Raw genomic sequence first — 72,089 nt, forward strand, 5'->3', positions numbered from 1 at the left:
TTATGTATGGAGGGTATCCTCAAGGTTTGAGAACAATTCTCATATTCTCCCAGATATGATGGTAAGGTTTTCATTGTATGCTTACTTCTAGGAGAAACAATTGTTTGAACTTCCTCTTGGATGCTTGGGCGTCCAAAGGTGTTTTCCGAGTCTCTGGTAAAATCCACCTCAGAGAATGGAGGCGAATTAACAGAAGACATGTTCTCATTAATTTTCTCAGTTACTGCGGCCCACATTTCATTTGCAATGTCCTCATTAGCATCAATAACTTCATCATTGCATGGGAAGACAAGGCTAGGTGGTGGCAGAATTTCATCTTTCAATGGAGTGTCAATTGGTGCAGACCTTTCGCTCTGAGCTTGTGAAATGAGTTCACTTTTCATTTCCCAACTTGACGACACTTCTGGTATAGTTTCTAATGTTGGCTTAAGAGAGGTTGGGCCCTGAGGAATAGGTGGTGGTGGTCCCTCAAGTATTGACTGAGCTTCCCTAATGAGTTGCTGATGTACAGCTAGATTGATCTTCTCCTCACGAGGGTTTGGGTATTCTTGAAGCTTTTTGGGTAGCTCAGATAAAGCTGCAATGCGACTTCTATGAGCATCAATGATGGCCTCTAGAGTCTCATTCACTTTATCCACAAAGACAGAACCCCCAGAACTATCCTCAGTCGTACTAGCCTCATCTTGTTTAGCACTAGGCCCAGGTTGAGGTTGATGTTCCTTATGCACTTCTTGGGAAGTAAAAGTTTTATCCCTTATGTTTTGTTTAGAGGCTTCTTGAGAACTAGTGGATGTACTTTTAGTTTGCTTGTTTCGATTCTTCTTCCTCCGAGTGGTTTTTTTTCTATTGGACTGTAGGGTCTTGTCCACTAGATTTGTTTTTGCATCCCTAGTTCGAGGTGTCTCATCAGTTTGCATTTCTGCATTTCGTGTCTGTGATCTAGTCATGACTCTAAGTGGCACGACATCCTCATTCTCAGATGAAGGTGGCGATGGAACTGTGCCGACAAGGTTGAGTGAAACCTTTGGTTGAGAGGTGCCTTCCTCATGTGGTTTCAGCAGACAGTCTTTTGGGAAGTGTTCTACACAACACCCTAGACAATATCTTTCAATCGGTGGAAACTGTTGTACTGTTGTATTTGACCGAGATGCTTGCCTAGAGCGATGTGGGCAATCACGAGCCCAATGGGGTTCTCCGCACTCATAACAGGGGCCCATTGGTTTGGCTTCTACTTTCCTTGGCTGCCATTGACCTGAGGGGCCTGGAGTCCTAGGTTGGTAGCCGCCTAGCAACATTAAAGAGTTTTGTTCCCCTGGTTGAACGTCCAATGGTTGAACGTCCAGTGTTGGGCTTGGGTATGCGGGACTTTCAAAGAGATTATCTTTGGATGAATATGATACATATTCTTCTTCCACATAGCCTGGGTTTACCAAGTCTCTACACATATTTGAATTGTCATAGTCGACAACCCTCACAGGAGCAGTCCCTGGAGCAAGAGGTTGAGCACCAAGAACAGGTCGTGCTTGTTCTTGTGTCATCGGTGGCTTACGTTCAAAACTAGTATACTGTTGATACATTTGTGGAGCCACTCCACCCCTCGGCTGCTCACGTTCCTGTCTCATTCTCGCAATACGAGTACATTCCTGTGTGGTATGAGTAAAGTTTCAAGCACAGGCTTGGCACCACTTCTTTGTGGGTTGGTTTGTGACTAGAGGAGAAAAGGTATTACAGTCCTCTGTTTTATGGTCTCCGCCACATGCTCCACAAAGATGAGGACCTGTAGGAAGTATACTCCTCATTCTCTGCTGCTGTTGTTGTGGCTGCATGGGTGGACGATAGGTCTGTCCCAATCTCCTTAGTACTAGGTTAGCTATCTGGTCTGGATTTACTAGCGCGCTAGACCCTGAACTTTGGTCATCACCCCACTGATTTCTAGGTTTCACCTCAGGGCCAGAACCATCTTGGAACTTGAAGTTATCGGTGAAATCCATAGCATCATGGCAACACTCATTGAAACTTGTATGCTTCTTTGCATAGAGATGTGTATACAGTGTCGAATTTTTGAGGCCTTTTAAGAAGAGAGAAATTAATCGACTTTGGGCGGGCTTCTCATCCTCTGGGCAACGATTAATGTACTGCTTCATTCTATTTACACAGTCTCTGATACTCTCGTTCTCACCTTGCTTGAAAGAGTAGATGTGTGCTACCGTGTCATGTTGAATTCCCATCAAGGAAAAAGCTGCAATGAATCTCTCTTCCAAAACTCGTAAAGAAGTTTTGTCTGAAGCCTCTAATGCCTGAAACCAAGCGAGGGCTTTTCCTTCAAGAGTGAGCCCAAATCCTTCAATTTGAGTATGCTTGTCAGCCACTTGCTCAGCTCGAACTGCTTGCCTAAATGCTGCTACATGGTCGTATGGATCTCCCGACCCTTCATACTTCTTTACCAGTTTCTGAAGAGTTGATGGTCTTACTTGTCTTGAATACTCGTCATAGGGCCTACGGCCTCTCGCTCTTAGCAGGAATTGTTCCTCTCTTTGGAAAGATGGTCCACATGTTTCCAAAATTGGTGTGGGTACCCTATTACCAGCCTCACCAAACCCCTCCAAAGATCTTGTCACCCTCATTTCAGGAGGTGCATTTATAGGAAGCCGAGTTGGCTCCTCTCTCCTCCTATTGTTATAATGAGAAAGATGTTGTTGTGGTGTGACCGGTGGTCGCACATTTGGTGTAGGACAATATCTTGGTGCTAGAGTTGGGCTACTAGCAGTGGTCCACTTAGATGTTGAAGGTCCCTCTCTAGTGAACTCTCGTAGGGGAGGAGCAACAGTTTCTCCAAGAAAGGCTGTCTCTCCTGGTTTGGCTGTATTTGTTGAGAACACTTCCATGAATAATGGTTGTCCTTTCCACGTGAGTTCCCGAATCTCTTTCCAATCTAAGGTTCGGTATTCATTGGCCCATTTATCAATTATTCTGTTCATGTGTCCTGCACGCTTCTCAACTACCACCACATGAGCTAGAGGAAGATCTAGCTGTGGCAATTTAGTTGTGGCGTAATATCCCTCTAACGAATCCTTATAGACCTCTTGAAGTGGGTCATCCTGTAAGATCTTAGTCACAGGAATTTGTCGTACAAACTCCCATTGGCATTCAGCCCCCTGATCCAGTTTGCTCTTGCCTTTCCTATCCCTTTCCAAATTTAGATCTACAAGGAGTAAATTATCTATGGATGGCTTTGAGGACTGGGCATTGGATGGTCCAGGCATGTCAGGCTCGATGAGCCAGTCATCTCTAGACTCCCTTGCTCTGGAAAGTTCTGATAAGTCTAAGAACTCGGTTTTAGAGAGCTCCCCTAATTTGTCTACCTTTTCTGGATGGTAGGTGACTTCGTAGCGAACACCATCTCCACCCATGTACATGTTACCCTGGTCATTGACTAGAGGTGCTCTATCAAGTTCTGAGAATATGTCGGCGATCTTAACAAGATACCGTTGTTGTGGGTCCCTAAAGATCTCATCTCCTTGAGCATTTGTGTAGACATATTGGAGTCTCACATTGAGTGTTAACCCCATGGTGTCGGCTTCAAATGGATTAAAGGATCTGGAGGGTGTCCTATTTGGGGCTACGGGATGACTATTTGTCGGCCCTAGATTGTCCATGGACAATGAACTAGTTGTTCTAGAGGAAAGGGTATCGGATTGGGATTCCGAAAGGGTTTCAGCAATATCTGCCAAATTACCTACCGATTGGGTCCCACTTTCTTGCGTAGGTACTCTAGAAGGTGCCCTAGGTCCTATGGCAGAATCTACACGACGTCCCGACCGCAAGTGCATAAGGTCAAAAAAATTTATGGTTTTTTTTATGTGTTTTTGTTTTGTTTTGGTTTTGGTTTTTGTGTTTTGTTTTTTTTTTAATAGAAATATATATATATATATATATGAATATATATATATTTTTTTTTCACCCTACCTAACCACTAAAGGTAACTAAAAAGAATATGTGTAGTGTAATATCTACCCTATTTTTTTATTATTTGTTTTTTAAATGTTTTTTTTAATGATGTTATGATTTTATGATTTTTACTTTTTTTTTAAATAATATACACAAAATTATGAATCACACTAAAAAAAATACTAATTATGCACAAAGTTACAAGAATTAAAAAATGCAGGTTACACTAATTATGTAAAAAATTAAAAAAAAATAAAAATTACAAAATATGCAAAAGAATAGACTCCTCAAAAAAAAACACTTAATTTATGATTTTTTTTAATTTTCTTTTGTTTTCTTTTGTTTTTTTTCCTTTTGTTGGGTTTTTTTTTAAAACTAATAAATTTCGTGCCAAATATAAAAAATATAAATTTACTAATTATGCATCATTTACAAAACTTCTAAAAAAAATAAAAAAAATAAAAAAATGCAAGCTACTTTAATTATGCAAGACTTTACAGAAATTGAAAAAATGAACAATGGATTCAAAAAATACAAAAAATAAAAATTGTTTTTTTTTTCTCTTTTTTTAAAAAAAATAAATTTATTGTTTTATGGTTTTTTTTCTTCTTCTTTTTTCTTTCTTTTTTTTTATCTTTTTTTCTTCTTTTTTTCTTCTTTTTTTTTAAATATTTAATTGTTTGTTTTTCTTTTTTTTCTTTTTTTCTTTCTCTATTTTTTTTAAAAAAATATTCTTTTTTTATTTTTTTATATTTATTATTATTATTATTTTATTTAAAAAATTAAAAAACATGAAAAATTAAAAAAAATAAAAAAAATAAAAATTTGCACCTACCTTATCTTTTGCTCGCCGCTCGCCGGACTTCACGCTGGCGCACGTGGTCGTCTTCAACGCACCAGCTGCTCTTCTTCACCCCACCGCCTTCTACCAGCGCTTGCTTTGCTCTGGTCCTCTGCTCTGGCGTCTATGCCAACGCCGCCCTCCTACTGCAGACGCACGATGCTCCCACTCTCTGCTCGAACGTCTTCGCTTCATTTGCAGACGACCGATGCTCCCACTCTTTGCTGACCAGCCTGCTGCTTCAGTTGCAGCCGCTTCAACCCTTCGTGGCCTTCAGCGCAGCCGCCTTGGCCTTCGCTCACTGCTCTCCTTTCGATGCAGCCTTCAACGGCCACTTTGTTGCTGCAGCCACTTCTTTGCTGTCGTCTGCAGGTGCTCCTTGCTACTACGCCATCTTTGGCCACGTCAGCCCCACGAGACAGCCAACCTTAGCAAAGCACAACCTCCACCTACCACGATACCCTCCTCAACAGCCGCCTTAGTTGCATTCCAGCGCTTGATGCAGCGCAGCGCTTCTACACTGCAAATCGTAAAAACGATTAAATATATATATATATATATATATTTATTTATTTTTTTAAAAACCGTCTGCTGCAGGTTTTTTTTTTTTTCAGCCACCTTATCCTCTAACCTTTGATGCAGCCCGCAATTATATATATATATATATATATATATATATATATATATATAGATTCATAAGCTTTTTTTCTTAAGGCCACCCTCAACGCTTTAAGCTGCCGCCTTTTCCAGCGTTTCTAATGATGGAGTTGTCTCCCACAAAACAACAAAACCATAAAGGAAAAATCGCCGTCAACACTTCCAACCTACCTCTCTTCCTTTCACCCTTCTCTTTCCCTCTCTCCTCTCATCCTTAAGCGGACTTCATGCTTGGGAGTCTATGGGGCTTGCATAAGCTATGGAAGAGCTTAGCAACGCACCTCTTTTCTTTTTCTTTTTTTCTTTTTTTTTTTTTAATAATCACGTGTTAACGAAGAGCATGAAAGCATGAAATGGCAAAAAACAATGAATGTAAGCATAATGACGGTACTTGAAAAAGCATAAAAGCAATAAAACATAAAAAACAATGCGGGAGAAACCTCAACCGCTCAATGGTTTTTTTCTTATCCTAACCGTATCCTCTCACACCGGGATCGCACACCCGAACTTAACCTAATCACTCAATGGTTTTGCAACCAAAAGAGGAAATAGTGGTGGTTTCCACACACTCTCAACCGGATTTGAGTCTTTTCCCCGGCAGCGGCGCCAATGGAGAGACGCAATAACTCTCTCACTTGTAACAAGAGTAGTATGATCCACACTTAGCTCAATCCAATGGGATTTGCATCCCTTTCGGAGCTAGGGATTCAACCCGTACCGGTGCACAAAAGCTTATCCATTTGATGGAGAGAATGCTAAGAAAACTACTACTATTGACATAGACTCAACACACACTCAAACTCAATCTTGCTATTGCTCACTCACTCCACATTCCACTCATCCATACATCCAACAAGAAGAAAGCCTAGCTATTGCTTACACATGATCAAAGCATTCTTCATTCTCAATACTCATTTCCCTAGCATGCACACAATCCTTTAAGCTATCAATAAGAAACATGCATACTAGAGAATTGACAAGAGAAGAGAGACAAATATCAACTCATTGCATTGAATTAACAAAAGAATAGAACTTACAACAATGTAGATGGGGAGTGAGAAGAGCTTGCACCTCTATGGAAGAAGAGGGAGAGCTAGTCTCAAGAGAGCTCAAACATGAGTTTGCCCAAATGTGTCCATGCTCTCAAATGAGCCACCTTTTATACAAAAATTCTAGAACTCTCAAAAGTTCCCATGTGGGATTATTGTGAAGCCCTCTCCCACATTCATCTACAAAGTGGAACTCTTTACAAGAGCCCTAAGTATCTTTTTTGTTGCATCCTTGTATTGATCTTCATTTGCATGCAACACTCAAGCTCTCTTCTCCCCTGCATATTATCATTTATACTAAATACAACAGGACTTACACATGTAACACCATTTGGAGCCATGTTCATGATCGAGAGACAAAGACTTATGTAATGGATGTTTACTTGTTAAGAAGACACATAGATGCTTGATGGAGATTTGTACATATACATAAGAATTGTACGTCCTACATCTTTGTAATTGTGTGCCCATTTGAGGCCATGTATAACTTTCGACACAAATAACATTTTGATTTGAGTAATGATCAAGTTCTAAGTGCCTTGTTTGCTAGTGTCCCTCTTTTCTATCTCATTAACATACTTGTGTCATCTAATGTTTATTTTAAACAACATTTATATCATGGGTTTTGATGGTGTTCTCCATGATATAGAATGGCCCTAGGGCCATTTCCTACACTTACTATTATTGATATTCCATGCACTTAGGTCCTAGGGCCATTCTTGATATTCCTTGTACATTACTGGCACAAGAGGATAGTCCCATTCTAATTACTTGCACTAGGAGGTCTGGAATGGCACTAAGGAGCATCGAATGGCACTAGGGCCATTCTACCAAGAACACTATTGCAACAAAAGGAGATATAGAATGGCCCTAGGAAAAATATACAAAGCACAAGCACTACAACAGAATGAGGGTTTAGTAGTGAAAATAGAAGTGATTTTATAACTAGAAGGGTACGGAGATGTCGGTCCTATATCGCTGCTAAACACGTTAATATTTTTGTTGCAACGGGTTTGCTGCTTCAGTAACAAAACTAGCAGCGCTATTTCATTGCTTATTCAGTAATAACGATATTACGCTACTGAGCAGCGAAACTAGTAGCGCTATTTCATTGATCAGCAAGCGAAAGTACTACATAATTAAAAAAAAGCTGGGACAGACTGCGGAGTTTGCACATGACTCCCCAGTCTGCCACCCTAGCTCTTTTTTTTTCTAATGTAGACATAGTAAAACTAACATAACTTCACATCATCATGGGGACAAGTGTAAAGTAAAACTTGACAAATACCAAAAATAAAAGACATTTGCAATTCATGGTTTTAGGAATGTCAAAATTCAATTACAATACTTAGCTGGAATTACATAAGTACATATGATTCCAAAAAACTTATATTCAAGATAAAGTGTAATGAGAACCTATGGAGCTAGGGGCTATCTAGATCTCATGCTGTGTGATTATTATTGTTCCTTTTGCAGGTCTAGTCCCTTTGCTTCTCACATTTCCATTGCTACCGGCATGGACATTTGCACCACCATTTTCAGTTACATGATCCTAAAACACAATAAAACTAACACAAGTGAGAATCAATTTGCAAAAACAAAGAGGTTTAGAGTTTAGGAATGTACTTACTTGCCATGCTTGCTAAGCATCTCCTCCAGTAATAACAATATGTCCTTCGTCTTGCACCCTATCAAATAGAGCTTGCAAACCCCATTGTAATGCCAAATCATATTCATCTTGCGTAGGGGGGCGGTCCACTGCTTCAAGCTATAGACATACAAACAAATGTACATTTTAGAAAGTTGTTATTTAAGATAAGCTTCTTTAATTAAAAGATGAGATACAACTTGAGGCTAATATATCATTTACAAATATTGTTGGGATATCGACTCCTTCACGTGTAACATCACGCCTCAAGTTATTTGCCATTTGTCCAAGAAAAAGCATAAACATTTAAAACTCTTATGCATATGGCCTTATACATATGGCTACCAACATCATGTGTTGGAAGCTACTGGCATAATGCATAAACCTACCGGCATCCGTTTGGTAGCTACCAGCATGCATAGGAAGCTACGAGCATGCATACAAAGCTACCAACATGCGTTGGTTGCTACCAGCATGCATTGGCCAGCATGCATTGGATGCTAATAGCATGCGTAGGATGCTACCGGCATGCATAGGATGCTACCGGCATGCATAGGTTGCTACCAGCATGCGTAGGAAGCTACCGGCATGTGTAGGTTGCTACTGGCATGCATAAGAAGGTACCGGCATGCATTGGTAGCTACTAGCATAACGCATAAAGCTATCGACATGCATAGGTACCAACATAATGCATAAAGCTACCGGCATGTGTAGGTAGCTTTCAGCATACGTAGGAAGCTACCGGCATGCATAGAAAGCTACCGGCATAGCTATCGGCATGCGTTAGAAGCTACCAATATGTGTTGGTTGCTATCGGCATTCGTAAGAAGCTACCAGCATGTGTAGGTAGCTACCGGCATGCACTGGATGCTACCAACATGCGTTGGTTGCTACCGGCATGCGTTGGAAGCTATCGGCATGCGTAGGAAGCTACCGACATGCGTAGGAAGATACTGGCTTCCATACGTTACTACCAGCATGCATAGATAACTATCGATGTGCCTAGGAAGGTACCGGCATGCATAGGTAGCTACCGGCATAGAGCATGGAGCATGGGAAAATAAACAAACCCTAATCTTAAAACCCTAAACTTACAAACCCTATAACATGTAAAAGCATAAGAGAAGAAACATACAAGAAAGAAATTTCTTACTTTGTGAGGCTTGTATATGTTGAAAACCTACAAAATCAAACCAAAATAAGGAAAAAATGGAATAATAAAAAACCCTAATCTTAAAAGCCCTAAAACTTACAAACCCTATAAACATGTAAAAGCATGACAGAAGAAACATATAAGAAAGAGATCTCTTATGAGGCTTGTATGTGTTGAAAACCTACAAAATTAAACCAAATCAAGAGAAAAAGAAGTATTAAGAAAAATCAAGATCTCTTACCATATGAAGCTTTAATGGAGAGCTCTTCATTAGGGAAAAAGAAGAAAATAAAAACTTAAAAGAGAGAAAAGAGAAAGGAAATACTCAAAAGATAGCTTTCATGGAATGCTTGTTTTCATAGGAGATAAATGAAAATATTAGACATACCTTGCTTGAGATTGAGGAGATAAATGAAAATATTAGACATACCTTGTTTGAGATTGAGGAGGATAGGGTAGGAGAGGTAGAAGTGATAGACAAGGAAAAAACCTGCAAAAAAATCTTAAAGTACAAATTTATTGTATTCAAAAGATAAAACTACGCGACGACAAAAGAAGCGGCAAAAAAGCGAGATATTTTTACAGTATAGCAGCGTTTTTTCGCTGGTATAGATGGTGCTGTGTAGTGTTATTTTGCCTAAAAGCGCTACTTATTTAGCAGCAAAAAAGCATTCCAGAGCAGCAAGGATTGAAAATTGTGGAAACGGCCACGGTCGCATGGAGGAACCATTGCGAGACAAACCATCTCGACCGAAATACCTAGACCTGGTCACATCTTAAAGCTTACCTCAGGAATGTTCAAATTTGAGCTAAATGATGAGCTATGGTGGATCAAACACTAGAATCAACATAATTAACAAAGTGATTAAGAAATGATTAAGACGTAATTAGTGAATAATTAGCAGATAGATTAATGTAGGCATGGATACTCAAAAACCAGCAAATTCTCATTAGGGCTATGCCTCAATTTATAGTGTTTACATCAAGCATCAAATCCCCTTGATTTCTCCATGATTCACTCCCTGAATATCTCCACCTTTTGCCTGATTCTCTCCACCTCTTCTCTTTTCCCTGAATATCTCCCAAAATATCTCCACACTCCTAAATTCCCTCATGCTACCCATTATTCTCTCCCAGTAGATTCTTCTAACCTTTTCACAGGTTCTTTCACAATTACATCTCCTCTTTTACAGCCTCTATCCAAGAGCTTGTTCCCACACACACCCTATTCACTTGTATATTTCAACACCTCCCCTCAAGTGAATAATCCTAGTACACCTAGACCCTATACCAAGTTTGCCTCCCCTTACTTGGTAGTCCGCGACCAGTGTCTACTCCTCCCCTCAAGTTATCTCAGCACACCTGGACCCTGTATCAAGTTTCTCTCTTACTTGACAGTCCGCGACCAGCGCCTCAAGTCCCTAAACTCCATAGTCCTTGACACTCTCTCTCTCTATGTGTCCAAGGCTACTATAAGTGCCCGCGACCTTGACTAAAGTGCTCACACATACATCTACCACTTGGCCTACATCATCGGTGGCTCAGAGGTGGTTTTACTTTATTGGGGCAGGTTACATTGGGTTGTGGGCTCTCTCTCTCTCTCTCTCTCTCAGAAATTTTCACATGGCTCCTCACTCTTTGGAGCCTCACATCTTCTCTTTTCTTCAGTCTTCTTCTCGTGGCAGCTTCTCTCCATGCGTCCGTCTCTTCTTTCAGTCTTCTTGGGGCAGCTTCTCTTCTTGGGGCAGCTTCTCTTCTCGTGTCCATGTCTTCCTTCAGATCTTCTTGGTGTGGATCCTCTTCTTGGGAAGAGATATTCTTCTTCTTTCGTGGCTGGGGCCATGAGCTCGTCCGTCAGGTCATTTTGCTCCATGTGAGCAACATGTTTCAATGTTTTGCTGACAGTTCCTTTGGGCTTTTTATGTTTATTTTGTATCATTATGCAATGCAAACCCAAAATTATGCGGGAGGTCTTACCTCTTGCCTTAATCTGGACAAGGGCAGTGTCTGTTCCCATTTTTACACTGATAAAATGTACCCAATACATAATGCGTATAGCATTCATTCTCATGCACATTCCAAATGCAACTCTGGCTGTGAATAATCTTGAATTTGAGTGAGATTTACAGGCATTAACCAAGGGTTAAATGCAAAATGATGATTTTCACAATTTTTATCAGCACAATTTGCTAGAAATTACACTAAATTAAGGGTAACCAATTTGTATGGGATGGTTGGAGTATCAAACCAACTCCGATTTGAAATCTGAAGTTATAAGGATCTGTATCAGATACCTAATGGTTAATTTGAACCCTCAATTGCACCAAAGGACAGTGATTAGCACTGATTAATCACTGATTAGCAAATTAATGCTCTGGTTTGTGTGCAAAAAACAGAGTATGCGGGGAGCTCAGATCTGGTGCCTTCCACTTCAAATGAGCTCAAATGCTTTCAGAGGCATCAATAGCAATGAGTCTAGTAGAGGATTAAGCCAAGAAACACAAGATTTGACCAAATAATGAAAGCTTAATCTCTGTTTTACCAAAGTCACCTACAGATTTGATGAAGAGCTTGGATCTCAATGTAGACTTGATGAAACTCAATTCTGACTTCACCAGCTTGTAAAGCATGCTTGATTACCCCTTGGGATAAGAGGAATTAGAGAGCTTTGACCTGTGGAAGTTGCAATGTCACAAAAATCTCAGAAAATAAGCGCCGGCGAAAATTGCGATTTCTCCTAATTCCTTTGGCGGTTTGCTGCGCCGTTTCGATGGGCTGGTAGCCAGGGGTGTTGGCTAGCTTAAGCTAGAAGCTCATGACCTAATTTGAAGTGTGCTAAGTGCTAGAGACCCTCCACTGGCTGGGGGTGAAGGGGAAGAGTGAAAGCTTACTAAAAAATTGATTTTTTTGCTAATTATTTTACTAATCCTAATTAATTCACTAATGGGCTCATAAATCTGGTTGATTCTAGGCATGGCTCTGATACCATGTTCAAATTTGAGCTAAATGATGAGCTATGGTGGATCAAACACTAGAATCAACATAATTAACAAAGTGATTAAGAAATGATTAAGACGTAATTAGTGAATAATTAGCAGATAGATTAATGTAGGCATGGATACTCAAAAACCAGCAAATTCTCATTAGGGCTATGCCTCAATTTATAGTGTTTACATCAAGCATCAAATCCCCTTGATTTCTCCATGATTCACTCCCTGAATATCTCCACCTTTTGCCTGATTCTCTCCACCTCTTCTCTTTTCCCAGAATATCTCCCAGAATATCTCCACACTCCTAAATTCCCTCATGCTACCCATTATTCTCTCCCAGTAGATTCTTCTAACCTTTTCACAGGTTCTTTCACAATTACATCTCCTCTTTTACAGCCTCTATCCAAGAGCTTGTTCCCACACACACCCTATTCACTTGTATATTTCAACAAGGAAGAGGTTCTATCCTGAGGGCTTCCTGGAAACCAAAATGAATGAGTTCTTTGAACTAAAGCAAGATAGCTGGATGATTGAAGAATACCATTAGGCATTTTCCCTTCTCCTCAAATATTCTCCACTTTTAGATGAAGAGCAACTGATGATTCATTCGAGGGATGAACGAGCCATTGGACACTTTAGTGAAAAATGCCAAACCAGGTTATCAGAATGGCAAAGGACTTTGCCAAAGCATTTGCTGTTAAGGTCCCGCCGATTGCTGCTACTGCTGAGCATCTTAAAAATCCCCAATATTTTCCTTCCGGAAACTCTGCTACGCTCTCGATGTGTTGTAGTGAAGGAGATATAGATTGATCCTAGGGCCATTCTACCATGCACTAGGGGGTATAGAATAGCACGAAGGGTCTATAAGTTACATGATCATTTGCAAACACTTATTATCCACATGTAAGACTTTAATGTTTGAACATCCTATTATTATACGTGTCTTATATTTTACTTTCCACGTGCTAGTTTTAAACCAAATCTTGTTTGGTAATGTCCCCCTTATTACTAGCCTAAGGGACAAGTTCTATAAAAATATTTTAAAATTGAACTTCAACTCTAGTCTTTTTTCATACATGATTCTATGGATTGAGCAGCCTCACTTCCAATTTCATGTTCTAAATGAAGTAAAACTACCAAAAACTCAATAAATGGGCCAATTTGGGAATGGGATATTTTCCACTTTATCTAATATGGAATTATATACCTAGCCCGTGGTCTTCGTCTGTGTTGAGAATAGATGTACCACGTGATGTATATACTCCGTTATTGATCTAACATCCACCCCAATGTGCCTCTCTAAAGCCTCGCCCTCTTGCGCTTGCCCTTTCCTTTTGTTGTATTTACCATTTCCAAGCTATACTTTCCCTCAAATTAATTTGCATGAGTTATTCTTATCCAATGCATTGTTAGTGACGATGTATGTTGGCCACTTTCATCTTTATTAGTAGATATTACCTTGCCAATCTAGAATAGATTTTTTAAAGCATCATGCTCAACCAAGGTAGCAACAAGGGTACCCTCCTTTATGTCTTGTAGATCACCACTCCACATCTCTTAAAGTCTTTTTTACATTTCTCTCGATTGCATTTGGCTCCTATGTACTCTTGCTTCCTCATGAAGAAGTTTGTTAATCTTTGCTCTAGAAGTGGTGCTACAAAATACGTGGTTTCTTCAGCAAATAGTTGGCCCCCACCAAAAAGAACTAGATAGATTCCATGAGTTATTGATATTCCTTTCAAGTATTTCTTCTTTTTATTCAAAGAACTTGTCCCATTATTGTACATTTTTCTCTCTTGTATACTGTTTTGCCTTGTCAATTGAAGATTTTACAATGCATCGTTCATAGCACGACCTACCTTACTTGCCTCCTTTGCGTCCTTTAAGCTTTCCAAGGGTACCATTTTTGAATCCTGCATAACCATGTATGGAACAAATTTGAGAACTTTAAGGCCACCTGAAGGAAGCCACTCTGCATCAGTAGAGACAATTTCATTCGATATAATAAAGTTTGTCCTCTTTATTCTATAGGCTTAATCAAAAAAACATGTTGATAACTTAGATTATTCAATTGCTCACCTCCTTTTTTCCTTCCTTGTCCCATTAATAAAGACTTCAAATCTATTGTCTTCTTCAAATGCTCTACCATTGGCTTTGGTCTATAAGTGTCATCATGGTCCACAAAGTAAAGGCATTGTGGAGAGATAATGTTTTTTGACAACATAACACCATATTGGGGAATATGAGAATTTCCTATAAGTTTGGGACACGTGGTCAAATCTTTGGATTAATCATAACTTGAACACCGTTACTCCAAATTGAGCGCTCTATAGCTCACTAGATTCTATTTTCCAAGCGCTTTCCAACAATAGGTCACATGATATGGTTTTGAAAAACTTATAGGCATGTTATCCAGGTCCCACCTTTTTAGTATTCAAAAAATGGGAGTTGGAAAATTCCCAAACTCACGAATATAGTGTTACATGCTAAATATCTAATCAATATGATCATGATTATGGCCCACAAGTAGAAAATTCATTTTACTTTCTTAAAAACCTCTAAGGAAACTAATATGCTTCGGTATCCAAGAATTGATTGAAATCTTCTTATTCTCTCTCGCAGTGTTATCTAGCTATAAAATGTAATATGCTTTGCACTCGCCCTTGCCAATTAGATATCACATGATGAATGATTGTGATGGTTAGATTTAGATCATTATGGACCATTGTATACAAGGTAACCACGCACAAGTGTGTCTTTTGTAATGTCATTAGGTGACCTAGCAAAGTGAGGCAAGCAAGTTTTTTCTAGTCCATTCCATCAATAACTAGTCCAAGGTACTTTTTTGGAGATGCAAAATACTTCCCCCTTTGGTCCATTTCCTTCCTTCTTTCATTTTCTTGCTTAGCTCATCTGGATCACTTGCAACCTTTCTTCTAGTTTTTAGCTTTGCACACATTACATACCCATTCGAGCTTTTCATGGGAGAGTAATGTTGGCAAAGAAGGTTTTCCACAATTTGGTAAAATAAGAGTAGCTTATATACTACTCTTCTTTAGTTATCACAGAATCTCTATACAATGATAATATACCTTTGACCTTGTAAAATTGTCAGATAAGTTAAACTTGCCTGTTGTCGACATACATTCTGTATGATACTTAAAATAACAATGAAGCCACGACAACATACATTCTGTATGATACTTAAAATAACAATGAAGCCACGTTAAAGCATTTTGCCATGTTAGATCTATGGATAGTGAAGAATCCAATGGCTTTGGTTTGTCCCATTTTTTGATCTACCCCATTTTTTGGTCCTATAGTTTACTCTCTCAAGCTACACATTCCCAAGACTCTACAGAACCTTAAAGGTTGTCTTGTCCTATAAAACAAACTAGAGCCAAGGCTATATTCGAATTTTCCATGCAAGCAAGGTATTAATAGCCCAATAAGAAGTGCATCTTGCTCTCTCCACTACTCATGTCAAAATAGCATGTAACCCAAACTTTTGTGACTTGCAAGTTCAATTTTAAGTGCATTCCTTAATTGTCTATCTACACTCAAGAACGCTTTTCACTTTAACTCAGGGTAGGTCTTGCCTTGGTACATTAGAGATGATGTCAATTTCTCAGAGGCGTCATGTCCATCACTACAACGGTATCCAAGGCATCATGTCCCATCAATACCATCATTTTCTGCTTTTGTTGTGGTGTGGAGACTCAACTCATGGAGACACTCATGCCTCCCATGGCTATCTTGTCTCATCTTGGGCCCTAAGGTGTCTACTCCACATGATACGAGCCATTATGGGATAACGGTCCATGATAGCATATAGCCTATTTAATAGTGTGCTCTAAGCCATATAATACAAGCCATCTCCATAGACAAGGCAAGAACGCTTCATGAACAAAGTTACAATACAACACACTCTATGGACACCATAGGAAATAATACTTCTTGTAGAGAAGAGATCTTAAAATATAAAATTTGTACATGAATTTATAATCTATAATTTATGTAGGTTTTTTCCTAAATTTTAAAGGTTTTTAGAAAAATTATAACTAAAATCCTATAAAATTTGTAGGTTTTTGTGAATTGTTATTTTTAAATTTGAAGATTATTTTTTCAAAATTTACCACACCTAACACTAAACCTAGGCTTTTCGTGAACACTGATTCAAGCACAATACCCAGGCTAACCACGTCATGCATCTATTTGCCATATTGAAGGTTACCCATGCCATGCCTCAATAAATACATAAACGTACTCTCAAATCTTTGCATCTCCCTCTTATTATACATTTCAAGGATCCATAAAATCTTTGCATCTCCCTCTTATTATACATTTCAAGGATACATAAGCATAGCTGCATAATTCTCAAAATTTGGCATTTACCAACATGTTCTTCTCTGATTGAACAGCCACGTAAATTTCCCTATTTAAATCATTAAGCTTTCCTAGTTTTAACTTGTTTTCTTCTTTATCCCACTTTATTCGGTTATTTGTGAACACGCAAGAGGATACTTTTTAACACTATAGATCTAATTAGCACTAGTGTTAAATCATTAAACTTTGCTATTTTTAGTTTTTTTCTTTACCGCACTTTGTACAAGCATCGGATTTACATTTCAGAGCTTGCTATGAAGACGTCCATGGACTAGATCAGCATGATGATGAGACCGAGGCAGATATGTCTCGGAAGCATTCTTAAATTAATCAATGGATCAGGGGAACTCGTCGGTTTTGTCGGTTACAGTGAGGCGTACACTCCACACTTTGATGTCGTGATCCAAGCTTCCACTGTATAAAGAGAAGGTATCCATGCTGGTCCCCTCCAATGGTGACACGCTGAGGGATTTCACAGGCCCTGTATGGCCTTGGAGGACGGCCACGCAGGAATGAAGCCGCCCTGCAACTCTGTGCCACACCCGGATGGTCTTGTCGGCCGAGCCGCTGCACAGAGTGTTGCCCACGGAGGCCAAGCAAAGGACCGCGTGGCGATGGCCGCGCAAGGCGCCCGCGAGACTGGCATGGTGGGCGCTGTCTTCTCTCTCCCACACCACGATGGCCTTGTCGCAGGCCCCGGAGTAGAGTAGGGAGCCGTCTGGGCTGAGGGCAAGGGCGTTGACGGCAGAACGGTGGGCTCCAAGTGTGGCAACGAGGCAGTGCTTCTTATGGGCTTGCCTTGTCCACACCTTCATCTTAGAATCGGCCGAGCCGGTGTAAAGGAAGCCGTCCCGGGAGACGGCGAGGGCGTTGATGGCGTCGTCGTGGGCTTTGAAGGACTCTATGCACTTAAAGTCCCGCAGCCGCCACACCTTGACGCTTCTGTCCCACGACGCCGAATACAAGCAGCCCTCTTTCTTGCCCATCGCCAGGGCCGAGATAGCGTCCACGTGCTCGATCCACAGCCTCCTCTGGTGGCGCCGCACCTCCACAAAGCCCCCCGGCAACACCGACTTCGTCACGCAGTCCCAGAGAGTGGGCATGGCAGCTACGAGCTTGTGACCGGCGGCGGCGCCCGACGGACATGACCTCGCCCACACACGAATCTTGAGATCTTCGTGTGCGCTGAACACCCTATCACCCGCAACGACGAGAGCTCTGACTGCACCCCCTTCTTTCCCTCCGACGATGCGACCACTTAGATCGACCTTCGACCAAATTCTCATAGATTGGGCGCCAGAAGAAGCACTGTAGATAAGATCATCAGGAGCCAAGTACGCCACACAAGAAACCGGATCCTGTTGCTTCTCTAAAGTTCTGACGCAGCAATAATCAGCAACAATGACGCCTCCCTTTATCTTGCTTATATGATCGATCGAGCCAAAGCTCAGCCCAAGGGAAGGAAGAGAGGCCAAGCTGCTGCACTGCGAGAGGAGCAGGTTGGAGTAACTGCGTAATCTTAGTAGAGTACTCTGAAAGTCGGAGTACTCGTTAATTTTCATTTGAGAGATATCAACCGTATTCTGTGACAAGATCTGTGCAGTTTTCAGAGCAGGAGTAATACGACAGTCAGAAGGCACTACTTTGTGCTCATGAACAGAAGGGACGCTACTTCGAGCGGAAGATGCAGAGTTGTCCTCGGCTTGCCATTGATCAGACATGATGGAATGGGCAATTTGCCGGCCCGTTTGAAGATTAAGCTATAAGGCCTATAGTATCAGCCAAGGATGGGATTGGCAATGAAATGGATTCGCTACATGCATCAAACGCAAAATGCAACTACTAATTATGGATATTGGAATGTGCTAGACGCAACCAGAAAGAGCACCAGAGCTAGTAGCCTTTCTAAGACCCCGATTGGCATTTTATATTTATATTCACCCCAATTGGCACTTTATATTATAAAGGCTCAAAACATAGGTAGAGGGAAGCTTTTATGGATGGCCTACATAGCGCCCTAAGAGTCAAGATGTACGAAACCAAGGTTCACAAAGGAGCACCCAACCAAGTGTACCTTTCAAAGGGGGTTTATTCTTTACCAAAAGGCTGAAAAAAACTTCCCCTTCAAAGACAGGCTGGATTTTAGAAACAAAAGAAAGAATTCAAACAAAGAAGTTGAAATGAGCCTTCCAAATGAAAAATTGGGGTAACCCTTCAAATTCTAAGGCTGGCCAGATTTCTCAAACCTTGGATTATTGCAAAACTCTCTACCTAAGCCATACCATTGGAAGTATTTTAAATACCAAGTAAAAGGGCTATGTAGATATACCACCGAGCCACGGGTTGGATTTTAGGAAGCGATGAGTGTTAAAAATTTCAAAGCTTTATGTACGTGTGTGACCACCGAGGTGTTTGTGAATTGGGACGTGGGAACCCACTCTTATGAGTGGATAGGATAAGTGTGCCATATGGCATCCAATGTGTGTGTGTGTGTGTGTGCGCGCGCGCGCGCGTGCGTGCGCACACTTTGGGTTAGAAGATAAGGATTCCAGCCTAAAAAATGCATTGTACTTGGTGTTACAATCAATCAAATTATGCATTGTAAGTGCAATCATTTGCACTCTCTCTCTCTCTCTCTCTCTCTCTCTCTCTCTCTCTCTCTCTCTCTCTCTCTCTCTCTCTCTCTCTCTCTCTCTCTCTCTCTCTCTGTGTGCTAAGTTTTGTTACATCTCTTTCTCTGCTGACTCCACTTGTATGTGTTCGCGCCACGCACCACCATTGTTGGCCATGGGCCCCCCGCCAGCTTTGTTTTGTAGAGCTCACCGCCATCGTGCTGCTGCACCGAATGTCAGTGCCGCCGAATGTCAGAGCCAGTACCGGCTTCCAATGGTTGCAAGGCCCTGGCGTCGACTCTTCCTAAGGCATTAGGTGACCCATCAGCTGGTCCTCAAAACTTGGCAGCACCAATGTCAGGAGGGCTGTTCCACGGACATGTGGATCGGTTGCCGCTCTTCAGATCTTCCCATAGATCATACGGCTGGTGTTCGGCTTCTAAAAGCCTACTTGGGTTGTCCACACGCTTTTGTGCTTCCGAAAATCCTTCCGGCCATGGTGTCCGGGCACCTTGCTTCGGCCTCTATATATCCGCAAGAGAGAATACTTCGCCATCCTGCATGGGTTCAGCACCAAAACTTCAAGGTTTTGCCGATATTTCGGCATGGGCCTTTTTGGCTTCGTTTTTTGCATTGCTTCTCTGGCCCGCTGCTTAAATTCCACCCAATTGGACACTTCCATCTGGACTTTGTGTTGTTCCTGCCACGTGACCTCTTTCGACTTCCCCCTCTTTCCAGCAGACATCGGTTCTTTCCACCATGGCTGATGATTCGGCTGCCTTTGTGGTTGGCCGAACAGTTGGCTGCTCATCTAGGGCTTGGATCTCTACTACATTCACTATCGACAGACCAGATATTGAAGATTGGGCTCCCTCTACTTCTGCCTATGCTTTCTCTAGATCTCACATTCCGACTTCCGATGGCCTTATGCATGGCAATAAAAGCACGTGAACTAGGTAGGCCTTTAAACACCAGTCACATCCCTAGGAGGAAAATTTCCCCTTGGGTAGAATTGGGGCCTTCAGTAGTACGGGTCCAGTGCAGTCATTAGCTGGATGGTGGGCTGGACAGCGGCCACAACGGGAGCTTGGACCGCCGGTTGTTGCGGAGGATTTCGCCTCTCATTGTAGCTGCAGGATTTAGTGTTGCCATTCTGCAAATGGCGCACTTGAGTTCATTCAAGCTGCATTCCTCGGCTCTATGTCCATGATTCTGACAACTTGCACACCAAGTGCCTGACCGGACGGTTGGGGTGGTGGACTTCACACCTTCGTTGGTCAACGTAGCCATGCTTGCAACCAGTTCCTTGGTTATCTTCCTTGCCTTCTTGCTCTTTGATCATGCCTTTCGATTTGTCTCCTCCTCCTCCGATTCCTCAATTGCCGTGGAATCCTCGGAATCCTCCTCCTCTTCCGACAATGGGGAAGAGGAATTCTTGGACTTCCTTTTACTCTTGGACTTGCTTTTGTCTTTGACGAAGCCTACTAGCACCCATTTTGCCTTGACAGCGGATTCTACGAGTTGCTCCATAGTGATGGTAGTCAGGTCGGCACCAGCAAAACAACGAACCGTTTAACTTGCTTTTGCTAAGGCCCTTCATGAAATAAGAATCTAAGATTTCCTCCGCAGGCTGATTGGCTGCATCCAGCCACCACAGTGGAGAAGCTTTTGGAATTTCGCAGCATAATCCTCCACTGTCAGGCTCTTTTGGTTCATCTAACATATGCACGGAGGTCTTGTCTTCTCTAAACTATCGAAGGAATGCATCACAAATGGTGTTATAAGTGGGCAAATCGGTGTACTCATACTGAGCAACCGATAGAGCAGCACTTGTGTATAAGGTTGAGATGAACACGGCCTTTTTAAGGTGTTGGTCCATTGGGTCAGGTACATTTACGCACCAAGCACTGTCAAACATAGCATGATGTGTGCATCTGCATCCTCCAAGGATTTCCCAGAGAACTTGGGATATTTCATAGTGATAGCTGGTTGTAAGCATGTTGTAGTTAAGTGGACAGGGTTGTGGGGTTGGGGGAGGTGGTATGAATAGTGGTAGGGATAGGGTTTCTGATTCTTCTTTGGATTGGGATTCACGTTCTTCAGGTTCAAATTCAGTGGGTTGCACTTTGGGTCTAGTGAAAAGGAGTTCCCGAGCTTGGTCGTACGACATCAAGTAGCGCCTTTCATGTGCTGACATGAAGGACGGGCTTAAAAATAGGGAAAATATATTCGAACGCAATGACACTTTGGCAATAAGCAAAACGACAGCAACAGGAAGCAGCAAATAGCATCGTGGTCGACAAAGTGTTGTCGAATTGTTGACTGCTATCCCCGAGCAACCTGCTACTGAGATTCTCTGGTTATGCGCGCTGCATACACTAGGCGGATACGGAATAGATGCAACACAGACATAGCCCATAGGCTAGATACTTAAAGGATTCGACTACGTAAGACTGATCTACTCTTGCAGCAACCCTGATCGCTAAAATAAGAAGAAGAAGACATTGGAGATGAGCAGGTAGCTCCCTTGGGGGATTCACCTAAAAATATGTAGGTACACCATGTGAGTTCAAATGAAGGGATTTTCTAATTCAAAAATTTAAGGTAAATTTATAAAAATACATTTACAAAAGGGGGTTTTTTAATCAATTTTCAAAAAAAAAACTGTAAGTCCACAAAGAAAAAGGGGTCATTTTACTCATGAAAAATTTATAGGTAAGAGGTTTTTTAAATACCCCTTGAACGAACATGATACATACGGTTTCTTAGTAGTGCAACCCCCGAGGTAGCTCCACTAGACGTAATACGTGAATAGAAATGAATATATAGACACAATGAAACGACGCATATATAGAGAGAACACAAAGAGACAGTTCCAAGGAGAACCTATAATACAATTGGAAGCCCGCCTTGTAAAGTTTAGGTTACATCCTTTTATACTGCCTGCTTGTAGTATCCGTTGGTACTATGATTCCTCAGATGGAGTGTGCTGACTGGGTGTTAAGGGATCGTCGGCTCTGTGATAAAGTGCAACAACTGACATCTAGTGCACTCTATCATTCAGTGCGGCAAGGTGGCGAAGAGCTGCAGTCTAGCGGGTCCACAGCCAATAACCATCTTAGCCACCTCCGCCCGATTGCATCAGTGGTGGTGGCGACAAATAGATCTAATGATAGGGTGCCAGCGGGGCTGAGCTGAGCCACCCGCTTAACTAGTTAGGCAGACTAAGTACACACGTGCTCATGGCTTTGGCCCTATGTAGCCATGTCACGTGTGTACCTTTGCGTTGCTTCTGTTGCACACGTGTATGACAATGCTCATGCCATGCCTTGCATGCTCTGCTAACATGAGCTTTTGACATTGACATCAACATCATGGCACTATCAATACCAACATCGAGTTCCATACCTGGAGGACCAAAATGAAACTTTTGTTGATGCAAGAGGGAGTCTAGGAGAGAGTCTTAGGTGATGACAAAGATCCGGGGGGGACATTCAACTAAAAAAGCATAAACCATGGTGACAACACAAGGAGCGAGCCATGGCTTTCATTGGTATGCATCATATCAATTTCAAATCAATAACCAAAGAAATTTAAGCAAAGCTAGGAAGAATCTTTGGTAAAAATAAATAAAAAAAACTCTAAAGTTTTTTTAAAGCTCAAATTTAATATTCTGAAAATGAATGACAATAAGGTGTTTAGTGACCATTTGGCCAAGTTCAGGTCAATAGATCAACACCTTACCAACCTCAAATTTAAACCCGATGATGAAGACAAAGTGGTTGTGCTCATCAAGAGCATGCAAGGAATAACACGGTTTCAAGTGACCTTGGAGATCCTGCATGTAGCAATAGCTAGAAGGTTTGAAGATCTAGTGCCCTTGTTCCTTGAGAAAGATAGGAAAAACAAAGATACTACAAGAGAATGGGGCACAAGGAATCCAACTGCTTGAAGAAGTTGGAAAAAGAGAAAGAAAAACATCATGCTAATCTTATAGTTGATGCCACGAAGGTGCCCATTGAAGATGAGAAAATAATCATTGGCAACAACCCTAGAGATAACTTTTCCAAAAGTTAAGCAGGCTCCACGATAAAGCAATCTTGTCTTTTCTTGAACCCCTATTCTAAACCTCCATCAAGCCCCGTCCTTGCACATGGACTCTCCCTTTGGAAAATCTTAGTAGATCTCTTACATGTCATCTTGAAATTCTGAGCTTGCAACCAAGTTACTTTATATATTCAGCATCACATTTCAATTTTTTGGATAAACTCGGTTTTTTCTTTCTTTTTTTGTCATATGCATCCTTCATTTTCAGGTAGATGTAGACCTCGAGCACAATTAGGGAAAAATTGGACTGAAATTGGGCCCTTCAAGGACTACTACCCATTATCTCTCCACAAAAATGGGCTCATGGTGAAATTTTTGCAAATTAACTAAGAAATGAGTGGAGTTTGGAAATTTGGAATCTACTCTTCGAGACCTTTCCAATGATATATGGCATGATGGGCAATTTTGAGTATTCAAGAAGTACCCAAATTTAAATATGCAAAATTGTTCATCATGCCATATATCATTGGAAAGGTCTCGAAGAGTAGATTTCAAATGTCCAAACTTCGCTCATTTCTAAGTTGATTTGCAAAAATTTCACCATGAGCCCATTTTTGTAGAGAGAGAGAATGTGTAGCCATCCTTGAAGGGCACAATTTGAGTTCAAATTTTTCCTAATATACCATGTATGTAACGTATGAGAAGAGATTGAAAGCGTATACAACTATTTTTATCAAAACTTGACCTTTCTTTTGAATGAATTTTTTTCTACCCTTCTTCTAAAGGATAAAACAAAATCATAACTTAAAGCTTTAAATTGTAGCAGTGAGGTCTATCTTGTTGGTAATGTCTCAAGTATCTCTACCCACCAATGACAATGTTTATGCCTGCCTCATGTTTGACCTTCTTAGGAGGTGTTCTCATTATTGGTGATCTATAGGCGAGAGAGAAAGAGATGTAACAAAACTTAGCAAAGCGAAAGAGAGAGAGAGAGTGTGTAAATGATCTATAAGCGAGAGAGAATTTTTTTTTACAAAACTCAGCAAAGACAGAGAGAGAGAGAGAGAGAGAGAGAGAGAGAGAGAGAGAGAGAGAGAGAGAATGTTTACACGTACAATGTAGAATTTGATTACAATTTCTATCACCAACAAGTACAATGCCTTTTTTAAAGATTGGAAGCCTTATCTTCTAACCCAGAGTAATCATACATACATACACTAAATGCCATGTGGCATGCTTATCATATCCTCTCATAAGAGTGGACTCACATGTACAAACACACAAACACCTTTTAAGGCGTTTTCAAAGTTATACATAAAGCTCCGCAATATCCAATAAACCTCCCTTCGGAGTGAAGGTGGTGAGACCCGAACACAAAACAAAGATATTACCTTCTAACCCTATCACATGTTATGCTAGAACCGACTCATCATGTATTCCTCCCCTATCATGATAGCTCTCCAATCACATAATATAACCGAGGAGTCACGCCTTGTCTCTCCTAATTGGGATAAGGATAGTAGAGAAGGAAAAATATAGGCTCTAATTTTTCAAAAATAATTAGTAATTAGATGAAAGCATGAAGAAAATGTTTGTTCAAAATTATCTTTTCCTCTTTAACCCATGGTCCCAAGGATTCATGTGAGGTTCTCTCAAAAAAAAAAAATCCTCCCCCCTATTTTGCGGTGGCCTTAGTAGTATTTACATCATCCCTGGAAATCTACGGTGGAAGGAAAAGTGAGCTTTCCAGCCTTGTGCAGCAGGTGCGACTCACACTCTAATATTCTTCACGTACAGTCTGAAAAAGGTGGGGTAAAAAAAGTAGACCAGAGGTGGTCACGACAGAGTGTCCATGTAAAGCCAGAAGACCTAGGGATGGTACATGTAATTATATGCATCTATCTATTGGATCCTTAGTTAGGACCATGCCATGTGTAGGTCCATGGGCAGCCAGCAAGATAGCTAAAGACTAACTGAAGCTTGAATTGAACAGTGTTCTTGAACCAGGTTGAATTTAAATACACAGTCGCTGTCTCTTAATTCTAAGTTCTAGGCTCCCGCTAAGAAGACTTTGTTGCCGCTTATTCTTTGCAACAAATATGTCCCTCTCCCGAGTCCAAACTGCGGACAGTGGAAGTTTTGCTATCCGACACTGCTATCACATGAACGTAACGCCAGGCTTTAATCGAAGCTGCAACTTGCCATGGATGATGGAGCGTGGACCAGAGTGTCCACCGGTACTCCCGAGTCCCGCCGACTCACTCACCACGCCACATCTAGCGCGTGTATACTCCCAAGGTTGATTTTACGCGACTTTAGCATAGCATTGTGAACAGTGACAGCCTGCCTACAGGTGCTTTTACTACCTAGGAAGCGAATATGCACAAGCATCGTGCCAGGCACGTCAATGCGCGTGATGAGGCCATTGACTAGAGCTAAATTCTGATGCGCGTGATGGTGGGGAGGAGCCACCCAGGCCAGGTCCCAAAAGCAGCATCTCCGCGTGAAAAAGACCGGTTCTGTGTATCGCATTTATTCGTCGGAAAACGACTCTACTACCCCTCATTTGCCATCAGTATTCAAATTCCAGAAGTGCCGAAACGAGAGAGAGAGAATTTCTCGCCTCATAATTGAGTGATATATATTAGGTTAAAACGAGTGAAAATCTCAATTGAGTGATATTAGGTTAAATCGAGTGAAAAATCTCAACGAAACTGCGCACGCTTCCATCATAGAAACCTGCCTAGCCATCTGCACGAAAACTAGCTCTCCGAAAGAATGAAGGGTATTCCACGACTGATTACAACCGTCCACGCGTAGTAGTAGACACCTCATCCCACCTTGTGGTTGCGGGGCAGCTGGCACGACTCACACTGTAATATTCTTCACGTACAGTCGGAAAAAGGCGTGGAAAAATAAGTAGACCAGAGGTGGTCACCACAGATTGTTCATGTAAAGCCAGAAGACCTAGGGATGGGTACATGTAATTGTATGCATATATCTAGTGGATCCTACCATGCCATGTGTAGGTCCTTGGGGATCTTTTCCAGCCAGCAAGACAGCTATAGACTAATTGAAGCTTGAATTGAACAGTGTTCTCGAACCATTTTGAACTAAAATACGCAGTCGCTGTCTCATAATTCTAAGTTCTAGGCTCCTGCTACGAAGACTTTGTTGCCGCCTTATTCTTTGCAACAAAGATGTCCCTCTCCCGGGTCCAAACTGTGGAAGTTTTGCTATTGACACTGTAATCCCGAGTCCCGACTCACTCACCACGCCACATCTAGTGCGTGTATCCTCCCAAGGTTGATTTTACGCGACTTAGTATTGCGGCTACAGGTCCTTTTACTATCTAGGCACAAGCACTGCACTGTTCACGGAAAACTCGCAAACAGTGACAATGAAACAGCAAATATTTGGGGTTCATTTGTAAATGTAAAATTTGTAGTTTTTATAAAATAGTAAAAATTGTGACCTGAAGTGAATCTACTTAATACTAGATAACTTCAAGGTTTTAGTTTTTAAGAAAAAAATTTAGAAGGTTTTGAATGGTATCACTTTTTATTTGAGAGGTTTTCTAAGGTGATATTAGAAGGCTTAAAGGTGGTTGAATTTGTCCATTCACAGATGAACAAGTGGGCACTGGGTAGAGTAAGTAGGTGAACTTTGAAGATTAATTTTGGATTTGGAGTCTGCCATCTGGTAGGTGAACTTTGAAGACTCTGGACCTTTGGAGTCGGCGCAATCTCATTTAAGTTTGGACCTTGGTTACTATAAATAACCACAACCCCCCCACAACAGTGGGCGCTGGGCGGTCATGCACACTCCAAGTCTGCATGGTGAGCACTGAGACTCCGGTTTCCTTTTCACTCAATCTGTTTGCCTCGAGTCCTCACTCCAGTTGAGTTCTGCATGTTTGAAGTCGAGGCTTGAGCTACGGACCTAGGGTTTCATCTGGTGGTTGAATCGCCTTCTGTGCTCGCGGGGCTGAATCGGCTCTTGAGTCCTTCCATTGGCTCATGATGGAGCCGTAGTAGCTGAGCACTACAGTGATGCAATTGGTTTCCTCTCCTTCGTCTGCGCTTGTTGCGTTTGCTACTGTTGTTACTATAGATGAGTTTTATTCGATCGTTTGCTTGCTATTCTTACGTTCTTTCGTTCAGTAGGGTTACAGTTAATCTATGAATGTTGTAAGGTTTTTGGCTTGTGGTTTGTATGGATTTATAGGGTTTCTTGTGGTTTGTATGGTTTTTCTGTGGTTTGTACGGTTTTTGTAGGGTTTCGGCTCCTTCCGCTGGCTCATGTGAGGGAGCCACATCTGAGCACAACAGTGATGCAATCGTTCCTCTCATTTGTCTCTGCTTGTTGCATCTACTTTTGTTACGTTCATTCGTCAGTAGGAATTCAATTAATCTGTGAACGTTTTAGGGTTTCAATTAATCTGCGTAGTATTCCTCTAGGGTTTCAATTAATCTGCGTAGTATTCCTCTGGTTTGTACGATTATTGTTGTTTGCAATATATTATTTGTATCTGTTGTTTTGGCGTTTGGACTCTGTATTAGCGTAAAGCTTGATTGATTTTTGTTGTTTTGGCATATGTATTAGCGTAAAGCTCGGTTCATCCAATCGTTTGCTTGTGTTATTCTATTCATAGAATGCTTGTGGTTTGTATGATTTGTTTTTGCTATTGTTACATACGTAGTATGCCTCTGGTTTGTATGATTTTTGTTGTTTTTGGCTTCTGTGTTAGTGTCTGTTTTGGCGATTTTCTTAAGCTTTGAGGAGGGCGCATGCATGGCTGAGAGTGAGAAAGATGTCTGTCTTGAGTGTTTTTTTGTGTTTGTCTTTGATTTTTATTTCTCCCTTACTATGCCCTTTTGTTTTTCCCTTGCAAGGGATGCTCTTACAACCATGGAACAAATGTGTTCCATGGCCATGAGCAGCCCTATATTTACACCTGCTGAGGATGTAGGCATGTCTGAGAGAGGATGTCTCCTAGTGCTTCGAAGCTGGGTGCTGCATGCAATTGGAGAGAGAGTTGTTGGCTTTATGATTGTTTCTCCCTTGCAAGAAGGGAGGCCTTGAAGTCGGCTGACAAAAGGCTGCCATTGCCATTCAACCTGACAAATTATGAGATAAGTCTTTTCTCATACCTTGAATAGTTTATAAAATAATTTTCTATATTTTCCAAACAGTTTTTCTTTGTAAGTTATTTGTTTAAACCAAATTCTATATAGTATATACCATGTAAATTATTTTTCTAGATTTTAATTGTGTTGTTGATCATACCTTTTTTTATCTAAAAATTAGTAAATTATTTTTCTAGATTTTAATTGTGTTTTTTATCATAACTTTTTTTATCTAAAAATTAACATTGATGTAAAAATTAGTTTTTGGGATTATCTCAATAAAGTTAAAATACTAAAAAGTTAATTAATTGAAGTATAAAAAGAGTAATTTTAACATTGATTTTTTATAAATGTAGAATAGTTGTTAGTCTGTAAAATCCTATTAAAATTTGAAATATTCTTTTTTTTATAGTTATGGCGCATAAGCAATCAACTTTATTAGCGTTGCTTGGATTTACACGTTCTGTCGGCTGTATCCAAACAGAAGGCTAGAAAGCAAAGAGATTCGAGTTTGCATGATTCTAAAGGTGTCTCTAGTAACACTCAAGAGTGTGAGGTAGAGAGAATTAAAAATGCTTGCAGTATGTGGAATGATGCATGGAATATACCTTTTGATTGGGCTCATTTTGATGCTGAACGTGGTCGCATATTTTGCACACTATGTCAAAAAATGAGAAAATGTAGAAGTGAATTTGGCACATGTGGATCAATGAATATACAGTTAAGTGCTATTAGAGTGCATGCCTCTTCACACCAGCATAAATGGGCTACTTACTCTGCCAACTATGGCAAAAATGCTTTGAAAGAAGGAATAAAGCGGTAACAAGGTGATGTGGACTTGGGAGTTTTGAATTTGTTTCGATGTGCCTATTACATTGTCAAGGAGGATCTTGCTTTTAAAACAAGTTTTCAAACCTTGTTGAACTAATGTCTATGTGTGGTGTGCAAGCTCTTCCTAAAGAGCTTTATCAAAATGATAAGGCTACAGCCTTGTTTACCTCATTCATTAGTGAATCCATATGCTAGTCTGTCATCCAAAAAGTGAAGGTTTCTCCTTTCTTTGGTCTCATGGTTGATGAATCGACAGATATTTCTGTTATGGAGGATCTTATAGTGTATGCAAGCTACATGCATATGATAATGACATGCAAACATCTTTTTTGGGTTTGCTTGAGGTCCTGGATCGTTTAGCAAAGGGATTGGAAATTGCCTTGGTGGGATTGATAGATGAATATGGTCTTGATCACTCAAAATTGGTGAGTTTTGGTTCAGATGGAGCATCAGTAATGACAAGTGTAACTAATGGTCTTGCTGCCTTATTGAAAAAGAGGAGTCCTTTCATGATTGCCATCCATTGTGTTGCTCATAGAACAAATTTGTGTGTGTTTGATGCATTCAAAAACTCGCAGCCTGCTATTTTTATGGATACAACCTTAAATGAGATTGCTGCCTTGTTTAAGAAGAGCTCTAAATGTTCAGTAAGGTTAGCTCAATTGCAAGAAGAATTGGATTGTCCACACCTTAAGATGGACAAAATCCATAAACTCGGGTGGTTAAGTTGGCATAAAGTTCTTGTGAAAGTATGTACTTGAGCCACTTCTCCTATGCCTTATAAAAGAGGAGAATGAAAGATTGTATAGGATAGTTGCTCACTTTAAGTTTATATACATGTTGCATTTTTTGTCAGATGTGTTAGATCACTTGGATAATTTGTCACTAGTGTTTTAGAAAAGTTTTGTGGATGTGAAAAGCATACCAAGGTTGATATCTTCTACTCTTGCCTTTATAGATGTGGAGTTTTCAACTTGTCCATGCTATATAGATATGAATTTGCAAGGTCATGATGGTTATGGATTTCCATCCATTCTTAAATTTGGTTGCCAACATGGTTGGTTGTGGACAATGTGTAAGGCAATTAAAAGTGATATGTATTATGGGGTAAGGATTGAGAGATGTGCTATTGGAAGTGACTTGGCTGCAGCTCTTGATTTTCAAATGGAATTTTGCAATGAAGTTAAGAGTCACTTGAATACTAGATTTGCTGATTCTTCTATAATGAAAAATTTTAGTATTCTTGCTTCTCTTGGATTTCCATCATCCAAAGAGTTGAAAAACTATGGTGCTGTTGAGTTGGATGCCTTGGTTTTGCATTATGGATATCCTATCACGTTGGAAGATGGTACACATATTAATGCAATGTTAGATGAAAGAGTTTCATGTGTTCAAAATTCAAGGTGCATCAGATTGGAAAGGAAAGTCACTCAAGGACACTTGGTGCTTGATTGGGAGAAATGATATGTGGTGTCAGAAGTATCCTACATTGTTATCTCTAGCTCAAATTGTAATGTTGCAAACGCAGTAGTACTGTAGTGTGTGAAAGAGGTTTTAGTGTGCAGAGCATTATCAAAAGTAAGTTGAGGAACCGATTGGAATCCAAGAGCATGGATATACTGATGCACATTTTTATTGAATGACTGCCACTCATGTCCTTTGATTTTACAGATGCTATTGGTTTATGGAGAGTTGGAGCAAAGACCTCAAGACATGTGTCTTGGGATATTTAACTGAATCAAAGTTCTTAAAAAATGTTATGTATTTGTTTTTTTATTGAAGTGATTGCCAAACTTAATTGTATTAAATTTACTATGTAATGTTTGAATGCAACATGGATTCCATGATCATTCATCATTGTCCAATTGTTAATTTTTCAATATAAAGTTTTTTTAAGTTTAGTTTTAGATGTGAAAAGGTTTTGTGGTCTTATATCATTGAAGTCAAAGGTTTTTTCTTGAGAATATTAAAATTTATAATTTTAAAATCTTAAAAACTGATTTTTTTTTTTGCAAGTGTAAAGTTAGAGGGTTTTTTTGGTGCAAATCAAATTTGGTTTTTCGGGAACACTGAAGCACTGTCCCCCCAGGCACGCTAATGCGTGTGATGAGGCCATTGAATAGAGCTAAATTCTGATGCACGTGATGGTGGGGAGGAGCCACCCAGGCCAAGTCCCAAAAGCAACATCTTTGCGTGAAAAAAGACCGGTTCTGTGTATCGCATTTATTTGTCGGAAAACGATACTACTACATTAGAATTCAAATTAAAACACTATTTTTTAAAACAAAAAGAGCACGAGCTCCTAAAAAGTGCAAGTTTTACACTTCAATACTTTGAAAGATGATAGAGTTGCTCATAAAATCACACATGTTTTGAGAAAAAAAATACTCAATTTGTGCCAATAAAATAATAATGTCCACAAAATTGGTTACAATGAGAGGACTTATGCCTCTCGTGTTAAATCTTTGACTTTCTCCATAAGAATTTTTTTGGTTTGTTCTCGTAGATGACCCGACTTTTTCAAGGTAAAACCATAAACAAGAAATTCCACATCCTCCATGCTTAGGCTATCCACGCGATGTTAACTACGATTTGCTTTCTTTCCCTTTTTATTTACTCGAATCATCTTGTTGCCATATATATAGGCAGTGATGTGTGTGAACACACTTAGGACCGCCGGGGCACTTTTTCCCTCCTTAGGAGGTTTTTCCCCCCGGCTTGTATATATGCCCATCATTCTAGAGCTAACTTATCTTTGTACATTGACACAATCTAATACACTGTGTGTTGTGTGCATTCTTGCTTCTTCTTCTCCAAGCTTTGTGTGCTTTCCTGCAACCCTAATTCCAACAATTGGTATCAGAGTAGGCATCGGCTCCCAGGGCTACGTCGCTAGCACCTTCCGACTCACGTTCTCCGATTGAGGTGAGCTTTCACGAGCGCTTGCAGGTCCCTATACTCTGTAGATAGCTTAGCGTTCTCAGAAATTGCATCTGAGGTCGTTTCGGGCTCCGTTTTTGCATTACAAGTTCTGTACAGGTGTTTTCGTCATTTTGTGCAGGAATTTTGACAGTGCAATTTTTTGCAAAACAGGCATACGTATTCTATTGTGGACCGTGCTACATAGCACGAGTTGTTTTCTGTTTAGTCTTTGCTTCATTATAGGTAGCTTTTGCATTAGTTTCAATCAGTGGCCATGGCTGATAACAGCAATGATGTATTTCGAACGTTGTTTGTTGTTGCTGATGACAAATTGGATGGAGACAGCAACTACCCACTTTGGGCATACATGATGAAGCATGTTTTGTTTACAAAAGGAGTGTGGAACATTGTGCAAGGTATGGATGTACGTCCAAGTTCTGTGGATGTAGGATCTGTTGAGGATGTTGCAGGCGTAGCAGCTCTACTGTTGCTGCTGTTTTATCCATTGCTGAACAAGCTTGTTGGGATGGTAAAGATGCGCAGGCTCATGCCTTGATTGCACTTTCTGTCAAACATAACATCACTCCACATATTCGTTTAGCTAAAACAACAAAACAGGCTTGGGATATTCTAGCTGGTTTGTATGCAGGTCTTTATATGCAAGTCGTAACGAGGCAAAAATCTCTTACCTGCGTGAAGAGATAGAATCGAAGATTATGTAGGAAGATGATGACATGAATGTTTTTCTTGCTGAGATTAAAGATCTCAAGGAACAGCTGATTTCTACAGGTGAGATTATTCCTGATGATTCTCTTGTGTAGACTGTTCTTGATGCTTTACCTGAGTCATATCAGACTTTTGCTTCCACGTGGAGACTTGTTTTACTGAGGACAGACCTGATGTTTTCAAGTATGATACTTTGGTCAACAAGCTCTTGCAAGAAAGTGCAGTCCAGGCAAAACAAGGTGCTAGACAATATGCAGTTGATCAGGCATTTGTTGCTGCCCAGTAGAGAAGAAGTCATAAAGGTAGCCCCTTTCACTGTTTCTTCTCCTATTAGTAGGTATGCAACTTCTTCTCCTTCCACAGGTAGCAACAATAGGTCTGAGAAGGCTCTTGATAAAGGCAAGAAAAAAATGAGGTGCAACTATTATAAGGCAACTGATCATGTCATCAAGAATTGCCCTAAGCTAAAGGCTAAAGAGGCAAAGAAGAAAGAGTCAAATGCAGCCACAATAGCGGATGCTTCTACAAATGCAGATTCTACAAATGTTGTGTAGGATACAGAATGGGCGTTTAGGGTGTATTGCCAGTATGACCCATCTGTACATGATGCATGTTTGGCAGTTTCTGTTGACTCTGATGTATGGTATTTTGATAGTGGTGCTACAAAGCACATTACCTCGCATCGTGATATGTTCACTTGTCTTGAGGCTGTCCCTAATGGGAATACTGTCACATGTGCCAATAATGCTTCTTACCTAGTGAAGGGCGTTGGTAAAATTATGCTTACTGCTGTAAATGGCAGCACTTTCACACTTTCAGATGCTTTGTATGTGCCAGGGATAAAGAAGAATCTATTGTCTATCTCTGCGCTTGCTAGACTTGGACTCGTAGTCAAATTTGTGAATGACAGATATACTGTTCATGATTTGACTTCTGGTGATACAATTATTGCATCTAGCACCTTGTTTCGTGGGCTGTATAGGCTCAGTTCTTATGACAAGTGTGTGGAAGATTCAGCAAATGCAATTTCTGATGAAAAGGTAGTTTCAGATGCAAAACTATGGCATGCTCATTTTGGTCATCTGAACTTTGCTAGTTTGCTGCGTTTGCAGAAATTTGATATGGTTGTTTCATTGCTCCCTCTTGAGGCACCATTAAAACATGTTTGTGAAGGCTGTATTTTGGGCAGAATGCAGCGTTCTGCATTTCCAAAGGATGGTTCTATGCGGGCCACTCGCAAATTGTAACTTGTACATAGTGATGTATGTGGGCCTATGCAAACTCCGTCATTTGGACACTTATATTTCATGACTTTCATTGATGATTACTTAAGGCATGCATGGGTATATCCACTAAAGGCAAAGTCCGAAGTGTTTTTATGCTTCAAACAGTTTTTGCTTATGATTGAAAATGTATCCAATTGTACTATGGGCACCCTCCATTCTGATCGAGGGGAGAGTACATGTCTAAAGAATTTGATGCATTTCTGGCTAGTCGTGGGATAAAACACCAATGTACAGTGCCGTATACCCCTCAACAAAATGGTGTTGCTGAGAGGAAAAACAGGTCACTTATGGAGATGGCACGATGTATGGTCAAGAGAGCCAAGCTTTGCCACATGCATTTTGGCTTGGGGCTATCATGTGTGCTGCATATGTACTCAACAGGGGTCCCACAAAGGCCTTGCAGTCTATTACTCCATACGAAGCTTGGCATGGTAGGACGCTTTCTATTGGTCACTTGCGTGTCTTTGGTTGCTTGGCCTATGCTTTAGTGCCTGTGCAACAACGTAGAAAATTGGATGACAAGGCTGTCAAATGCATTTTTGTTGGTTACAATGCTGAGAGCAAGGGTTACAGATTGTATCATCCGCCGCAATCAAAGCATATCTTGATTAGTCAAGATGTTGTTTTTGTGGAAGATGATGTGAAACCTTTGTTATCATGTACCAAAGAGACAGGTGTGAGCTCACGGGATGTATTTGATATGTTGTTGCCTCTGTTTTACAGGTGGGAATTCAAATGTAAGTCCTAGTGAGGCAAATATTCAGCCTATGCAGATTTCAAATGACATCATAGACCAGCCTATTTTTGATGCAGATTTACAGGATGTAATTTATGAGGATAGGGCTAAAAATGAGCAGGCTAGAGGTATGCCTAAATGGCTGACGCAAATCTTGTGTGATAGTAAAATTGATACACCTACTTCTAGTCGTACTCGTTCAGGTTTTCAGCATGCCTCTTATGCATTAGATTGTTATGCTTTGGCTGTGTCTAGTATGTGTGAAGAGGAAGAACCTTTTTCATTTGATGAGGCACAAAAATCAAAAAATTGGTTGGCTACAATGCAAAGTGAATATGATGCTATAATGAAGAATGGTACATGGTCTTTGTGTGATTTGCCTATTGGTAAAAAGGTCATTAGATGTAGAAAGCTAGATGTATGGCAGTGTTGATCGCTATAAGGCTAGACTTGTTGCAAAGGGTTATGCTCAAGAAAAGGGCATTAATTTTGATGAGACCTTTGCTCCCACTTGTCGTATGACTACCATTCGTAGCATTTGTGCATTGGTAGCTCATAATGGTTGGAATGTACATCAATTGGACATAAAGACTACGTTCTTGAATGGAGATTTGCATGAGGAGGTGTATGTATCGCGCAGCCTCATGGTTTTGTTCAAAGAGGGTAGGAAAACAAAGTGTGCAGGTTGAAAAAGTCTTTGTATGGTTTAAAGCAAGCTCCACAAGCTTGGTATGAATAGATACATGCATAGTTGACGGCACATGGTTTTTAGAATAGTCCAACAGAAAGCACTTTGTATGGTAAACGTGTGGATGATGTACATCTAATCATTGCTCTCTATGTCGATGACATGCTGCTCACAGGACCAAATGAGAGTCATATTGCTGATTTTAAGGCTGATTTGAATGCCTCTTTTGAGATGTGAAATTTGGGGCATTTGCATCATTATTTGGGGATACAATTGAAGCAGTGTGATGGAGGTATTGCTTTGTGTCAGACAAAGTATATTGAGACATTGTTGCGGAGATTTGGCCTTGAAGACTGCAAGCCTATTGCTACTCCAATGGAGATAGGTTTGAAGTTGAGTCTTCGTGATGCTGGAGATCACTTTGATGTCACACTCTATCAGACAGTTGTTGGTTGCCTCATTTATGTATGCATTACGAGGGCAGACATTCAGTTTGCAGTCTCATAGGTGAGCAGGTTTATGCATAGCCCAAGGTCTCAGCATTGGAAGGCAGTTAAATGCATCTTTCGCTACTTGAGTGGCACCATACATCTTGGGTTGTTTTATCCCAAGGGGGGATTGTTGCCACCAGATTTACATGCTTTTTCGAACTCAGATTGGGCTGGTTGCTATGACACAAGAGTGTCCACAAGTTGTTTTTGTTTCATGCTCGGTAGCTCATGCATATCTTGGTTGAGCAAGAAGCAACCTACTGTGGCCACTTCTAGTTGTGAAGCTGAGTACAGGGCAGCTTTCATAGCTACGGGGCTGGTTGCTATGACACAAGAATGTCCACAAGTGATTTTTGTTTCATGCTCGCTCCATGCATGCATGTGCATGCACACACTCTTAAAGCCTATGGGACTTTTACAAAACTTAAATATCATGGCCTGAGTTTCTACCACTCTTCTGTTGTCGTGAACTTCACTCACGAGCCCAACAATTATGACTACATCCTTTGCATGAATTCAGTTGATGATTCCAAGCCCCACAATAGTAATCATGGCTTGAGTTTTTTCCACTCTTCTATGGTCATGAACTTCACTCACGAGCCCAACACTTATGACTACATCATTTTCATGGATTCAGTTGATGATTCCAAGATCCACGATAGTAATCAAAATGTTGGATGAAGAGTATGAGAGCTTGTATTTTGCTCCACTCCCAAAGTTTAAAAACACTAAGAACTTGATGCACATTCTAGCAACCATTAATATTCTTTCAAAAACTTCATAGACACGAGACAGGCCAAAACGGATGCCAAAGATATCACTTTCCTCTACATGCTAAGAGTAGTAGGAATGCTATATGTAATGCCAAAATTTGATAAGGGGTAACACCACTAATCAAGTGGTGGTAGTGTGGAGACCAAGAGATGACAGAGAAGGAGGACTTTACCTTTTCAAGGGTGGAAATCAAGAACATTGGATTTGATACATCAAAGCAATTGATACCCATGTTGATTTCTACAATAACTAGAAGAGAGAGCTAGACAATACCCGAATTTTGGTCAAATTAATGGCCACAATAAGGGAAGAACCCATAACCTTACCATAGCCTCAAAAAGTGTCTCGCTTTGTGAGAACCGAAAACAGAACCTTGGGAGAAGTTGAGAGAATCTAAGGGATTTGTGAAAGAGAGACCAAGGTAGAAGACCTTGAAATATACAAGTGAATAGGGTGTGTGCGGGAAACAAGCCCTTGGTTAGAGGCTTTAAAAGAGAATGTGTAAATGTGAGAGAACCTGTGAAAAGGTGAGAAGAATCTACTGGGAGAGAATAAAGGGTAGCATGAGAAGATTTAGGAAGTGTGGAGATATTTTGGGAGAGGTGGAGAGAATCAAGGGTAGCATGAGAAGATTTAGGAAGTGTGGAGATATTCTGGGAGAGGTGGAGAGAATCAAGCAAAAGAGGTGGAGTGAATCAAGGAGAAATCAGTGGGATTAGATGCTTGGATGTAAACTCTATAAATTGAGGCATTGTCCTGATGAGAATTTGCTGGTTTTTTATTATCCATGCCTACATTAAGCTATTAATCAATTACTCACTAATCACGTCTTAATTATTATCTAATCACTTTGTTAATGATGTTGATTCTAGCATTTGATCCACTATAGCTCATCACATTGCTCTAATTTTAACATGGTATCAGAGCCTAGCCTAGAATCCATCAAGTTTATGATCCCATTATCTATTTAATTAGGATTAGTAGATAATTAGGAAATAATCAATTTTGTAGTTATTTTCAAGAAGCTTTCTGTACCCCCCAGCCAGTGGAGGAGCTACCTCTCCTTGCACACATTAAATTAGCCCAAACTCTTCTAGATAGCCATGGCCAACTCATTTGTGCTCCAGCCAGTCTAATCAGAAGCGCAAACCGCCAACGCCAACTGCAAAAATTCACGAATTAAGAGGTGCCATTTTTCTTAGGTGAATTTGATTTCTTTGCTGCTCCAGATCAAATGGGTCTAATTCCTCTTAACCCTAGGGGTTTTCAAGTATGCTCTACAAGCCGGTGAAGTCAGAATTTGATTTGATCAAGTCTACAGTGAGATCCAAGCTCTTCATCAAATCTGCAGGTGACTTTGGTAAATTAAAGATTAAACGAGATAGAAGGAGCTCTACTAGAGCAAGATATTAGAGGCAAAGAGAAGAAATGGCTCGACTCAACAGCAGGAGAAGAAAAGGCATTCTTTACCCGAGGAGGATTCTCTCGCGGACAAGGACGAGGAAGAGGCTGAGCAGGAGGAAGGACCTTCACTTGCCACAACTGTGGAAAGCCAGGACACATGGCAAGATACTGCTACAGCAAACCCAGTGGAGAAGGAACCACATCAGCAAACCTAGTGGAGAAGGAACGACATCGGAAAACTTCATGGAGGCTCCTAAGGAAGAGGGGTCGATCATCTTTTCTGAGAGAGAGAGAGAGAGAGAGAGAGAGAGAGAGAGAGAGAGAGAGAGAGAACCCCACAACCCAATGTAACCTGCCCCAACAACAGAGTAAAACCACCTCTGAGCCACTCATGATGTAGGCCACAACTTGACTCTGTTGTAATCCAGTCAATGTGTATTCTAGAATACATTTAATGTTTACCTATTTTCATTTTAACAGTCTCGAGCACCTCGTGCTCCCATAAAGAGCATTCCTCAAGAGTTTGAGCAACATTTGAGTCACGCAAGGGCAGAGCGGAAGAGATTAGAAGAGGGACAAACTTTGGAGACCATTCAAGAGGCAAATATATTCATTTCTGATGATGTGTCTGTAGAATCAGTTCAATATTTTGTTCATGAAGGCAAAGTAGAGAACATGGAATCGTTTGTGACTACACAACATTTTACTTTAGCCATTTTGCTGATGCTCCGTATGGATTTAAGGCACCACACTTAATACACGATGAAGTAAAGTATGGTGTAAGTGCATATAAAAGAGTCATCGATGCTTTCAAGAAGGTCACAATGGGTGAATCATGGGCACTGGTAATTTTTCATGCTCATGATCAAATCTCTGCTGCACAGAAAGCATTCGTTGACAATCAAATGGTCCATCACCTATGCATATGGTATGTTAAATTTCAAGGATTCTTTTGCAAGTTATAAAAGCTTAAGTTAAAGCCTAACTTTTTCTTTTGTAGGACAAAGCCTAACATAAAAGGCTATAATCTTGACAGACTTTCTTTTGCTGCCGAGTTTGCTACCATTGGTTTCTGGTCTGCTGTGGGTCTGAATAGTAAAGGAAATTTTAATTTTGCTTCGAAACCTAACCGAACAAATATTTTTGATAGACCAGGCGTGTGTCGAAAGTTTAGGGAACTTTCTGGTGATTCAAATGAGATCATGAATCCTTATTATCAAAAACCACAACTTTTGATGATGGATTTAATTGAGCTTCTATCTTTAAAAGGAGAGTGGATCATGGATCTTTTTGTGGGGACAGGTAATCATGCAACCTTAACTTATTACATATTTTATATTGCTCATTTAAGTGAGCTTTACTATGTTGATTCTTTTTTTCTTAGGAACAACCACTATTAGTGCTCTTAAAAAAGGAAGGAATGTTGTTGCTGTTGAGCTAGATCCAGTTCAAGTTTGTTTTATTCACCAACAAGTCATTGCAATGAAAGAATTGCTGGACGAGTTTCAAGAGGTTGGAATGAAAAACATGGCAGCAAACCCAAGAGTGGTGGATGCATTTGGAGAACCTCAGCCCTGATGATGAAATGCAGTTTGCAGATCTTGAGCCTTATAAAGATCCACATATTGTGGATATTGATATTCCTCTTACGGAGTCAACACCACTCATTTTAGGATGCGAGCAAATTGATGAAGAAGTTAGTCAACACCACTCATTGTAGGACGCGAGCAAACTGATGAAGAAGTTAGTCATGATGAAGAGGAGGAATTTCCTGTGCTAGAATAGATTTAGACACTTGTAGTTTCAAACAATTTTTGGTATTTAAATCCTCATTGGGGGTGTTCAAGGATTTCTAGGTTTTGAGAGTGTTTTGAACAACGTTTGTTTGTATTCAAAAAAACTAGCATCACAAATCTTTTTGAGGAGCTTGCGTTTTGAGATTGGTTCAAAAAATTGTTCAAATGTTGTCAGTATTGAAGCATTTATAGGAATTGTCTCATAATTAGACTTGTTTTTTAAATCAATGAAGATTAATTTAATCATATTGAAGTTGTGCGGTAAAAGTAATTATATTTTGCTTTTTAGTAACGATAGCAATAATTTTGTATTCAAAGTGAAGCTCTTTGTTTTTGTGAGTCTCTAATGCAACTTTTGTGTCATGTTTTTTTGTTTGGAATATTCTAAGATTTTGTAGTTGATAGGCTTGTACTTAAACAAGACTTAGACATCAACAAATAGTGGAAAATTTGGTAAATTTTTAATTTAGCGAATGAATCACTTGCAAGTATGTTTTAAGTTAAGCCAAAAGTCTCTTTTTGAAGTTCTACTTTATTGGGCATGTCAAAGATTCTTTTGGTGCTAGATTTGGATTGTTTTTAATAAAGGATTTTTTTGGTCTTTCAAAACTACAACTCACGACCGGTTGCATTTTCAAATGGCTAGGTGTTGATTCCAGAAGTGCCGAAACGAGAGAGAGAATTTCTCGCCTCATGATTGAGTGATATATATTAGGTTAAAATAGGTGAAAATCTCAATTGACTGATATTAGTTAAAACGAGTGAAAAATCTCAACGAATTTACGTACGCTTCCATCATAGAAACCTGCCTAGCAAAAGCTCTCGTAATGATTAGATATATAAACATTGTCATGTGTGGGACCTTTACCATCCACGTGTCCAGCATTCTTTCATGAAGCCTTTTGCTAATCGCTGGTGCACCGGTTGCCTATTTTTGTACCCCCTTATAAGAGAGTACCTGGCTCTGATACCATGCAAAAAATCTCAGTAAGGTGCTAACATATGCAACCGACCACATAGGCTTCCATCTCATAGAAAACCCCGTTTAGTCATCTCCACGAAAAGCACCTGCCTAGCCATCTTCAAGAAAATCTCTTGTGATGAGATAAAAGGGTCGCTGGATTGGATATATGGTTACATAACATTTTTCAATACCCCTTTACTATCCACGTGTCAAGCATCCTTTTATGGAGCACTACACAAACCGTCTCTTTTTCCCAAGACACTCCCCTTAGAAAAGGGTTGTCAATAGGAAAAGTTTGACTAAGGTTTTGACTAAGGTTGAAAAGCCTTCTTAGCATTTTTGACAATCTCCGCCACGACCACCTTTCGGCCACCCCCTTGGTGGCCCCTCCACCTTCTCGACAATCTCTACCACTACCCCCTTGGACTTTCCATGCGCCCTATGAGAGTACTCTTCTTCGCGTCGCCACCTAGCTTCTCCTTTGCTCCTTTAGCCATGTCCTCCATCTTCACACAGAATTGTATGTGCAACACCCTCATTGGATTCACCTCAACATTATCGTCGTCTTAAGTAACTCTTCAGCACTATCTCCAAAAATCAACACCCTTGACCGACTTTGTCATGATCTCAGCCTCTCCAGAAGCCTTGATTCAACACAAGAGTTTCTACCCCCGTCTCGATCCTCGTTGAGGCCATGGCGGCTGCCTCCGTCGTCTCGATGGCAGCTGCCCCCATCTCGATCCTCACTGAGGCCAAGGCCACGCATGCTGGCAATCGCCTTTTCCTAGAAATTGAAAATGTCATCCTCAACTGTCTAATTTGTAAGCATAGTGTGGTCGTCTGCTATACAGGACATCACCCATGGCCATCCTCTCCGCAGAAGCACATGGGACAAATTTGGCATCGAAATGATGGCGTCCATGCAATCCATGCGAGTGCCAAATGGTGGTCAACCTAAAATTCAATACAATCCTCCTAGATTTGTTTCTAAAATTAAAATAGGCCTTTGAACCTTTAATGCAAAACTTAATTCCTCAGGTTATTACTACGGTTATTCAAAACGTCTTTCCTAAGGTTATTACTTATTTAATTAATGCAAGGTTTAAAAAAAGGCTTTGGGTGCTTGTTTGGAGTGCTTAGCTCTGATATCATGTGGGAAATCTCACCGAGGCAACAACACATACAACCGTGAGATCACGTAGACTTCCATCACATAAACCCCGCTTAGCGATCTCCACAAAAGCTCTTGTGATGAGCGAATGAGAGGGTTTGCTCTTGGATACACGGTTTCCCAACATTTTTCCATACCCAATGTGGAACGTTTACCAGCCACGTGTTGTCAAGCCTCTTTTTTGAAGTGCTACATGGACAGTCTCTTTTTCCCAATGGTTGTTGCACCCATTTTCCTACCTTCACAAAAAAGTGCTTTGATTTAGCACACCATATGTTTACATGGGTAACATTAAAACATTTTGGTGCTCAAAATTTGTAGATTAATCCTCATGTCATTTCTTAAAAAATAAATTGTATTTTTTAATCACAAAAAATTATGCGACTAGCTACATTTCTCTAAACCTTAGCATTTGTCTCTTTTTCCCTTAGAAACATACATCACATGAGTCAATTTTTATGGAATCCAAGCAAGGCTCCCTATAGCTACAACTACAGATTATGTTATATAGCTTGCTCTCTGGTCTATGTACCATCAGCTTAAAGGCTTGGGGCACCCCCCACCAAAGAAAAACATACACCAAGGTAAAAGGAAGATGATGAAGGTAAGGACCTTGTTTCTCTTGTGCAAGGGGGTCTTTGTTTAGTTTGTTGTTGGCATTAATGAATTATGTTGTTAGTAGACATAGCATCTCAAGTTCAACCTAGTAGGAGCACCTCTTATCTCGACTCTATTGAGATTGTCTCATGCTTGAGATGTGTCCTCTCTTGTTATGTAAGAGGGGATGTTAGATACATCTTTGTCTAGATGCACACATAGGCCTATGAGATGTCAAGTAAAAGGGACTTGTGGATAACAAGAGGGGTTAACTTTTATCGACCCATTGTCACAAGGAGAACATTTATATGTTTGGGGTTTCATGATCTTCTCACTATGTGATTGCTAATGGTGCTATGTTGTCTTTACTAGTAGTATGAGTGCATATATAAGTTATTTTGAGCAACCTGCATATGCAGACATGCCCAGCCATTGCACCACATGTACATGCACTAATAATGTACCATAAAGAGAACATAAAAGCTCCCGAAGGCTCTTTGAAGGTGGACAATTTAGACATATGTTTTGGAATTTTGGACTAGACTAATGAGAGAATAAGGTGGCCAATCACAATAATAAACCATAGCAATAGGCCTCCTAACCATCCTCCCTTGCCATTACTTTAAATTTTGGTAAATAAATCATGTGATAGCTCATGGAATACATCTACTCACTTTAACGCACACACATGCATGTGTGTGCGCATGCACTAGTAAAGCCTATGGGACTTTTACAAAACTTAAATGTCATGGCCTGAGTTTTTGCCACTCTTCTATGGTCAGGAACTTCACTCACGAGCCCAACACTTATGACTACATCCTTTGCACGGATTGAGTTGATGATCTCAAGCGCCCGAAGGCTCTTTGAAGATGGATAATTTATACATATGTTTTAGAATTTTGGCCTAGCCTCATGAGAAAATGAGGTGGCCAATCACAATAATAAACCATAGCAATAGCCCTCCTAACCATAGCAATAGCCCTCCTAACCATCTTCCCTTGCCATTACTTTAAATTTTGGTAAACAAATCATGTGATAGCTCATTGAATACATCTACTCGCCTTAACACACACACATATGCATGTGTGCACATGCACACACTCTTGAGACACACACACTCATTGTAAACAAATCATGTGATAGCTCATTGAATACATCTACTCGCCTTAACACACACACATATGCATGTGTGCACATGCACACACTCTTGAGACACACACATGCATGCATGTGCATGCACACACTCTTGAGATATAGTAAAGCCTATAGGACTTTTACAAAACTTAAATATCATGGCCTGAGTTTCCACCACTCTTCTGTTGTCGTGAACTTCACTCACGAGCCCAACAATTATGACTACATCCTATGCACAAATTTAGTTGATGATTCCAAGCCCCACAATAGTAATCATGGCTTGAGTTTCTGCCACTCTTCTATGGTCATGAACTTCACTCACGAGCCCAACACTTATGACTACATCATTTGCATGGATTCAATTGATGATTCCAAGATCCACGATAGTAATCAAAATGTTGGATGAAGAGTATGAGAGCTTGTATTTTGCTCCACTCCCAAAGTTTAAAAACACTAAGAACTTGATGCACATTCTAGCAACCATTAATATTCTTTCAAAAACTTCATAGACACGAGATAGGCCAAAATGGATGCCAAAGATATCACTTTCTTCTACATGCTAAGAGTAGTAGGAATGCTATATGTAATGCCGGAATTTGATAAGGGGTAACACCACTGATCAAGTGGTGGTAGTGTGGAGACCAAGAGATGACAGAGAAGGACTTTACCTTTTCAAGGGTGGAAATCAAGAACATTGGATTTGATACATCAAAGCAATTGATACCCATGTTGATTTCTACAATAACTAGAAGAGAGAGCTAGACAATACCCGAATTCTGGTCAAATTAATGGCCACAATAAGGGAAGAATCCATAACCTTACCATAGCCTCAAAAAGTGTCTCGCTTTGTGAGAACCAAAAACAAAACCTTGGGAGAAGTTGAGAGAATCTAAGGGATTTGTGAAAGAGAGACCAAGGTAGAAGACCTTGTTTAAATATACAAGTGAATAGGGTGTGTGCGGGAAACAAGCCCTTGGTTAGAGGCTGTAAAAGAGAATGTGTAAATGTGAGAGAACCTGTGAAAAGGTGAGAAGAATCTACTGGGAGAGAATAAAGGGTAGCATGAGAAGATTTAGGAAGTGTGGAGATATTCTGGGAGACGTGGATAGAATCAAGCAAAAGAGGTGGAGTGAATCAAGGAGAAATCAGTGGGATTAGATGCTTGGATATAAACTCTATAAATTGAGGCATTGGCCTAATGAGAATTTGCTGGTTTTTTATTATCCATGCCTACATTAAGCTATTAGTTGATTACTCACTAATTACGTCTTAATTATTATCTAATCACCTTGTTAATGATGTTGATTCTAGCATTTGATCCACCATCGCTCATCACATTGCTCTAATTTTAACATGGTATCAGAGCCTAGCCTAAAATCCATCAAGTTTATGAGCCCATTATCTAGTTAATTAGAATTAGTAGATAATTAAGAAATAATCAATTTTTTAGTTATTTTCAAGAAGCTTTCTGTACCCCCAGCCAGTGGAGGAGCTACCTCTCCTTGCACACATCAAATTAGCCCAAACTCTTCTAGCCATAGCCAACTCATTTGTGCTCCAGCCAGTCTAATCAAAAGCGCAAATCGCCAATGCCAACTGCAAAAAAAATCACGAATTAAGAGGTGTCGTTTTTCTGAGGTGAATTTGATTTCTCTGCTGCTCCAGATCAAATGGGTCTAATTCCTCTTAGCCCTGGGGGTTTTCAAGCATGCTCTACAAGCTGGTGAAGTCAGAATTCGATTTGATCAAGTCTACAGTGAGATCCAAGCTCTTCATCAAATCTGCAGGTGACTTTGGTAAATTAGAGATTAAGCATTGAATGTTTGGTCAAATCTTGTGTTTCTTGGCTTAATCCTCTACTAGACTAATTGCTATTGATGGCTTTGAAAGGCTTTGAGCTCATTTGAACTCTAAGGCCTCAGATCTGGGCTCCCCGCATACTTTGTTTTTTGCACACAAAACAGAGGATTAATCTAATCAGTGCTAATCACTGTATTTTGGTGCAATTGAGGGTTCAAATTAACCATTAGGTATGTGATACAAATCCCTATAATTTTAGATTGCAATTCGGAGTTGGTTTGATACTCCAACCATTCCGTACAAATTGGTTACCCTTGATTTAATGTAATTTCTGGTGATTTTATGCTGATAAATTGTTGTAATTATCTCTTAAACACCAGATTGAGTTTTAAAAGGGTAGACACTACCCTTGAATCTTGAAATTGGATCAAGAGGTAAGACCCCCTTCACATCATCATGAGTACAGCATAAGAAATAGCCAAATTTAATGGGGAGCAGTTTTACACATGGCAGACAAAAACCATGTATCTGCTCATGAGGAAAAATCTGTGGGGGCTAGTTGAGGGAAGAGATGAATTACCAGAGGTGAGAGGGAAAAATGAGTGGAAGAGCAAGAATGAAAAAGCATTGGGACTTATTGCACTCAGTTTAAATGATGAAATCATTCATCACATCACAGGGATACAATGGGAAAAAGATGCATGGGATGAAAATTCAAAGATAAATTTGTTAATGCAATTCTACAAATTGGATATGAAAGAAAGTGAACCTTTAATCACACACTTGAACAGATATAAAAGCATTAAGCAACAACTAGCAGCTACTATTGGCAAAAAGGTAGAAGATGATGAGGCACTAGCAGTGCTTCTGAAGAGTGTGAACAAAGGTGAATATGAAAATATTGTAGCAACACTAAAGAATGTACCTGAATTGAAGCTACATGAGATAGAAGGATCTCTACTAGAGCAAGATATTAGAGGCAAAGAGAAGAAATGGCTCGGCTCGACTCAGCCCAGCAGGAGAAGAAAAGGCATTCTTCACCCGAGGAGGATTCTCTCGCGGACAAGGACGAGGAAGAGGCTGAGTAGAAGGAAGGACCTTCACTTGCCACAACTATGGAAAGCCAGGACACATGGCAAGAGACTGCTACAGCAAACCCAGTGGAGAAGGAACGATATCAACAAACCCAGTGGAGAAGGAAGAGGAGTCGGATCATCTTTCCGAGAGAGAGAGAGAGAGAGAGAGAGAGAGAGAGAGAGAGAGAGAGAGAGAGAGAGAGAGAGAGAGAGAGAGAGACCCCACAACCCAATGTAACCTGCCCCAACAGAGTAAAACCACCTCTGAGCCACCGATGATGTAGGCCACAACCTGACTCTGTTGTATGACTAATCATCTATACACAACAAAATGTCTACCTCCAACTCTAATAAGCTCTGGTCCAATTCTGATTCCCCATCTATCTTAGATGAACCAGTAGAATAGTCATCAAAACTGTCAATCAAAGTTCAATCAACTCCTCTCTGTCTTTCCAACTCTCCAATCTCTAAAATTTTGCCTATTTTCACATCATACCTTATCATTTTTCCCTTGGGTGTATCAACAAACAAGTCTATACATCCTCTGTAGTACCAGTCTTGTCTAGACCTCATTTCTAGGTGCCTAGCTCAAGTGGAGGAGGATCCTGTTGTCCCTCAAAACTAGGCAATGGGTGCAACATTTTGGCAATGGGTGCTCACTTCAAGGTTTTCAAAGGTTTTTGCTTAAGGGTTAATCATGCCCTTCCTAGTATGATAGGATATGCCCCAACCCCGACTGGCATTACATGCATGTCAATCACTACCTTTTGCCCAAGTACATTCAATTCCATGGCCTCAATCAATTACACCAAATATCATACACGTGCCATTTGGGATAAGGGCATATGGTTCATAAGTCTTATAGCCATGATATGTATAGTAGACAATGGCCAAAGATGGATTTAATTCACCATATTCTAGGTGCCTAGCTCAAGTGGAGGAGAATCTTGCTTTCCCTCAAAACTAGGCAATGGGTGGAAACATTTGGCAATGGGTGCTCACTTTAAGGTTTTTAATAAAGGTTTTTGCTTAAGGGGGTTAATCATGCCCTAATCACTTGTAATGCAACCTATATAAGAGGCTCATATCTAATGGAAAAGTATAACACTCTCACTTTATCCATCATCTTATTGTTTTTATGTTGTATTAATCCTAATTTTATGTGATTAGTCTTAATCCTTTTTTATTAACTTAATGTTGCCATCATCATGATCTTCATTCATCATGTTTGATCCACCATGAAAGCCAACAATGTATCAGAGCACAAATCTACACTCCTTCAACTTGATTAGCTTTAGCTTATCATTTAAACTAATCATGGTTAGTAGTTAATCTCTTTCTTGCCATTTCTTCCATTTAGGTCATTTCCTATTTTTCCCACAGTCAATGGATCTTTTATTGCTCCTCATAGGAGCAACCATAGCTCAAGTAAATATTTGATGCCTCTTCCTAGCTCAAATGCATAACCATCAGTCGATTCAATTGGAGGAAACCACGTGCAACAATAGTAGACGATTTGAGAAAGCTTACACTTTTGGGGGAAAATGTGAAAAGATGCAGGGGAGAAGAGTATATATATATATATATATATATATATATAGAGAGAGAGAGAGAGAGAGAGAGAGAGAGTATGTGCCCTAGTCACATGAACCATTCTTGTTTCTCTCATAAAGGGTCTACCTAGGATGTAGTCATAGAAATTAGGCTATTATGAGAAAAGTTCATTACACAAAAGAGTGGTAGAAAGTTAGGCCAAAACTATTGATTCTTAGATTTAACAAAAGCCCATGGGTTTCGTAGTGGCCCCATTAGTGAGTTTCACTATTAGACTGGTAGTGTCAAGTGAAGGTTTCCTCCACTTCTCCCAACACTGCTTGGTGACAACCTCTCCATCTAGTATGGCTTTGACTTGTTGACTGTCCTTGTATTTTATAGGGCTGATTACAACACTTTTTGTAGAGATAAAAGGGGTGCAGAATACATGCTACTCATGCTCTTTTTGCTACCTTTAGTAGATTTCAATTACTTGGTTTATTGGCTAGTTCTTTTGCTTTAGACTAAGAGGCTTTTAGTTTGGTCTTCTTGTTTGGAATGACTCAGTGGGTTGGCTAATGTTCCCAACTTTTCCCAAGATCCCTTTCTTTACACTCACTCATTCTGTGCATGCTCATTTGGCTCCATTCCATCAAAGTTTACATGTTTTTCTAACTCACAGAGTCAAGATTTGCTCATATTGGTGGCATTTACAAAGGTCACAAATTTATGGTGAAAGTATTTATTGATGATGTTATAGATAGCCAAGCTTTAACCAAAGATTTAATGATGGAATACTTTCTTGATGACTTTGTTGCCAATGTTGTCTCACTTGATAAAGCCCACATCTCATAAAGGTACTTGGAAATGATAGGCACACATGAACTAGCTCTTATTTAGGACACTTTAACTAGCCTTTATGGCAACTAAGTGTTTAACCCTTAGGGTTATCATCTCTAAAAAAATTAAAAAGATAGACGATTTTTGCAACGAATCTCCGTCTCTGTGCTAGAAGAGGAGGTCACATCATCGTCATCTATGCTTTGCTGAGGAGGATGCTGATCATGTCATAGTTTGTGTACTTTTGAGGAGGTCACACTGCCGCTACCTGTATGCATGGAGGAGATCTACAGCTAACTGTATAGCTATGGTCGTCACATATCATTGGTGACAGAGCTATTTCTTTCTTGTTGTTGCACAATGAGTAGAGTAGTCGAATGCAACTGACTGGCCCTTCTTGTGTAGTTGATGCATGTCAAGTGAGCTATGATGATGTTTACTTGCTTATTCTTCTATGATGAATGGGCTGGTCCACCTATATGCTCATCTAGACGTAAGCGCCTCACTAGTTAAAATCTCTTCTCTGCTAATCACCATTACTGCTTGTTGAGCAAGAAATGTTTACTTGTTTCTTTTATAGGAAAAATCTAGCCCTCTCTCCCTCTGTCTCTCTATATCCCAAATGCCTACTCTTGTTACAAAAAGACCACATAAAGCTCTTCATGTTGTCCTCTCTTTTCTCTTTTGCAAGCCACTTAATCTGTAGAAGCAAGGATTTCTTGGATTGACACCAAGACGAGTTAAGCTCATAAACTTTGAAGAATCCTAAGATAAAAAGAAGAGAGATAATGAGGACAGACTTAATTTGATGCTAATGCTTACTCTCACACATTAACATGTTTAATCTAAACTATCTATAATATCATTTTCTTAATCCTACCATAGACCTATGCACAACTAGCTCCGATAACATGCTAAGATTCATGGATCTAGGCATGGCTATGGTGGGTGAAAGGGCTAGAGACTCCTATTGGCAGTGTATAGTGTATGTCAAGTGAGCTATGATGGAAATGACTTGCTTATTCTTCTATGATAAATGGGATGGTCCACCTTTAGTGCATGCAAGTGAGCTATGATGGTGATGACTTGCTTGTCTTCTATGATAAATGGGCTGGACCACCTATATACTCATCTAGACACAGGCATCTCACTAATTGAAATCTCTTCTCTACCATCATCACCACTGTTTCTTGTTGAGTGTGAGATGTTTACTTGTTTCTTTTATAGGAAAAATCCAGCCCTCTCTCTCTCTCTCTCTCTCTCTCTCTCTCTCAAATGCCTACTTTGGTTACAAAAAGACCACATGAAGCTCTTAATGTTATCCTCTCTTTCTTCTTTTGCATGCCACTTAAGAAGAAAGGCTTTCTTGGATTGACACCAAGAAGAGTTAAGCTCATAAACTTTGAAGAATCCTAAGATAAAAATAAGAGAGATAATGAGGACCTACTTAATTTAATGCTAATACTTACTCAGAGAGCATTAAACATCAGAGAAAATGATATTACTCAGAGAGCATTAAACCTTAGAGAAATGATATTATAGGTAGTGTGAGTAAGTGATATTACTCTGAGAGCATTAAACCTCAGAGAAAACGATATTGCTCAGAGAACATTAAACCTCAGAGAAAATGATATTACTGAGAGAGAATTAAACCTTTGAGAAAATGATATTATAGGTAGTGTGAGTAATATCATTTTCTCTAAGGTTTAATTCTCTCTGAGTAATATCATTTTCTCTGAGGTTTAATTCTCTCTGAGTAATATCATTTTCTCTAAGATTTAATGCTCTCTGAGTAAGTATTAGCATTAAATTAAGTAGGTCCTCATTATCTCTCTTCTTTTTATCTTAGGATTCTTCAAAGTTTATGAGCTTAACTCTTCTTGGTGTGTCAATCCAAGAAAGCCTTTCTTCATAAATGGCATGCAAAAGAAGAAAGAGCGGACAACATTAAGAGCTTCATGTGGTCTTTTTGTAACCAAAGAAGGCATTTGAGAGAGAGAGAGAGAGAGACTCGGAGAGGGCTGGATTTTACTGTAGTAGGATTAACAAAATGATATTATAGGTACCTACTTAACACTAGTTCTGTAATTGGACACTAAAGTGTCCTGAAAGTTAGCATTTTTCTTGAATTTTTGTGGGCAATCTATTAAGAGTTTTGAAATGCTTAACATCCACAGATGTTCCTCAAGACCCAAAAAAAATTTGAGATTTTTTTAATTGCACTTTTCTTAGCTTTTGCAAGGCAATATTTTAATTTTCTTAGACGCATGCTGATAAAACGCATGATTTTTGCTGTTTTCAAAATAGTAGTAATTTGTACATAACTTTTAGAAGGGACATAGTTTGATCATGAAACTTGGCTTGATGGAAAGCCCATGATGTAAACTAAATCTTGGAATCATCAAACGATAATTATTGGATAAATTTTTGACTCGCTAATATTGAAATGATGTTTTTTATACAGGTGGAGCATGAATTTTTCTCCTTCCATATGCAAGCTAATAATGTAAAACTTGAGGTGCACCCATGTTATATAGGGTAAATACTACTTTGTTTTGAATTTTCCAAAACTTTAGAGCCACTTTTTGGGCCTCTTCTCATACATGGCCTTTTGCGCAACCTGTTTTTAATACGTAAAATGTCTAATTATGAGCCTAATTTTGATTTTCATCAAAGGGGAAAGCTGTGTAAGTGCATTATTTGTTGTAACTATAGGTGTAGACTACTTGTGCAAGCATAGTTATGATTAGTTTTTGAAAAAAGATGATCAAATTTTGTATTTTTATTTTTTACAGTTTTTTTAGAACTAGGCGATAAGAACCTACTTAAGTGGAGGCTAAGTTAGTGTCATACACACCAAATTATGGCTTATTTATCTCATCTCAAGCATGAAAACCAATAATCAACATTCTCATTGATAGGGCTACAATTTTTTTTAGTGGCGTGATTGAGTTTTGATAATACGCGTTACTTTTGCTGATTTTACATAACTTTTTTGGAAAAAATTCTAGGAAAGGAAAATGATTTTTTTGGTGAACTTCTACCTCCTTGGACTGATGTATGCTATCAAAATATCTTGGGAAAAATGCTATTGATATCATTGGATTTTTTTTTGAGAGAATGATGCTTGCATATTTGGAAAAATCCTGAAAAATGTTCATTTTCAAGACATATGCTACTTTGTTGCTTATGTACTTCCAAATAAAAAGGCATTTTATATGTTTAGCATTTTTTACATAAGCATAGGGTTATGTTCTACATGCCCAATGAAGCATTTTGGTTTTTAAAGCCTACATTAGGAGTTTGATTTTTTTTCGCAACCCCCAAAAAAGGACACTCAAGTGTCCTGTTTTGGTACCAAACTAGTGTTAATTTAATGCTACCTACTTAACAAAATGATATTATAGGTACCTACTTAATTTAATGCTACCTACTTAATTTTAATGATAGTGAGAATAAAAAGAAGAGAGATAATGAGGTTTTCTACTACCTCTGAGGTTGATTCTTATAGCAATGGGTAGTATCATGTTTTCCTACCCTCATGTAGTATGCAGACTAAATCCCTCCTTGTTCGAGTCTTAGTAGGTGGGGGGATTCCATGCTTGTGTGGTTTAGCATAACATATTGAATACCATACCAAATCACATCTAGGATATAGATGTGGTTATCCTATGTTGTCCTTTATTGACCCAACTTTCCATCACTCAATCATTTGTTGCAACCGCCCACCTTACTACAATGTTGTACTATCGTCTCGTGCCGGCCATGTTGCTACTACTAGGTCTTCTATGGCTAGCTGTTGTACTATCGTCTCATGCTGGCAATGTTGCTACTACTAGGTCTTCTATGGCTAGTTGTTGCCAATCTTTAAAGGCATTATTGTTGAGATATCGAGCTCGTCTAGTGAGGCGGTGGACACTGATGACCCGCCTGGGGGATAGGCCCCGCACTTACACCACTGGCATGGTTGGTGAGATCTTGGGTGATATGCGGCCAGTGGGATGACAGGCTGTGTGACAGCCACTCTAGAGACTGGCATAGTTATAGCGCCAGCTCATTTAGTCGGGTTCACACTATAGAGAACCCATGTATGTATTTGGTTGAGTACCTTTCATATTTTGTGTACTCTTATTCTTGTATATGGTGTGTTGAGTGTTGAATAGAGAAGAAGAAGATTTTCAGCCTCTCACCTTGTGTGTTCTCTATTAGGGTTTTGTGAGTGTGTGTGTGTGCTTGCAAGAGCTCAAGCTCTCTTCCCCCCTGCATCTTTTCATGGTATCAGAGCCTGGTTCATGCTAAGGGCTGAGCTGCAAGCAAGAGAACCACAGGAAGCGGTACGAGGGTAAGAGCTTCAACTACTCTTCCCTATTGTGTTGGTGACTACACCCTTGTCGGGAGCTCTACGGGAGGCACCGGCAAACGATCTCCGATTGAGGAGCTTTCTTCGCGGGAGTGAAGCTATAAGGCAACTATACAGTCCTTTGGACTACAATTTTCCAGCCGAAAACGCGTTTCGGGCGCGTCTGGACCTCCGTTTTTCAGAAAGCAGGCGATTTCGAGCACTGCGGGTAAGTCATCGATTCTCTGCAGAACTCTATTTTAAGAACTGCAGGAAGACAGATTGACTGTGCAGACACTGTGGGTGCTGCAAAGAGGTCTACAGTTGCCATTGGGTGTATGTATGTGCATTGAGGTCACTGGTTGTGACATTTGAGTGGGCTACAGTACCGCTGTGCAGAAAATACAGCATTTGTGCAGAAAAACCAGAGTGCAGTTTCTGGTAAAATTGTGTGTTTGGCAAGATGTCTAATGATGGCATAACACAGATTGTGGCTGAGAAGCTGGATAAGAATAACTTCCATGCTTGGAGGTTCAGGTTGACTAATTTCCTAATGGGAAAAGGCTATTGGGACTACATAGAAGGTGAGCATGAAGAGGCACCGGAGATACCGGATATAAATCCAACTGCTGCAGATGTGAAAGAGTTTAAAGACTGGAACCAAGGAGCCAGGAAGGTTATGTATTGGCTTTCCATTAGTATACAAGACACCATGATTGGGCACATTCAGGATGCCAAGTCCCCCAAGGAGGCGTGGGACACCTTGGTAAAGCTTTATGAAACAAATACCAAGGCACGCAAGATACAGTTGAAGAATGAACTTCATACTGTGGAGAAAAAGAGCATGTTTGTGAATGACTATGCGCTGAAGATAAAGGGTATTGTGGAATCCCTTGCATCTATTGGTGTGTCAGTAGATGATGATGACAAGGTGGAAGTCTGTCTACGTGGTCTCGGGCCACAATACAAGGCGTTTAAGACGTCTATTCAGACTCGGGAAAACATTCCCAACTTTACAGATTTGGTGTCTATGCTGATTATCGAAGAGAAGAACTTGGGTGAAGACCAACAGTCTTCACAAAGCAAAAACAGTTCAGAGCAACAGGCTTTCTACACGAGTTCAGGAAGAGGACGAGGTAGAGGAGGCCGTGGACGCGGTCAAGGAGGTGGCCGAACAGGTAATCAGAATTATGGCCAGCAGCAGCAACAACAACAACAGTCCCAGAATCAACAACAACAACAACACGCAGGTGGAAGAGGCAGATTCAGAGGCAGGGGGAGTCAAAGAGGCCGTGGAAATTGGCAAAGGCAATATAATGATGCACGTGAATGTTATTATTGTGGTAAGCCTGGACATGTGCAGTCAGAATGTTATAAGAAGCAGGCTGACATGCAAAATGGGAAAGTGCAGCAAAACAACTATGCATCCTCAAGCAGAAATAATGAGGACAATGAAAGGTTGTTTGTTATGCAGCATGTTGTGAATGCCATGTCTGAAAATGCTGATGCAGCACAAAAAGATAATGTATGGTATGTGGATTCAAAGCGCTTCGAACCACATGACGAGTCATGGGGAGTGGTTCAAGGAGATGAAGAACCCGGAAAGACCAGGTTTTGTGGAAACAGGGGATGACACTGCTCATCCAATTGCCCACGTTGGAGATGTGCCATTATCTATGCAGGATGGCAAAGTGAAGTACCTTGCAGATGTACTTCATGTACCGAACATAACAAAGAATCTGGTTTCAGTTGGCCAGATGATTGAGCAGGGTTTGCAGGTTCGGTTTAACCCTGATGGGTGTTATGTCGAAGACTTTAAAGACAAGTGCAGGTTGGTTGCAAAAGGCAACAGAGTGGGCAGGATGTTTACGTTGAATGTAGACATGCCTGAAATGAGTGCTGCAATGTTTGCAAATGGTTCAGGAGTTGTTGCAGACACAGACATATGGCATAAAAGAATTGGACATGTAAATGTGCAGAGATTGAAGTCTATGCAGACAAAAGGAATTGTGACAGGGCTGCCAAAATTTAAAGTGGAAGGTATGCAGAAAATCTGTGAAGCATGCCAATTTGGGAAGCAAACAAAGCATGTGTTTCCACGTAACAGATATGTGAGCAGAAATGCACTAGATCTTGTGCATTCAGATGTATGGGGTCCTACGAAGACCGTGTCTATGGGAGGCTGCAGGTACTATGTCACTTTCATTGATGACCACACAAGGAAAGTGTGGGTATATTTCATGAAGGAGAAGAGTGAGGTTTTCACTCACTTTCAGAATTTCAGAGTTTTGGTTGAAAAGCAAACAGGAAAATATGTCAAGTGCCTAAGGTCAGATGGAGGGGGAGAGTACTTCTCCAATGAGTTCTCTGAATTCTTGAAGAAGAATGGTATTCGGAGACAGTTCACATGCAGATATACTCCGCAGCAAAATGGAGTTGCTGAGCGGAAAAACAGGCACATTGCTGAGATTGCGCGAGCATTGATGGAAGAGAAGAATATGTCGCATTGCTATTGGGCTGAGGCTGTTTCTACAGCAGTGTACATCATGAACAGGACTCCAACTGCAGCCATACATGATGTAACTCCAGAGGAGAGGTTTACTGGCAGAAAACCAGATTTGTCTCATCTGAAAGTTTTTGGATGCATTGCATATGTGCATGTGCCAGATGAGCTGAGAACTAAGCTGGATCCGAAAGCTGAAAAATGTGTGTTTATTGGATATTCCCTTGAGCAAAAGGGATACAGGTGTTATAACCCTGGTACACGTGAGTTGAGGGTAAGCAGGGATGTTGTGTTTGATGAGATGAGCAGCTGGTATGCTGCTGAAAAAGAAGCTGTTGGGGCTGATGTGAGTGGAAGTGTGGTTGCACAGAATGCAGGTCAGCAATCACAGTCTTTGAGTGGACCAGGAGAGTCCTCATCTAGTGGGTCTGTTGATAGACCATGGAGTGGCAGGCTGCGTCATAATACCAGTCCTGCAAATGTGATTAGTACATCACGTAAAGGAAAAGAGAAAGTGGTTGAGCCCCTTGGTATGCCTGACATTTCTGCAGGGCATTCTCATGTTGATGGAGAGTCTAGTGGCTCAGATATGAGCCTTGATGAGGAGCTTGGGATCCCAGCTATGAGAACACCTGGTGTAAAGAAGGCTATGGAAGCCATGAATGAAAAGCTGCGAAGATCAGGGAGAGTGAAGAACCCTGTGCAGAGATTTACATATGATGGTTATGTGGCACATCACTATGCATATATGGCAAAGGTTGTGCAGGTTGTTGAGCCCACATGCATTGATGAGGCTATTGGAAATGTGTGTCGGGAGAAAGCTATGGATGAGGAGATGGATGCACTATATGGAAATGAAACTTGGGACTTAGTGCAATTGCCTGAAGGCAAGAAAGCCATTGGATGCAAGTGGGTGTACAAAGTTAAACATAACAGTGATGGAAGCATAAACAAGTACAAGGCTAGATTGGTAGCCAAAGGATATGCGCAGACATATGGGATTGATTATGAGGAAACTTTCAGCCTAGTTGCCAAGATGGCAACAGTGAGAGTTGTGATAGCAGTGGCTGCGTCAAAGCAATGGTCTTTACATCAGATGGATGTAAAGAATGCATTCTTGCATGGGGATTTGCAAGAAGAGGTGTATATGTTGCAGCCACCTGGTTATGAAGATGTGGGTCACCCCGAGCATGTTTGCAGGTTGAAGAAAGCCTTGTATGGCTTAAAGCAAGCACCAAGAGCATGGTCTGACAAGATTTCAGAATATCTTGTCACTATTGGCTTTCATGTAGCCAATGCAGATTTCTCATTGTATGTGAGACATGGTGATGGAGGAGTTGTGCTTGTTGTCATCTATGTAGATGACTTGATCATTACGGGGGACCATGATGCAGAGATCTTTGATGTAAAGATCTTGCTTAAACAGAAGTTCGAGATGAAGGATCTGGGGGAGCTCAGATATTTCTTGGGCATTGAGGTGATTAGGTCACCACATGGTATTGGATTACTGCAGAGACAGTATGGCTTGGACATGTTGTCCAAGTATGGTATGACAGGCTGTAAGCCTATTTCTGTGCCATTGGATCAGAATGGCAAGTTGAGTGCAGATTCAGGAGAGATCTTGGAGGATCCTACTATGTATAGAAGCATAGTAGGAAGTTTGATCTACATGACGATCACCAGACCAGATTTGAGCTATGCTGTTGGGTTGGTGAGTCAGTTTATGCAGGTTCCACGGAAACCGTATTTGGATGCAGTGAGACGCATACTGCGGTATGTGAAGTCTACTTTGCATTGTGGACTGTTCTATGAGACTGGGGCAGAGATATGTGTACATGGGTACACAGATGCTGATTGGGCTGGTAGTATCTCAGATAGAAGATCTACCAGTGGATTCATGTTTTCTTTGGGGAGTGCTGCTGTGACTTGGAGCAGCAAGAAGCAACCTACGGTTGCTCTATCGAGTACAGAGGCCGAGTACAGAGGAGCTACTATGGCAGCATGTGAGGTAGCTTGGTTGAGGAAGCTACTCGTAGATTTGGGTCTATCAGTGGATAGACAGGTTGTCATTTTCTGTGACAACATTAGCAGTATACAGTTGGCTAGGAACCCAGTCTTTCATGCTCGTACGAAGCACATAGAGGTCCACTACCACTTCGTCAGAGAGAAGGTCTTGGCAGGAGACCTTGACCTTGTTTATGTCAGCACAGAGGATCAGATAGCTGACATCTTCACCAAAGCATTGGGTACAGAGAAGCTCCGTAGATTCAGGGCTTCGCTTGGTGTACATGAGATGGAGTTGAGCTCGAGGGGGAGTGTTGAGATATCGAGCTCGTCTAGTGAGGCGGTGGACACTGATGACCCGCCTGGGGGATAGGCCCCGCACTTACACCACTGGCATGGTTGGTGAGATCTTGGGTGATATGCGGCCAGTGGGATGACAGGCTGTGTGACAGCCACTCTAGAGACTGGCATAGTTATAGCGCCAGCTCATTTAGTTGGGTTCACACTATAGAGAACCCGTGTATGTATTTGGTTGAGTACCTTTCATATTTTGTGTACTCTTATTCTTGTATATGGTGTGTTGAGTGTTGAATAGAGAAGAAGAAGATTTTCAGCCTCTCACCTTGTGTGTTCTCTATTAGGGTTTTGTGAGTGTGTGTGTGTGCTTGCAAGAGCTCAAGCTCTCTTCCCCCCTGCATCTTTTCAATTATACCAAAAGATACTTCTAATAGGGTTTCTTTAGCAATATTCCTTGAGGATGTTCCCATGAAGTTATCATCAAAGTCTATGGTACATCCATAGCATGACTCAAAGTTTTTATGTTTTTTTTAGTACAAAGCATTATGTAAGTTGAATCAAGGATCCATTTAAATAATATTTCAGTTAGCTATTTATCAAATAATTTTTCATTGTTGTCAAAACATCAAGAGTGGAGCTATCTCACTCTGTTGATATAGTCTCTGATTGATTCTTTCTTTGGTTGCTTTGACATGGTAGAGTTGATCGAGTGGGTTCCATCGAGTTCCTTGAAGGGAATATCCAATTGTGACTGTAGTCTTTACGGTGTGAAAATCAACCTTGACTTGCAATTTTAGTGATCGGAACCACTATTCTACCTTCCCTTCCATGGTGAGGCTGAAGGCACTTACCCTTTTACTAGGTCATTAGGTTGACTACATGTGTAGCACATTTTAGGCAAACACTTCCAAGTGTGCAATGGGATCTTTGATATTAACTTTGTAATTTGCATTGGGTTGATCGTATTTGTTATCTTGGTTGTGGTTTTTTGAGAGCAGCTATATGAGTGGAGTGGGGCTACAAGCCCTATTGCCACCTCTATATTTAGGCTACTATCTCTTCAATGGTTTGAGTCACTAGGTAGGGGTGTAGGTGGAGGTTCAGGTAGTGGCTATGAGGGGTAGTATGGGTACTATGGGGGTGGTGGCACATCATATGATGGGTATTTCCCTTGCCCTTGTTGAGTCAAGTTGGGCTGGGCTATTGTAGCCCCAGTCCCCCTGTACTGGTTGTACCAAGGTCTAATTCTACAAAGCTTGAAGATGTGATATGCCTCTTGAGGCCGTTTTAACTACTCCAAGGTTCATATCTTGAGAGCCCACTATCATGCCTATTTTAGTTTTAGAGGGTTACTCCTTCCTCCATAGGGCTTCTGTGCTGCTTCTTGTTCTTGAAGTAGGTTGGTTAGGATCCATAAAAGGAAGGATGGCTCCATGGTTGGCCCTTCCAGCCTCCAAACTACAGTTTGGTGATTCTTTAACTCCAACTCTTCTCCCATGTTAATGTCTCTAAGTATGTCTACAAAACTCCTCTAGAAAGGAGTCTGGTATTCCTATTTCTTAGTCCATACAAGGCTCTAAAGTGATAGGCTCCTAGTAATAGGCTTCACTCAAGCTATCATTTTTTCTATTGCTCAAATACTGAGTCACTTGGGTTTCTTAGCTTTAGTGAAGTACAAGGGACTATGAAGTGTGCAGTGATTCATATTGAGAAGGTGCTATTGATTTTGCATTATTTGAGGCACAATCTTCTAGTGGGAAATTGACTCCAAAAATCCTTCCTGACCTTGTGTACAGGAAAGGGTGATGAGATAACCTCAGAATGCATCCTTTAATGACGAAAGTTTAGTAGTGGCCTTGGAAATTTTGGATTCAGTTAGATTTTTTAAGTTTTTATCTTTATTGGACTTGGGAATGTGCATTCACAAGTTGATAATGTGTGTTCCCACATGGGAACATGCATGTCCACGTGACTTAGAAACATGCATGCATAGGTCCTTGTTAGTCTTAGGAATATGCATTCACAAGTCTAGGAATGTGCATGCATAGGTCCTTGTTAGTCTTAGGAATATGCATTCACAAGTCTAGGAATGTGCATGCATAGGTCCTTGTTAGTCTTAGGAATATGCATTCACAAGTCTAGGAATGTGCATGGAAATGTGTGAATGTGTCTATTGGACATTAAGCTAATCAAAAATTAGTTAAGACTAATCTTATAGAACTAGGGTTTATAACAACATAAGGACAACAAGATGATGATAAATTGAGAGTGTTGTACTCTTCCATTAGATATGAGCCTCTTATTTAGGATGGACTACAAGTGATTAGGGCATGATTAACCCTTAAGCAAAACCCTATGAAAACCTTGAAGTGAGCACCCATTGCCTAGTTTTGAGGGAAAGCAAAATCCTCCTCCACTTGAGCTAGGCACCTATATGATAATTTAGATCCATCTTTGATCATTATCTACCATATGTATGATGTCTATAAGACCTATGAGCCATATGCCCTTATCCCTAATGTCACATGTATGATATTTTGGTGTATTATTTCAACACCCTCCTTGAACAAAATATCCATGGCTACTAAGATGACAATTCTAGCTCTAGTTATACTATTTACAACTCTAGTTAGATGACCATCCAAGTGCTCATAGGTCTTCCTCATTGTGGTTCAAAATGCCAAATGATGATGATAGATTCTAAGAATCTAGTTTTGTTTACATTTCACTTGGGATAGAGGGTTGACTATAGGTAGGCTAGCCCTAGCTGGTCTAAGAAGCCCGTTTGTCCTTAATGTAGATGGCCTTGGATGAGGCTCCTTCTTCCTTTCTCAAAGATGCTTCCTTCTTGGTCTTGATCTTGTCAAAGTACCTCTTAATCTTATTGATGTAGCTCTTGGTATTCATTCTTGATTTCATTGTGTTATGAAATCCATGTAGGCAAAGATAAAAACATTTTCTCAATGTGTTCAAAAAGCCCTACATGATGAAGATGTTTATCCCTTTCAAAAGATAATGCAACAAATATGAATAAGGGGGTCTTATTTGTATCATGACCAATTTCTTTCCCTTGTATAATTGATTAATAAGCATGATCAATGACTTACATGATGCATACAAGCTTATAAATCCCATTGTTATTTACATGGATACCGCCACACTTCCACGATTCATATTACAAAAAGACTATGAGATTGACAAGCATATTGAAGAAATATTTCATGGTGGTAAAGGAACCACTGTGTTTGACCCTTGGAACAATATATTTGTAGATCTACAACAACTTCAAAGAAGAATGGTCGAGTTTTATGGAATAACATTTGAGGAGTGCAAAGGTATTTTGAAATTTGTTATCAAACTGGATGAGTGTGAGGTTGTAAAGGAAAAGAAAATGGAAAGGATTACTATTACATTGATGAATGGAGCACTTGATACATCATTAATGAGACTGAAGCGAGTTTGAAGTATTTTAGTGTGCAATCGGAGAAACACATATGGTGGTTAGGCTCGTTTCAGGTATGATCATTTTTTGTTTCGTACTTGATTTTAGTCATTGTTTTCAAATCTTTTATAGTAAGACTTTTATTTTCTATAATCACAGGTAAAGACAAAAGACCATGAAACACTAGATTGGGTGTTTCACCACACGGAAATACCAAGAATAAATAAAAGACAAGTGCAAGGAGAGAATCTTCATGTTGCAGGAAAAGGTGATTTTCAAGTAGAGTGGCACATGGCGGGGGATCTTAAAACACTTAAGTGCATGTATAACATTAGTAAAGGAGGCAACTCAAAGTCTCCTTGTCTTTACTGCAAAGAATCAGCTCAAGTAATGGATTCCAAATGGTGGAAGAGAGCACCTAATAGAGATAAAGTTGACCCTGACTTCAAGGCCATTCTTGACATTCCACTATAATGTTCACATATGCACATTTCATGGTCTATGTCGAATTATTGAGAAATTGGTATTTTTGTATATTGGATTTTCTTGGAAACTCCGTCCCGAAAAAAATAGAAAGGATGCTCTTCAAGCATTGGAAAAAGTGTTATCCGATATAGGTATGCATGGAGGTGATGTTCATATCACAAAGGATTTTAAAAAGTCTACCAATGGCAAGGAGGTACCAATCAAGCTCTCTATTGGTGGTGTTAAGTCAAGAAGATTCTTGTCTCGACCCAAACACAGTAGTAAGCAAGTAAGGCAAGGTAGAACAGTTTCAAGGATTAATTATGGATTGTGGAAGCAAGTCCATAATGCCGTGAAAGATCATGAGGCAGATGGGGAAGCACGAAATGTGAAGCAGAGGTGTGGAGGTCTCTTGATCAACTCTTCATGTTCTGTGACAATGTAACATGGACAAAAAGTGATTACAAGAACTTTGAAGAGGCAATTAAACATTTTGGGAAGTCAATGAAAGACGCGTGGATAGCCTGCAATATAACTCACTACATGGTAAAGTTCTGTCTTCTTCTTTTACTTAAGTGTGATTCTCTTTTTTTTATAACTTACTATGCATTCTTATGTCTTTGTGAAAACAGCATATCATCTACAACCACCTTCCCTATTTTGTCAAAAAGTATGGATGCCCAGCAATTTGGTCTACCCAAGGCATGGAAAAGTCTCCCTACATGGCACGTAATGCATTTTTCAGACACACACAACACCACGGAGAGAGTCAAAAGGCAAATAGTCTGAAGGAAGTCTTCCAATGGTTTTACTGAGGCATACTACAGAGGCTGCATGCTAAAAGAAAAGTTGCTAGCTCCAAAGTCAAGCTTGCTTTTATTCTAGCCCAAAAGCAAAGACGAAGACAAACTTTGGACAATTCAATGGCAACAGAGAGACATAGACAATGGAGGGATTCGAAGATATTTAGAAACCATAAATGGACAAGTAAACATGAATAGCAGTTTGTAACTTATTGGTGTTATGTCCACATGTTTTCAAACTCAATCAATAGATTTTTATTTTGTGGAACAAGTGACTCTTGGTGTTATGCCTATATGTTTTGAGACTCCATCAAAAGTATTTCTTTTGTAAAACATGTGATCTATATTAACAAGCATCAATACATCCATGAGCTACACACAAAAAATTCAATCAATACTACAATTATGCTAGACACACTATTGATCCTTACCAATAAGGTACTGAGTGTGTACTGAGTGTCAAACGCTTTTAGAAGCTACTGAGTGTGGGAAGAGTACTGAAGTGTTGTACGGTGATGGGACAAATGCAAAAGGGAAAGGTAGAGGATCAAAGACTTTGTACAAATCAGTTCAACTTCAACATAATGTTTGTGCTATATTTGATGACTAAATCCTATTACTCCCAAGGCCTGCCAATCGGAACTCTCTTTTTTATCTTGATTGGACTCTTTTTCTTCCTTGTTAGCTTGATGTCGACTGTTTCTTTATCAATGCTTTCCTCTGTTGCTTATCTGGGAGGGGTATCCTTGTCTTCAGCTATCTCCACGTGTTGTTCTTCTTGGATTGTGTCGCTTGATGCAATCATGGGTGGCTCTCAAAACCTTATGAGCTTGTGTTTTCCATAGCCCTCCAGACATTTGGGCTCCTTAACACCACATGCTAATGCATAAGAAGTGTAAGACAAAAAGTAAGAAGCCCTAGAGGCTTGCTTATTCACATGATCCCCAAATATATCTATGGTGGCAGACAACCTCTCTATCAAAATGATCTTTTCCTTTAGCCATGAAAGATTATGTCCACCTAAAACCCTAGACAAACATTTAAAGAAGTAAACAATGGCTTCTCCATTGTTGCTCAACTGCCTATGGTAAATCAAGATCTTAGCACTGCCTAGATCATGAATATAATGAGCTAGGCTTGACATTTTGCCAAACCCAGCCGGCCTGCCTTCCAGTTGTTCTCTGGAGGAATGTGTCATCCTCAATTTGTAGCTGGGCCACATATCAAAAGATTGGAGTGAGACAATACACAACTACAAAACATTTAAACACAAGATAAAGTATTTGATTTGAAGTAACAAGATCATACCTTCTCCTCTATGCCAACCTCCTTGTTAAGCCTTGAAGCCTGGGCAATAAGGAAAATGGCATAGTCCTCCCTCAAATTGAACATACACTCTATATCATGGAGGAAGACATAATCTTTACCACCAATCAAGACACCTGGAAGCATGGGCACTGCATAGTTGCTGCTCTGAACATCAAAATCTTCAATTGGCTGTGCTTCCCTAAGAGTTTTAGTCCTCAGTTGAACAAGGTCAAGAGCAGCCACTTGCAGCCCCTCATCTTGGAGAGTGATATCTTCTTCCTCCTCTGCCATTTCTGTTGCCACAGGAACATCCTCTTTTTCCTCTGCTTCAGATGTGTCTTCTTCTTCAGCCTCCTGCCCTTACTCTTCTAGAGAGTACTGTTTGAAGACAATGTACATAAGGAATGCCATGGTTTCCTCAAGCACTCTACACTTTCTGGTGTGCAAGTTATAGTTGAATTTATATTCCTCAGGCAGGCTGTCAAATCTTCTATTCACATGGTACCTCAGCCTCTCAATGGAGACAATATGATTTATATGCACAAAAACCTTTTCACCTTCCACAATTCTTCCTACCTCTGTCAGTTGTTTGAAGGTATCCCAATGGTCTGAAAGAAAATCTCTGTGATGCTCCAGTACTAGCTCATAGTGAACTCCCTGTTGAAAATACTGTGGTATATGTGGAAATTCCTCTGAGCCTTCCATTTGTGAAGAAAGTCAAATAGGAGCAAATCTGGAGATTTGTGCTCTTCTGATTCCTTTTGTTTTGAGAGGGAAGACTCAGCTTTTTGCTCCAGTCTCTTCCTTTTGCCTGAACCAAAATTTATATATCATGAATTCTATATGCTGACATATGCAATCACGGAATGTATAGGATATCACCAAACAACTCCCTTCATGAGCACACATGACTCACCTAGTGATTGCTATGGTCTAAGTATAGCAGCAGAAAAGTCCAACTTCCTCTTGAAAGGAGGGGCCTGAGAATCAACTGTTCCAAAGCAAAAACTTTTCTCATCATCAAGGAAGAAATCCCCAGGGCCAAAGAAAGCAAAACGATGAGGAAGAAGTGAAAACCAAAAGGGACACAGGAATTTGCAAGAAAACGCGATGTAGGGCCATTTGGAAAATGTCAAGTACTCTCCTCGCATTTTGTTGTGCAAATTTTCCATTTCTGTTGATATCCATCTCCAATCAAATGCTAGGATCACCTCACAAATTCCTGGATAGTAGATGATACTAGGAAGAATTCCCCAGGGCCAAAGAAAGCAAAACAATGAGGAAGAAATGAAAACCAAAAGAAATATAGGAATTTGCAAGAAAACGCGATATAGGACTATTTAAAAAATGTTAAGCACTCTCCTCGCATTTTGTTGCAAACTTCTAGGTTCTATTGATATCCATCTCCAATCAAATAAATAGCTTCCAGGTCAATAAGACTCTCTATATCCTTATCTTCTTGTTTAACAGTGTAACAAACATACTTTTGGGATGTGATGTAGCTTAGATATTAGAATAAATACCACAAGCAGGTAGCCTTTTGAATTGGGCTGGTTGAAATGACTAAAGGCATGTTCCTGCAGGCTGCCTCATGAATTTGCAGGAAAACGCAAGGAGAAGGCTTTAGGAATTTCAAACAGCCGAAATCGCGTTTTGTTGCAAATATAAAACTAGAATGTGGAAATTTGGGATATGGGATGTGGTGGATGGGAATTGCCCAGATATCTGGACATCAAGAATTCTATGGATGGAAGAAATATATATCAAAAAACATTGAAAATAATATAGAACTCTGACCTTTCTTTTCCTTTTCCATGCTGTTGGTGGAGTTGCACTGGTGAATCTTTTGCTCTCTGCAGCCTAGATAACATGGAGATCTGGCAGTGATAGTAGTCTTCAGGCAGGTTGCAGTCTGGATGGAGTGTGTTGGGTAGGAAAGGAAAAGGATAATGGGAGGGTGCTGGCAAGGATAAAAGACGGGGAGGAAAGAGTGGTTATGGAACTGATATGAAATCATGATTGGCACAAGTTCCAAGGTAAAAAGTGTCCCATTCACATGTGCCAAGTTTCAAACTCCAAGAGATCTGGGTCCCATCCACACGTGTGAAAAAACGACTCCATTCCACACGTGTGGTATTTAGTAGCTGCCTTGTTTGTATTTTGCACTAATCTTTTCCCTCCTGTTTAATCTCTCCTGTCTTGGCCCTCTCCTCTCAGCTCTCTTACCTCCCTACCTCCCTACTCTGCACTATCATCATCCTGACCAGCAGCTCAGGTTCATCCCCAGCACAGGGTACTCAGATCAATAGCACAGCACACCCACAGATAGCTTCCAGGTCAGTAAGACTTTTTATATCCTTATCTTCTTGTTTAATAGTATAACACACATACTTTTGGATTGTGATGTAGCTTAGATATTAGGGTAAATACCACAAGCAAGAAGACTTTTGAATTGGGTTGGTTGTAATGACTGAAGGCATATTCCAGCAGGCTGTCTCATGAATTTGCTGGAAAACGCGAGGAGAAGGGTTTAGGAATTTCAAACAGCCAAAATCGCGTTTTGTTGCAAATCTCACTTTTGGGACCTTTTGTAGCTTAGATATTAGGATAAATACCACAAACAGGAAGACTTTTGAATTGGGCTGGTTAAAATGACTTAAGGCATGTTCCAGTAGGCTGTCTCATGAATTCGCAGAAAAACACGAGGAGAAGGGTTTAGGAATTTCAAACAGCCGAAATCGCGTTTTGTTGCAAATCTCACTTTTGGGACCTTTTTTGGCCGTTTTCGGGCCTCCGGATGTCCGATTCCAGCGTTTCCAGTGCCGTTTTTGGGGTTTTGGGCCGTTTCGGACGTGTCTGCGGTGTCAGAATCACCAAATTCTCCACAAAAAATAATTTTTTTAAAGATTCAAATTGGATCACCTTATTAATATGACACGCTTCTATGAACATACAGTACTATTTATTTTTCTTATTTTTATCTTCTTTTGTTGAATTTTCAACGTAACGTTGGCCCACTCCTAATTGGTTGAGAGCCTATTTTCTCTCTCTTCTAAAATGCCCCAAAATGAGCTCCTTTTTTTCCTAATGTATTGTATTTAGTTGTAAAGACAGAGAAATCACTGTAGGAATGTACTAGCATGTTACTTCAAGTATTTGCAGGAAAACGCGAGAGTGAGTTGTTAGGAATTTCAAACTGTTGAAATCGCGTTTTGTTGCAAATTTATAAATGTTGCTTCATCCACCCCTGTCATTGCCTTTTTGTATCATTCCATGTTCTCCATGGCTGTAATCTCTTTCCATTGCTTTGTATGCAGCTTGTGAGAGTGATGGCAAGAACCAAGTCAACTGCAAGGAGTGCTGGCAAGGGGCCAGGGCTTGCAGTAGCAGCAGCTGGGGCAGGTATCAAGGAATTCAGTGTGCCTCCAAAGAGAAGAGTTGCACATGGCAGGAAGGGGAAGCCAATGAGCCTGCTCCAGCAAAAGGCCAAGAGATTGAAACATGGTGCAGGTGTGCTAAAGGAGATCAGGAAGCAACAGAAAGCTATAGGCTTTGCAATCCCCAAGGCACCTTTTCACAGACTAGTGAAAGACATATGTGATAGTTGGCACCTTAGTTTCAGGTGGAACAGGACTGCCATTCTTTCCTTACAAGAAATGGCAGAGAATTACTTGGAGAAATATTTTGAAGATGCAATGCTGGTAGCAGCCCATACTCACAGGGTAACTCTGATGGCCAAAGACTTCAACACTTTGTCCAAAGTGAGATGGAGTTATGACAAGCTGGTCCATCCTGTGGAATGGCAGGACATCAAGATGAGAGACATATTATTAATTCCACCTAAAAGAAAGTTGAAGGTAGATGAGATTAAGGTTGTTGAAGTAACCCACTCCAAGAACACCAGAGGGAAAGCTGCTTATGAGGAGTCACTGAAGCAGCAAATAAAAGAATCCAAATCTGTTATAGATGTGGAGACTGTACAGAGGGAGTTGCAAATACAGAGAAGGTTACAGGAGCTGGGCCCTAACATAGTTGTCCATATTGAGGATGAAACTTCAGTAAATAATTTTGACTTGACAAAACCATGCTTGGCAGCATTGGCTCATAAGAATGAGTATTGCTCAGATACTATCATTCTTGCAATGCTCTAGTAAGTGTCTTTTATTTTACATTTGTTTGCAAAACAATCCTTCTTGATTTCTTAATGTTTTTTTCCTTACACAGTGACCACTAGAGCTTTGCTTCTGTTGACATCCAGGCTTCCAGCAGAAGCAATGCTTTATATTCAACTCTCTTAAAAACACACACAGAGAGCTGAAATTGTAAGTGGTGTGTGTGCTATTTTTAACTTTAAACTTTATTATTTTGATTTAATGCACACTAACTGAATTATATGTATTGCAGTTGTATTAGAAGGTTTCTAGATGCATTGGATCACTGTCCTCCTAATGTCAATCTTTTGGATTCAATAGAGTCAATAAATTTAGAGGTAGAAAGTAGTTCCCTCTACTGATGTCTATTTCATGCTATGCCTTTGAACTTATTGAATAATTTTGTTTTGTTCAGATGTTAACAGTTTCTAACATATCTTTCCAACTTTACAGACACCACAACAAGATGATTCAAGTAGCTGCAGTGGCTGGAGAGTGCTGATCAATGCCAAATATATACTTTCAAGCTATTTTGAGATAGGACAGCCAGACCTTGTAAGAAAAAATAATTTTCATTTAGCTTCAAAATAATTGATATTGGTACAAAGTGTTCTAAATCATCATATGCCATTGCAGATGAGAGAAGATAGCTTCAGCTCGAACTATGTATATAGTCTCAGAGCTGATACAATTTGGAAGTTTTTGAAGTATGCCTCCCCCAAACCTATTGTACCAGCTACTGTCGAGTTGGGTGAGAGCTCTAAAGTCCGAGAAGGTGTCATACACCTTGATGACATAGATGATGCTGATGTGGTGCCACAGGAACAAGGACCTAGTGCTAATGAGGAGAAGCCACATGAACAAGGACCTGCTACTGCTGATGTTATGAGGAGAAGATGGAGCAGCAGCAAACAGATTCTCCAGGGGCAGTAGAGGAGACAATGGAGCAGCACCAAGAGATTGTACAGGATAGGATGGAGCAGCAGAAAACAGATTCTCCAAAAAAAGATGATACAGAGAACTTGGACCATGTAGAGCAGCCTCTGGATCAGGCTGTAGATAAATAGAAAATGGTTCTCAAGAATATGTTCTACATATACAATTAAACACTTTTGTACAAAATTTTACTTTATTGAATTAATACATTTGTTTATGGAGTCTGTGTTATCTCAATTTTTAAATTTTCAATGTCTTTGCATTTTATTGAACTCTCTCTTCTTTTGAGCACCTGCAAAAAAGCAATATGAATCAATAGGGTAAAGTAAACTAATAGCAAAGCTTAATGAGACTAGGATAAGTCAGATGGTCTTGTTTTCTTAACACACCATGTGTTAGCATTGTCCAGCAACTGATAAAAATGATCAGTAAAAAATATACCCGATTGAGCTAGCTATGTTGCACATCGACCTTGGTATTGTTGTTCTCCTATCGATCCATGCAAAACATTTATAAATCCCAGAATACAATCGATGTTTTGCCATGTCTCATACGATGAAGGGTATAAATCTGAAATAAAATAAGACAAGAATGTCAATAAGCAAAGAAAAAAAGCTTCATCTTAAAAATCCATACACCTCATAAAGAACAAAACCACAATAGAAAAATATACAATTAGGCCTGTGTTGCGGAAGATCATTTGGATAGTCTCGCAAGACAAGTTCTTTATGCATGTACACATGCTTAATCAAAACTTATTTCACCGATATCTTCCCTCTGGTAATTTTAAAATCTCGTACTCTTCCCTTCCATGACGTCAAGAAAATATTTTTTGTTTGGGGTCTCTTTCTTTTGCTAGGTTGCATGAGCACCCATGCTCCTTGCAAAACACGAAACCTTTCCCAAGTTCCTTCCATTTTGACTGTACTTGAATTCTCTACCGAAGAAATAGAAGAAGCAAGTCGACGGGGTAAGGATGTGTGGTATAATTCTGCCTTCATAGCATTATCATCCAGAGAGCGTCTTCCATAAGAACGGCCATAGTTTTTATTCACCATGGAGACCTTGTGAATCTGTAACAACAGCAAAGTAATGTAAACAAGATAACAAAGTGAAGTTTCAAGAAGAAAGAGAAAATGGGCAGACAGACAGTTGACAAGAAATATCTTACTCTAAGCCAAACAGGATCAAGGGAGCAGTTTTGGAAAAGAAGAGGCTACTGCACAATGAGGCAGTGGTGTAGAATGGTAGACCTTTCAAAGGAAAGGCAGCACAACATTTCAAAGTTCAAAGGAAGGTGGAAGCGGGAAGGCCCTTATCAGGGAAAATGTCAGACTAGATTCTATCTTCATGTCCAAAGATCTTGTGAGAATAAAAAACCAATCTCCACATTAATGTAGCAAGCTTGTACCTACATAAAGTATTGTTTCTTTTATCTATTTTCTCTTATTTTTGTGAATTTCCAACGTTACGTTGGCCCTTTGTTGATTGGTTGAGAGCTTATTTTTCCAAACCATAAAAGGCCCCAAAATGAGCTCCCTTTTTTCCTAATGCCCCGCCTCTTGTAGTTAGAATGAATATGATTTTACATTACAATGTGGTCTTTAAAAGGGTGCGAGACTAAGGGTGGACTATTATTTTTGGAGGCCATGCTTGGCAAGCATGGTAAGTAAAGTACATTCCTAAAACCACAACCTCTTTGTTTTTTCAAAGTTGATTTTCACTTGACCTTGATGTAGCCTCTTACTCCATAGATTTTCATTATGCCTTTTTGGATTCAATCAACTTATGTAATTGTTTTAGGGATGGTGAATATACAATATAATGATATTTGCCAAGCATTATAATGTTGATGTGTATGAATTGTAATTTTTTTGTATTTGTAATGTTTTATATATGTAAAAAAAAGGAATAGAACAGGATAGATGTGGGATACATCTCTCCCATCTTTTTGTTGTTGTAGACTGCAGCACGGCTATAGGCACAGCTATACATATGCGGCTATAGCCATGGCTACTATGCGAGCATGCCCCTAGCCGTGTGCATAGGCGCATTGTAATTCTTGTAGGGATGGAGAATATGCAATATAATGATATTTGCCAAGCATTGTAATGTTGATGTGTATGAATTGCATTTTTTTTGTATTTGTAATGTTTTATATATGTAATAGAATAAGAGAGGTATGGGATACATCTCTCCCATTTTGTCCTCGTTTTTTTTTTGGTAGACTGTTACGCGGCTATAGGCATGGCTATATGTACACAGCTATAGCCGTGGCTACTATGCAAGCATGCCCCTAGCCGCGTGCATAGGCACGCCTATAGCCGTATGAGGGTTTTTTTTCTAACTAGTTTCTTTTATTCTAAACGCACGCTATGCTCCCCGTGTGTTATGAACTGGTTTCTTTTATAAACGCAAAGTTCTAAATGCGGCTATGCTCCCTATGTGTTTCCCTATGTGTTGTTGTGGAAGCTAACGATAAAAGTGTTTCTTTGTTGATCGAGTCTATGGGCAACATTCGAAGGAGGCAATGCTAGACCCCTGCTCGAAAAGAAAACTCACTCTACATATTGAGCTTGGATTTATTTGTTAGTTAATTTAGACTTACTGGT

General features: G+C 40.2%; 1 protein-coding gene and 1 pseudogene across 1 annotated transcript; one reads left to right on the plus strand and one right to left on the minus strand.

Annotated features, from left to right (window-relative positions):
• Positions 1-16,682: 16,682 nt before the first annotated feature.
• On the minus strand, positions 16,683-19,123 carry LOC147639956 (protein JINGUBANG-like). The gene has a single exon (XM_086775593.1). It carries the CDS (start codon positions 18,391-18,393, stop codon positions 17,011-17,013), a length of 1,383 nt encoding a protein of 460 aa, XP_086631719.1. The 5' UTR covers positions 18,394-19,123; the 3' UTR covers positions 16,683-17,010.
• A 10,046-nt stretch (positions 19,124-29,169) lies between these two features.
• Positions 29,170-30,052, plus strand: LOC147639957 (uncharacterized; annotated as a pseudogene).
• Positions 30,053-72,089: the final 42,037 nt, after the last annotated feature.

The sequence above is a fragment of the Cibotium barometz genome, chromosome 3, assembly GCF_041138505.1.
Source record: "Cibotium barometz isolate CiBa-2024 chromosome 3, ASM4113850v1, whole genome shotgun sequence".
Lineage (NCBI taxonomy): Eukaryota > Viridiplantae > Streptophyta > Polypodiopsida > Cyatheales > Cibotiaceae > Cibotium > Cibotium barometz.

Excerpts from the sequence above, each read along its gene's own strand:
- LOC147639956 (XM_086775593.1), bottom strand. The coding sequence starts at position 18,393 with ATGTCTGATCAATGGCAAGCCGAGGACAACTCTGCATCTTCCGCTCGA.